At 41.4% G+C, this 64813-nt stretch overlaps 1 protein-coding gene across 4 annotated transcripts; it reads right to left on the bottom strand.

The window, feature by feature from the left end:
* Positions 1–9568: 9568 nt before the first annotated feature.
* On the bottom strand, positions 9569–40553 carry Postn (periostin). 4 transcript variants are annotated; one of them, XM_050138391.1, is made up of 23 exons: positions 40393–40553; positions 38918–39016; positions 35336–35400; positions 33591–33748; positions 31901–32065; positions 30923–31069; positions 30331–30472; positions 28857–29069; positions 28150–28284; positions 27135–27283; positions 25754–25890; positions 24440–24570; positions 23843–23973; positions 23649–23751; positions 23471–23538; positions 23097–23142; positions 20482–20562; positions 17500–17589; positions 16617–16706; positions 15887–15964; positions 15461–15544; positions 11774–11818; positions 9569–10373 (listed from the first exon to the last, which is right to left on the bottom strand). In XM_050138391.1, the coding sequence occupies exons 1-23, from the start codon at positions 40512–40514 to the stop codon at positions 10336–10338; spliced, it is 2517 nt and encodes an 838-aa protein (XP_049994348.1). In that variant the 5' UTR covers positions 40515–40553; the 3' UTR covers positions 9569–10335. The 4 variants fall into 4 exon arrangements, with proteins under 4 accessions (XP_049994348.1, XP_049994351.1, XP_049994350.1 ...); XM_050138394.1 differs by lacking the exon at positions 15461–15544; XM_050138393.1 differs by lacking the exon at positions 20482–20562.
* Between the last annotated feature and the right edge of the window lie 24260 nt (positions 40554–64813).

Here is a 64813-nt window from a genome sequence, read left to right as displayed (position 1 = left end):
CCCTCCCCCTCCCCCCTCCTCCTCTTTTGGATGCATCTGCAGCAGGCAGGTTGGTCTGTGACCTGATATTTGTTTGAAAAGGAACACAGAAGGTCTACAGATGAAAACAGGGAAGCACTGTGTTAAACAGAGGTGGGCAGATTGCAAGTTCTATCAATGACCAATCAATCTAAAACTATGCATGCAAGACCATGCCAAAGAAGCCCCAGTTTTTATTTTCATGCGCTATTCAATTGGTAAAATTTCTCATCCCCCTGTTTCCTTTAGTTTTAGTAAGGAAATCAAATCATGTGGATTAGCAAGCCATATGGAGATAACAGTTTTCTTCAAAAAACTGTGTGGCTCATTTTGAAGAAAATATGTTTGCCATTAATGTTAATTGTTTCCCCCTCTAATGTTCTATCTGGTTCAAGTAGTGAATATATATTTTTTTTGTTTGGTAAGTTTATTTCAGTTGTGCCAAAATCTGACATCTGCTGTTCTGAGTATATGCTAAGCTGAGAAAAATCAAGTGTTCTTCTAATTAAGGGTGACTTCAGACCTATAAACACAACAGTGAAGTCAGTTTTCTCCTTACTTCCCAGGAATGGATGCTCACTCAAGCCAGTAGTAGTTCATGAGTTCGAATGTGGCAACTGGGATTTACTGGGTGCCTTCCAACACTTAGAAATCTCTGTTCCCTCCCCAGTATCCTCTCTCACTCCGCTCCAGATATTTTTATCTGTCTTAGGCCAAACCTTGTAAGAAGTCACTATCCAGATCTGTAAGAGCCGTGAAACATTATCTGTCACCTGATGAATCTTTTAGTGTCTTCCAGTTGTGATAGGAAAATCAATTAATAGGTGAGATCATGGGTAAAATGTGCTTTTGGAATGAGAAGATCAAAGAAACTTAGGAATGATGGAAAGCATGCTAGGGAAGACGGCTGGCACTTAAAAGAGATGTTAGTCAGATGAAAAGAGGGGAGTTCTCTGGGAGGTGTACAGGTGCGGGTGGTGGTGTGAGGTTGGGGATTGTTAAATAGGGTTTTCTAAGTGACTGTTCATTGTAAACACAATATAGAAGACTTGAGGCGAAGACTATCTTCAGCTCTTCACTGTAGTTTTGGAAGAACTAAATAAATGGAGTGGAAAATGTCCAAGAGGTAGGATTGATGAGGAGGAGCCAAAAGAATGAGTTTGGCTTTTATCTTGAAGTTGTGGGGTGATTTTAAGCGACTTTAAGAGTACATGGGTAATTTTTAAAGATATTGATAGCAGGGATCAAAAGGTAGAGACCTGGAGTACATGCAGTAATTTATGTAAGAAATTATGGTGGGAAAATATCATGAGGTAATGAACAACTGATTGACCAAATATAAACACACGTTTACCCTGACTAGCTACCTGGAAGATTTAGTAAGACATTGTATATGTGGGCTTTAACTGTTGGCTTTGCAGAACACTTTCACTACTAGTTTTTAACACAAAATGCATTGTTTTATGTTACACATAATTTAGATTCCTCTTCACCCAAACATCCCAGGAAACCAACTTAATCCTTGTACTCTTCATTTAACCCATATAGCCGTCCTTGGCTTCTGTTCTTCATATGCCCACAGGAACTTGTCATAACATCTACGCTGCTGTAATCAGTAAGCGTTCTTCCACCGCCATGACTGTTCTTCTTGTCCCATTGCTGGTTGACACTTTCAACCCCTCCTCTCCTCTTGAGCTTGTGTGTACCTCTCTATTGTCATCTCTGCAGCAATGGTCACCCTATCTCCATCCCATTTGTCTAGTTGACCTGCTAAGGTGATTTTTGTTCTCGTCTTATAAAGTGTTCGTGTGGCAATATGCATATAAGAGAAATTTTCTACTCTAGTTGAAATATCTTCTATATGTCTACCTTTCTGTGTTCAAAGGTTTATCTGATGGATCCATCCGCACAATTGTAAATATTCATGGAAGATGAAGGCGTAAGTCACAAACAAGGCCACACCAGTTTGGAGTTATGATTAATAGGGTGTTATTTATTTAAAGGGCAAAACTTACAGATCACCGTCTCAGACAACAGCCATCTGTACAACCAGGAAGGGAGTCTAGTCTCTGGCGGAGCAGGAAGTGAAGAGAGCGAGCAGAGGAAATAGCCGCTTTTTTAAAGGGAGAGAGACCACGCCCCAATGGGCTGGTATCACAGCAGCTATTGGTTGGAGGGGCGGAAGGACCTCCCGCAACACCATGAGTTCATAAGGGCATGAGTCCTGCTCATGAGGATGCTATTCTCACAAGCTAATTGCCTTCCCAGGGTTCTTGTTGTCACTCCACTGGAGATTAGCATTATTTATGAATCTGGGACAAAAACATTCAAAATAAGATAAGAAACAATAGTACCTTAGGTAGGTACATGCTTATGTACATTCCAGCTTTTGACAATATAGATTTAGCCATTTGAAAATGTGATATATATATTGCCTGCAACGATTGGGTCAAAGTGCAAACATGTGACTCATGGACAACCAATCACTTTTTTTTTTTTTTTTTTTTTTTTTTAGCATTCAGCTTCCCTTCTGCCTAGGTAACTTATAGATTGCCAATAGCCACCATACTATGTAGACCCCCAAACAAGGGTAACAACCTCCTGCCAAAATCCCAAAACAACAATACAAAACTAATACAGCAGACTAGAGCTTTTTATGTAGTCCTGAACCACACCCCTAAATTGTGGTTTGTGGTTAATTCTTGAAATGTGCAAGTCACTTGATTCATTTGCTAGTATATAAACAAAGATTTAAATTATTCTTTTCCCAAGCTTAATAAGGTTTAGTTTTGTGTTGCTTGCAGACTAATAGATCCTGGCTAATAAACACATGACTAGGAAAACAGGAAAATATGGCTAAAAATAATGAGTCATAGTGAGTTATTGATGTGAGCATATAATAACATTTGAAATGCTTCCCCGGGCCTCTTCCCATCTATTCATTACGTTGAGAGAAATGCTGTGCTGAGTTCTACACTCTATGTCTATTCATTTGTCAGTACTCTGCAAGGATCTGGCAAGCCTGCTCTGGGATAAATGGTAATTGCCACATTTGGATAATAAAACCCAGCAGGTTTACGAGTTATCCATGGCCTGTCTTTGTCAGTGGGGCTGTTACAGTGAAGTCAGCTACACAACAGGGACAATCCTTTTGCCAAGCACAATTGTTCATTAGCAAAACCAAAGAGCTAAATAACCATCAGCATGACAAAGTGGGGGAACAACCTGCAGTGACTTCTAGCCAACGTTCTTGTTGGAGAGAAGGCCCCAGCGAATATTTAGAACCACGTTCAATCCAATGGATGTCATTAAGACAGGAAGCAAAGTCCATATTTTTTACATTTCTGATGGATCTTTACAAAATAGCTGACAAGCACAACGGACCGGAGGAAGGATTCAGTCCGGCTAGTCATAGCGGCAAGGCAGGGCAGAGTAGCTCCATCCAAAATGGCGGCGCGCACAGCTGTTGCTGGTACATTCTGGTGGAATTATAGGCAGGCATAGCCTCAAAAGTCCTGTCTTTAGTAATCTTATCACCAGCTGGGTCACCTCCTAAAAGTTTTATGGCCTTTAAAATAGCAGCAAATCTGGGGAAGGGATCTTTAAACTTGAGTCTATGGAAGGCTTTTGCTATTTAGATCGTAGGCAAGCTAGTGAAGTCAGCATCTAACAGTGGTTGGCCAACATGGAGAAACTTTGAAGGAGGGAGAGCATAATGGAAACATGTTAACTTTCAGGCGTTCTCTTGTGACTAATAACCACCAACAGATGTGCGCAGATGAACGGCAGCCTGGGAGGTTTCTCAAGCTGTCTTTCCCTCCAAATGGGTTGTTTATAGCCTTATTGTTCTAGAATGACTCTTGAAGATGGCGAGGAGCAACCGGAAACTGCCATCCTGTTTCAGAAAAGCAGTTCAAAGCATTTAATAAACTTGTCGGAGAAGCAAATGAAGGCGTTCCTACCACCCTTTGTCAAATACGATCTAGCTGAACTATGTTTTATTGGGAACCACAGAAGTAGAAATGAAAAAATACGGCATTTAAAAACCTTTAATTTCATAGAAACGGTGGCAGGAATGTGTAGTTTTGTGTTTACTGAGGAGTAAATTCAGGAGCCAGGCCTGGTTGACTATAGTGTGCTGCCGAGTGCTGCCACGAAATACTCTGTCAGGTAAGAAAAGCGTGAAATGGGAACCGAGGCATGTGAGCTGACAGACCAGTATGAGACGAGAAGAAGCCTGGTAACTTGCTTTGAGGCACATTCAAGAGATCAGGAGTGATATAGGCTTGTGCCGAATGCACATCTGGAGACTTGAGATGGGGCTAGTTTAAAATCACAAAGCTACAAAGCCCCGTAATTAGTGAGAGTAAAGGGTAGCTTCACAGAGAACCAGGGAAGGAGATTAAGCGGGCTGGAGGTGTTGAGTCCTGGACAGATCCAAGGCTCTCTCAGAGGCCCTGATGAAAGGCCAGAAAGGCACAGGGTTGTGTCCCCTGCTCAGGAGCAGACTTGGCAAGGCCAGGCAGGGCCTGGAGCCAGAGCTTCAAAGGAATGAAGCTTTCAGTTCCTGGGAACTTGGCCTTTCTCTGTGAAGAGGCTGGGGTTATCATTCCCAAGGCTGCTGTGTGCTTGGTCTGCAAGGCTCTTGAGATCCCATGGGTTTCCTTAGTGCAACACAGCTTCACAAGCCTACTGCAGATGGTCTCATCGTATGGTAGCGGCTGCTGATTCTGTCCCACTTCAAATCTGGAAAGAGAACATAAGATGCTGCACTTCTTAATAAATGTGCTTGGTGTAAGACAGCTTGTGCAAGGCCTTCTGATCTCAAGAATTTCTATCTTCTTACCTTCTAGGCTGGTCCTCTATCTCAGGACTTGTCACTGAAGAAAGACCTGCTGGTCTAGGTCATGGAGTTAAAAACCTTTGATGTTCATTAAAAACCCAAGTGTTCATTACCATGCCAGACTTTTCTATCAGGATGACGTAACATTAGACAAAACACATTAATAGTAAAAACCAACATTTATCTACCAGGATAAAGCAAATGAAAAATGTGTCTTTTTTTTTTGTCAGGCCAGTCGTTTCATTGAGACGACTTTGTTTCCATGTGTCTACATTGTCCACATGTGTCACATGGACCCTAGAGATTCATGAAAATAGATGCATAAGGTGTCATAAAAATCACCAATCAGGACTCTGGAGATAGCTCAGTGGTTCAGAGAACTGGCTGTTCCTTCAGAGTACCTGGTTTTGATTCCCAGCACCAACATGGGAACTCACAACTGTCTGAACCTCCAGTTCCAGGGGATCCAGCACCCACATACAGACATACATGCAGGCAAAAACACCAGTGCCTATGAAATAAAAACAACTTTTCAAAAATCACCAATCAAGACATTCACTTTAAAATGCTATCTTTGTAGCATCAAACCCAACAGCTGTGCTCGGTGTGATGAAATTCTTGGAGAGCGTAGCTGGCTGAAGCCCTTGGCTTTGCTTAGCTCGTCCACAGGAGTTGATTAACCTCTATGTCTTCTGCAACTGATCTTTATTGACTCAAAAAAGAGATGAGTTTGCATTTCCCAAAACTGTGTCCTCCTTTCCAGACGCCTCAAGACTGCTTCTCATTGGCAATTCTGCGCTAGTTCACACTGTGACATTTGCATTTCCTATAGGTCTGTGGATGCTGGCGGGGCACATCAATGCTGGAGCAAAGTCCTCTGGGCTTCTGAAACAAGGTCACATCAGTATGGAGATCTCCGTGGTGTGTTGTGATGTTCAAAACAGCACAGGAGGAAGTGAATGACCCAGCAGAGTGTCTTTCCTGTTCAGAGTTTGCAATTTTGTCACAGCGGTGGCCTGCCTGACTCATGAGGATACCTCTTCCAATTTCTGTTGTCACAGTCTGGTCCACTTTGGCAAAGCACGACTTCCCGGTGCCAGCATGTGCAGAAGGAACTCCAACTCCAAAGCCATCAGCTATATATTCAAATTTGGTTTCTTTTCTCTGCTAATATGGATAAAAAATGTCTTTAGACAATGTCCTCTTCTCCCAAATGTAGATTAAAAATTGCAGCTATCTTGAAGAATTATCAGGGAGATTCATGCAAGGTGCTTGGCAAGTCCCGTATCATCAATGTCCAAAAGATGGCACCTTGTCAGTGCTGTGATGTCTGTCTGTCTTCCAGCACATATGTGAACGGAGCTGAGTGAAGACTGACGGGTGGTGTAGGGAGAAGAGACACACAATCTAGGACTTAGTGCTCACTGACGGAGCAAAAGCAACAACCAAACCCAGACCTTCACGTGATGTGCCAGGAGGCTGCAAATGCTGGGTGACAAAAATGAAGGCCACAGTGACTGACTAACCAGGGAAATTGGAAAAAAACTGAAATGGGAATTTTCTAGAGCAAATGATGTAGGAGGTTGGTGAAAAGAAATTCAAGAATGAGGCCCAGAATTGAAGCTGTCTCCTTTCTGAACTTGCAGTGAGCAAAGGCATGTTAATGTGAAGAAAAAAAAAAAAGATTGATAATAGATTCTTGTCTCATCTGACCCAATCTAATGGCAGCCTTCCTTTGCTCCACTGAGTAACCATATTGATTGCCACAGTGGCTGTGCAAGTTTGCACCTCCACCAGCAATGGAGGAGTGTTCTCCTTGCTTCACATCCTCCCCTCAAATGTCCCATGTGTTACTGGTTTTAACCATTCTGTCATGTGTATGATGGAATCTCAGAGTAGTTTTGATTTGCTTTCCCTGACGACTAAGGACATTGAACATTTCTTTATTTCTCAGCCATTTGAGATTCCTCTGTTGAGGATCCTTTGTTTAGATCTGTACTCCATTTTTAAATTGGATTATTTGGGGGCTTTTTGATGTACAGATTATTGAGTTACTTATATATTTTGAATTAATTAGATGTAGAGTTGATGAAGATCATTTCCCGTTCTGTAAGCTGGCGTTTTGTCTTATTGACAGTGTGTTTTGCTTTACAGAAGCTTTCCAGTTTCATGAGGCCCTGTTTATTTATTGTTGGTCTTAGTGCCTGCACTATCAGTGTTCTGTTCAGAAAGTTGTCTCCTGTGCCAATGGGTTCAAGACTGTTCCCAACTTTCTCTTCTATCAGGTTTGGTGTATCTGATGTTGAGGTCTTTGATCCACTTGGACTTTTGTGCAAGGTGATAAGTATATATCTATTTAGATTCTTCTACATGCTGACATCTAACTTGACCAACACTGTTTGATAAAGATGCTGTCCTTTTTCCAGTGTGTATTTCTGGATTTTTTTAAGATAAAAAAAATCAGGTCCATAGTTGTGTGAATTTACGTCTAGTTCTTCAATTCTGTTCCATTGATCAATGTGTCTGATACCTTGTGGTTTTTATTGTTATAGCTCTGTAGTAAAAACTTGCAGTTGGGGATGGTGAGACATCCAATAGTTCCTTCGTTGGTGAGGATTGCTTTAGGCTTTTTCCCATACGAATCTGAGAACTGTCCTGTTAAGATCTGTAAAGAATTGTTGGAATTCTGACAGGGTTTTTGTTGAAGCTGTAGATTGCTTTTGGTAGGATGCCCATTTTTACTATGCTAATCCTACTGCTCCATGAGAGGGGGAGATCTTTCCATTTGATATCCCTTTCAATCTCTTTTTTCAAAGACCTGAAGTTTTTTTTTATTATTATAAAAGTCTTTCAGTTACTTATTTAGTTACCCAAAGACATTTTATGTTGTTTCCTTGATTTCTTTCTCAGTCAGTTTATCATTTATTCATAGGAGAGTTACTGATATTTTTGAGCTAATCTTGTATTCAGTCACTTTGCTGCAATGTTCATCAGCTACAGAAGTTCCTTGGTGTAACTTTTAGGGTCACTTGTGTATACTACTGTATCATCTGAAAATAATGATACATTGACTTCTTTTCTAATTTGTATCTCTTGATCTCTTTCAGTTGTCTGTATTGAATTTACTAGTAGTGTGTGTGTGTGTGTGTGTGTGTGTGTGCGCGCGTGCGTGCCCACACAAGCACACAATGGTGCATATGAAAGTCAGAGGACAATCTTCAAGAGCTGGCTCTCTCTTTCCACCATATGGGTCCTGAAGATCGAACTCAGGCCCTCAGACTTGCTGACAGGTGGCTTTAACTACTGAGCTCTCTTGCTGCTCCATACACTTGTTAAGGAGGATGACACAGGTTCTTACAATCAGGTTCACTTTCACTGCAGAGTTTGCCCTGACCTGGGCTCTCTATTCAGTGGCTGTGTTGTTTGATCCAGGTAGTCCAGAGTCTGGGTAAAGCATAGATTTCAGTCCAGCTTTTACTGTTGGGAAAATTTTAACACAATGTTAATTTTGTTGACTATTATGGGTATGTGTAAGCTGTTTATATGTTCTTGATTTAATTTTGATATGTCATATATGTCTAGGAATTTATCGGTTTCACTTATATTTTTTTAAAAAAAATTTAGAGTATATGTTTCCAAAGTGCTACCAAATGATTCTCTGTGTTTCATTAGGATTTATATTAACTACCCATTCTATCTCTAATTTTACTAATTTGGGTCTCTTTGCTTTGATGACTAGAGATTTTTCAGTCTTGTTTATTAAAAGTGAGATCTTTATTTTTTCAATTCTGTGCATTGTCTTGTTAACCCTTGATGCCCTTGAATTTCTTTGCTGAACTTTGATGTCCTGGGTCTTAGCTTGTTTTTATTTACTTAGGACTTGGAGGTCCATTGCTTTTTATTTGAGGTATTTCTGATTAATATAAACACTTGTAGCCTCTGAATTTCCCTCTCAGAACTACCTTGGCTATGTCCCAATAGTTCTGGGGAGATGTGTTCTTTTCATTATTATTTAGGAGCTTTTAAATTCCCTCTCTAATTTTCTCAATGACCCATTTTCCGACAATGTTCATTCTCCATATCTTGGTGCAGTTTCTGTAGTATTTTTTTTAATCCTGGTTTTGTTGTACTAGCCACGACTTATTAAAATAAAAGAGAGCATTTTGATGTATTGTTCTGATAAATTAAGGAAAATTATGGATTAATTTTTAATTTAGAATTTCTTAATGCCTCCTATATTTTATGTGTATAAATGTAGACAGAAACTACTTGTTCATTTCCAGCCGCACAGATCTGAAATAATCACACCTGTGTATTTGCATACAGTGAGCACAGGCATATTGCACGGATGCACACACATGACTAAAAACTGTTTTTTAGATACTGGTGTCAGGTTCTGCATAAACTAGTTGGTTCCTCTTCTATGGCACGCAGCTGATGCTCTGGTTAATGTCAGTTTCTTGAAGGGCATCTGGGACTCACGTTGCACCACACTCAAAAATTGTTAATTGATGTCGTGTGTACCATGGCCTGTTTCCTTCATCTCAGCCTATTTTATATTATGAGTAACTGGTTGACTTTTTGCCTTTTGAGGAGGATAACTTTCTAAATTTTGACAACTTAACACAGGTCCAGAGTTATAGTAGACACATTATTGATAATTCATGATTATTCACTTGTGTAATGATCTTTCATATCACATAATACTTTGAGCAACACTAATTTTATTTGATTTCCTTTATTGAGTACTTGTTAACAATAAAAAGGTAAAGAGTCCTATTCCAAAGTCGGAACTCATTTTTTAACTTAAACCTTGAGTTTTCTGAATTACCCAGTTTGAAGTAACTCTCTTTATACCTGAAAAATGGTTTTATTGAAATGTTTGAGACAAAACACGGGTATTGCAAGAAGCATATGACAAACATCTCGAGAGTATAAATCAAGTGTAAAACTAACGAAATTTAGCAGGAAACCCACATTGCATGAGAAATATGTAACGCCACAGGTTGTATCGTGGTTGGTTGGTTTGCTTGTTGTGTACTGAACACCCCTTTTGACAGCCTAGCCTTCCATGGAGAGTCAACTGTATGCTTTGGGTTTTTCAGTGAAGTACATTCAGCCTCTCTCTTCTCAAGGAGGTAAGAGCTCACAGAGCAGAGACACAGCTGTAATGGATCTGGCCACTAGGTTGATCTTTGGTTGATTCCCAAGTCAATCAGAACTCTTCTCATTGAGATAATAAAAGCCCTGCATGGTCCTATGTGTCTTTCAGTTCCTACCCCACTGGAGACTAACTACTGTTTTCCTTATGTTTCTCATTCAGAAACAAAGGAATTAAATCTGTGTTCAGACTTGCTCGACGAATCTTTTCTCCTTGTTGGCATTTCGGATTCTGAAATCAGTGTGGCTCTTACAATTCCCCTTTAAAATCAGGTTGTTGGTTACATAAACTCTGCTGTCTGAACTCCGGATTGTCACTGAGAACGGCCTTCCCTTGATCGTCTTCTAGATCCTGAGTAGAAGGAAATGACAGCGGTTAGATAGGAGTGTGACAAAAACCTCACTGGTAAGAACGGGCTGCCCGGTGCACCAATCTGTCCAAAGCAATCCTTGCTCCTTGTAATAAGATTTATTTAGATCTATACTATCTTTATTGTGAGAAAAACATTATGCCTTAATTAAAGGTGTATGAAAGTATAAAACTGATGATTTTAAGTCTCTAGAAGATGGAAGTGTGCCCGTAAGAAAGTCATGATAAATCTTTTATTTAAAAACATCCAATTCAGAGGTGCAGTTGAGCCAGCCTTGAGGGCATGAGAGAAGGAGAGCTGGTGCCCCCGCATAGCCCCTGCATCAGTTGGAAGAGAGGGCCCTGCACCTCGCCTGGACAAAACAGTAGAACTGGCCCTGGTGGTTTGAGTGAGTGGTCCAGGTCTAAGGACCAGAGAGCAGGAGAACCGGCCCTGCTCCTTTCTGCAGGCTGCATTGGGTGAGTTATCTGAGGCAGTGCGGAGGAGCTCACCTGGGCAATCTTGATGAATGAAAACTGGTGGACTGATCAGCCCATCTCCCATCTAGACCCAGAACCAGAGCTTTGAGTTGGTCCACCCCAACATCCACCTCACCTATGAACTGTTGGAGCAAGTGAAGGGGATGAACCTACGGATCTAAAACAGCAGTATCTCTACTGTGTTAGGACAGCAATGGGATACCCAAGAGGAGCTCCAGAGAGAGCCCATTATACTGGTCAAGAAGCCGCCAGAGGCCTTGAACCAGACCAAAGACTCATAGGAATGAACACTTACAAGTAAAGATGGGTGGACTAAACGGTACACTTTGTGACTCAATGGGCCACACTACAGCTTCCTCACAAGATTCTTCTTTTGTGGTTTGTTTTGTTTTCGGGTTTTCTTTTAAATTTTGGGGTTTTTTTTTTTTATTGCCGGGGGGGGGGGGGGGGGGGGCATGGGCCGAGAAGCAAGGGGACAGGGAGATAAGCAGAACCAGAAGGCATGATGTGAAATCCACAGGAAATCAATAAAAGTTGGAAATAAAATAAATGGATAAATATGGAAATAAAATAGAAATGGAAAACAAAAACATATGCCATTACTTAGTGTCAATATTCTTTTTTTTTTTTTTTTGTTTGTTTGTTTTTTTGAGACAGGGTTTCTCTGTGGCTTTGGAGCCTGTCCTGGAACTAGCTCTTGTAGACCAGGCTGGCCTCAAACTCACAGAGATCTGCCTGCCTCTGCCTCCCGAGTGCTGGGATTAAAGGCGAGTGCTACGACCAACCGGCTATTGTCAATGTTCTATATACTGGGTTGCCTTACGGTCAAAGTTTCATCTACTATGTGACGTACACCACAGCAAAATAAGTCAAACATGTTTCAGTATATTTGATACGCTTACCTTGAACCCTTCTGCTGCTGCTTTGTATCTTCTTTTCAGGTGTGTCTAAAATTAAAGATCTGTAGTTAGAATCATTTTGTGATTTCAGGTAAAAATCAGGAGGCCATCGCCAAGGACATCGTATAAAGCTTAAGTAGCTATTGCTTAAATGTGTGGGTTCTGGAGGATTAAACTTACTGGTTCTAAGAATCTGGCACTGACTGAGAGGTTATCTGCTCCCACACATCATCATGAATGCACACAAAAGCACAGTGCTGTGTTGTGTCTTTGGAGTCTCTTCAATTGTACAAATTTTGCATGGAATAAATGATTTTCATATTGCTGACTTTTTGGTAAGCTAAGCTAAGAAAGCTACCCATATTTCAGTTGTTGTATGTCTTATGTATTCCTACATTCTCATTATAGACTGATAAGCAATTTAGAAGTATTTCAATGTTCACTCTCCCTAATTCTATGGCCCATTCTATGGAATCATTAAGATATTAAATAGCTACAAATAATAAAACTTTTCATTTTTTCTTTAATTTTTTTTTATGTATAGGAGTGCTTTACCTGCATGGATGTCTATGCACTACATGTATGCCTAGTGTCTGTAGAACAGAGCGTGCAGAACCCACTGAACTAGAGTTCAGTTGTTCAGGCTACAACAGACCATTCTAGGCTGCTTTATGTGTGCTCAGTCTCAAACTCAGATCCTCTGGAAGAGCAGTCAGGGCCCTTAGACACTGAGCCCTCTCTCTAGCCCTGGGATTTTCATATTTAAGAGTTTCACATGTTCCTATGACTTCTGTTTTATAGCTGAAAAGTAATTCTCTAATCCTTTGAGTATAACTCCTGCTGTGACTATCTAGCAAGCCTAAGGTTACATTTTATCTTCATTTTGCAGGTATTTGGGATTAAAGACTGATTGGTTCCTGTGGGGACTTCATTTTTCTGATTACCTTCATCTTTTCTTTAAAATATTATTTGCTTTCTATACAGTATCAATATTCAGCAAGAAAGCCAATGTTCTTTATTGGGGATTTTTTTTTCAATTTTATAAATTGATGCAAGCATCATGTCAGATGCACAACAGCAAGCAAATGAGAAAACCTACAGTTTAGAGAATTTATGAGCTTTGCACCAGTCTTAGTACATTCCCAGCCTGTGAGTTCTCCGTGTAACTATTTGCTGTATCGTGTTAGCACTCTAGTTAAACACAGAACCACAGAGAACCTTTTGAGATTGGATGACAGAAGGGAAATGTCCTTGAATAGCAAAGTCTATGTCATTACACGTCAAATAGACATTTTCTTTAGCTACAGGTTTATTTGATAATAAAATAATTGTTTATGAAATCTCATCACAATGAGATGGATGCAACCTTAAACACTGAGTAAAGGTTTGGTTTTCAGTGAGCTTATTAAGTCTTCTTAATTGCAAATTGATTTCAGGATGAAGAGGAATCTCTAGGTTCCCCCTTGCAAATGTACAACTGCTTTCAGGTTCCCTTACATACATTTGGTGGTGTTTGACCACGAGATTTGCCAATTATCATTATTCTGCCATGGCAGCATCCAAATCAGCAATATTCAGTTAGGTTCAGAAACATCTCAGGAGGAAATTATAATATAGTGAAAAGCCTGGGTTTACTGTCTAGGCCCTCAGATATCTCAAAATAAAAGAGCTTTAGGAAGCGACTCAGAGAGGTAAACAGATACCTGAAGTCAAGGGGCTGGTTGTGACTCAGTGGCAACTTGATGTTTAGAGAGGTAGAAAAGGAAGTCTAACTGTTCTAGCTAAGGGCCATATACTAGTAACTATATTGCAAGTTGTGAATCTCTACAAAGATTCATTTATTTATTATTTATGTGTATGTGCATGTGTGTGAGTTTATATGCATCACGTGTATGTAATGACAGTGGAAACCAGAAGAGGGTGCCAGAGTTCCTGGATCTGGAGTTACAGCCAGTTGAAGGCTACTTTGTGGGTGCTGAGAACCAAATCCCAGTACTTTAAGAGAGCAGTACATGTTCTTTACATCTGAGTCATCTCCCCAAGTCTATGCCCTCTTTTTTAAGAAAAGAAAAATCCTTAGAAATACTTTGCTAAGTCTTCTAAAGTGGCACTCTTTGAAAAACCATGCCTTATAGATCTGTGGGCAGTTCACATCCAGAGAAGTGAAAGAAATTCTGAGAGAAACAGAAATAGAAATAGCTCTCTTAATTAAAGAGAAAACAGCATTTTCTTGAAATGTCGTACATATATTCTGGGAGGGGGAACCAATTATTTACTGTTTAAGTGCTATTTAAAAAAAAAACTTTTGGAGTATTATTAATTAAAGGAGGGGAAACATACTTACCCACAGTGTAAGCCTATGGGAATGAATCAATATAAGTAGGGGAAGGTTCTAATTAATTCTCTAAAAAGCATTGCCATTCTACAAAGCTGCTGACTATGGCAAGGGTTAAAAAGAAAAACAAAGAATTCAATTTATATTTCACAATCCATGCCCTCTCGTTTCAAGCCCCTTTATGTTTTTATGGCAGAGAGTTACTTAGTGAGCCCTGCACTCTGTCGTGAAGGACTGTTTGGTTTTGTTATGACTTAGGAATATGCCATCAGCTCCCTGCCTTCTGGAGAAAAATCTTGTATTTTTCAGAAATACTGAAAAAAAAAAAGAAATACTGAATATATACTGAAAAGAAAATACATTGTTGGTTGAGTAAAGAATCACTGTCACAAATCCAGAAGTGTTATCTATATTCAAATAAGCAAATAATCACTTCCAGAAACACAGAAGATCTTCAGAGGAGCTATATTTTCGTAGACATAGTGATAAAAATTTAAAAAAAAATTATAAGCAGAAAGCCATCTGAAATGGATTTTAGATTAACATCAAATTTCAGGTGTCTTTCTTGATTCGTAATATATTGCAAAGAGCAAATTTGTTGTACTCTGTACTCTTGTACTCTGAATCATATTTAGTCTTACGTTTTATTTTTAGTAAATTGAACTAAAATTGCTTTTTTTTAGGTGTCAATGAGCCAAACAACTTTAAAATCCTTTCTTATTTTTGTTTGTTTGAATAACCATCACTGAGAGAGCGTTTGTATATTTTGAATCCTTTTTTTTTCTTTTGAAAGTCAATACACAGACCAAGAACATTCCATATTTCAAAGATTAATTTTATATGCTGAAGAATATATAATCCTGAGGACAGATTATCACTGAAACAGTAAGCAGAAATGCATATTCATTCGTAAGAATGCAGTTTTGGAAATGCAAGTCGCTAAAAGCACTGTTTACATTTAACTATGCACCTACAAACTTCCCAGACATGCCTGTCTTTGTCACGGGGACATTGAATACGTTTTTTGGAAATACGAAACGCATTTTCAAATTTAGGCTTCTCAGCCAGCAAAATCATTCGTCTTTTACATAGTCAAAATATCTGCCCAATTTTCTGTGTCAAGGCAAAACAGTATTCATTGCTCCCCAGTGGATACCATGAAACTTTTTAAAGACTGGTTAGCCAGCAATCACTTTGGGGAAGGACCACTTAAGCGCACCAGTCAATACGCTGAAGACAGCTCACTGCGCTGTCTTTTTCTTCTAATCAAAGGAACGGCCTGCATGCCCAGTCTTTAAAAAGCGGAAGCCCTCCTCCACCGCCTGTTACGGGTTAGTTGTTGGTGTTTTACTAACCTCCCTGGAGCAGCCTTTTAATATCCTCGTCTTCAAATAAGTGACCATCGCCACCTTCAATGAACTTTGTGACCTTGGAGACCTCTGAGAGGACACACGTTCACAGCAGAAATTGGTTCACTCAATGAAAAGGAATTTGACACGATACAGCCTGCCATCTGCTCAATAAAGAACTCCAGACCACCTCTCAGCTCCTTGTAAGGTTTTGGTGTTGGCTTTTGGTAGTGTTTTCACCAGCTGTTAATCAGTGTACCAGCAAACGATCTGCACGGTTACCGTTATCGGCATTGTCCCCCGTTTTGGACAAACGCCTTATGCTGGTATGGAATATGAGCATTGGAGCAAGGTGTTCAAAGCCTTCAAGCTGACTTTAGCCAATGGGACAAGTGCGGAACGCCACACTCTTGCGTTCCCAGACCTACTGACCTTTCTGGAGGAATTTCTGCAGCGACTCGCCTGTTTCATCGCCTCCTGTAGAAATCCTGGTGTATTTTACCTCGGGACCTAAAGGAAAGAAACAAGAGTGCGCAAACTCCTTTTGTAAAATCAGAAAAGAATCCGGGCCACGTGGTGTGGGCTGTATCCACGCACAACCTAGGGAGCCGCAGGCAGAGGTGCTATGCCAATGACGGAAGTGGCTATGCCCCAGTAAAGTTTATTTTAAAATATGAGGCACAGACTGCGTCTGCAGAATGTCTAAGTATAAAATATATAAAGTGTTAAATTTAAAATTTTAGGTTAATTCATAGACGTGAGTCTCATATAAAAGTTACTGAATTTGTCAATTCTTTTAGATAGACTCATATATCTTAGTATGTAGATGTATAGATTTTAACATTTATGGAACCTCAAAGAAAATTCCTCTTATTACTCAATAACTTAGTAACAAACTGTAAGCTAGAGGCAGAATATCATAAAGCACATACGTAAACACAGTGTAAAAATGCATGTTTATGGGCATATCTACTAAAAAGTTTTAGAGTTAAAAATAGGTAATGTATTTAGAATATTATATATTTTTTGCAAAAAGAAAATGAGAAACAGTTATTTTAATAGTCACTATGATAAAGATTAAGTTTATATAATGCACATATTTTAGGGTTTGTATAACTTGTGTTTATAACGAGTACAGCGCACCTATGGAATTAAAAATTACCTGTAATGATTCGCTCTTCCCGGGTCTGTTTTTCAGTTATTTCAACAGGAACCCCGTCTATGATTTTGGTGTACTTTTTAATGACTGGTTCTGAAGGCAGAGAAAGAAAACCACACATGACTTACCCTCTTACGGTGTTTATACCTAGGAGAGCTGGAGATTTTAATCAAAGACACGCTTCTTACAACGTTTGTGTTTGAGAGTCAATTGTAGCCATTGTTGGAACAGACTATGAATTTGTTCCAACCAGTATGAGTAACTCTTGGGACTCAGGTGAGTGGCAGGGGTAGTTGCCAAGGGGATTCTGGCATCGGAAAAGAAACCTTACAATAAAACCTAGTGCTGGCTTGTTAGCACAGTCCCTGAAAAGTTGATTACATTTTTGTTTTGTTTTAGAGAGAGAGGGGGGGGGGGGGGGAAGCTATGGTGTGCCTATGGAGGTCAGAAAACAGCTTGGTCCTTTTACCATGTGGAACCCAGGGATCGAACTCAGACATCAGGTTTGGGGGAAGCTGTCTTCTCCTACCAACCCTCAGCACCAGCCCATATTACCAGAGTCTCACAAAGAAACCACCAGCTCTCTTCTGTAGTGAGAACAAAATGTCTTTTTGTATTTACATGATCGTAATCATTATACTTCATGGTTACTGCTTGAATATTCATAAGAAGTGGTCCAGGGGCTTCATTGTTAAACTGTGACTGAATCCACTTAAAAATAAGCTGCACTATGTCCCTGATTAGCTAGCAAGAACTCAGACCTAGTAAAAATGCCTGGGTAAAATGAAAACCAAGAGGAAATCAGCTGTTTGACAATTCTAAACCAACTCTCTTTTTCAAATGCCACAGGATGCCACCTAGATAGAAGAAAAGGCTCAAGACATACCTCCATGGATGACCTCTGTCACCGTCTCTCCCTCCTGAATCAGTCTGAATTCAGGTTCCCCTTCAACCTGGATGTTTGTCATGGCAGGCCCTGAGACATTATTTTAGGGGACAGGTTAGTGCCTTAAAGCAGCCCCTTACATTGCCCCAATAAGAAGTTTGTCTCCACATTTCTTGTCGCTCAGACTTCAGTGTTTCTGGTTTTATGAAACTAGTTTTAAACATTTCCTGTTGTCTTTAGGTTTAGACATATATTTAAGAGAACAAACACCTCGGCTGCGTCTATTAACGCTGCCACCCCACCCACCTGCCTCAGCATTGACAGTGTTGCACGAGCAAGCTATGCACGCTGTTGTCTGTGTTAGTGCATGTAAGGAATAATTACACCAAGTATTTTATGTGGCTTTCTCTGGGAATCAGACGGCATTACAGATTGGAGTCGCTCGGGTGACAACTGGTTTAAATCACACTTTGCCACAGGATATCCTCTGCCAATCTTTTTTGGAATACTTAATTTAAATTTTTTTATCACTTATGACCTTATATTTTTATCTAAGAGCACATGACTGGACATTAAAAAAATCTAATATACTTACCCTGAAGATGCTGTGTTTTAGACTTTCTAGGAAAACTGACTTGAGTACTTACCTTGACTAAGAGAAAGATGTACACAGCTACAGCGACTAAGTTACACAGCCCTTCAAATGCACAGCGGGCTGGTTGCATTTGACTTACAAAATGATTTCCCAGAGAAAAGCAGCTGGAATGTTAGAAAGCTTACTGCTACATTAGTCGATGAGGGGTGTTTTATAGAGGAGGGAGAATTATTCCGTTCAGTACATTTAACTTGCACTTCTCACCAGCTGAATGGAGCTCTAATCGATTATCTTTGAGAAAATGGATTTGTTTGCTGAGAAATCATCAAAGCACACCACTACCCAGAGCTAAGTAATAAGTAATAAATAATGAGAGAGAGAAAACCGTAAGTATTTCAAGCTGTGATATTTTGTATGTGAGCCCCTTAGGGATGGCTAACATGAAGGGTAATCCCCAAAAGGAAGTATATGCAATGACTCAAACAAGGAAATGAGATAGCACTATGCCTAAGGATTTTTTTTTCTTTAGAAAAGTCGAATTGAAATTCTGGAAGCACCTTTGATTATTAACTATTACTACAAGGGAGGGAATTTTACTAAACTCTTCTTTTTTGTGTATTCAGAAGATAGCTTGGGAGAACATCCTGCACAGGGACTATTTGCTCAATTTTAGTGGACTTATTCTTCCTTCTGAATTTTGGTTTGGTGTCTTTTTGCCAAAGATATTCTAAAATTATGTCTTGGACTCTAATGCATTTAGGAAAAACTCATAAAGCATCAATGAATTCACGAAGTTCAAACCCTGAGAAGGGAGTGAGAGTAGTGAACTGGGTGTTGCCAAGAGGGCTGTTGGTTTCTTCACTTGTGCTACACAGCGGTAGGTATCGCTTTCCGGTTTTATATCAGAGAGTATTTACAGATGAGATGACCCCATCTGCATCCAGATAATAATGAGGAAGAACCTAAGTAGCCTGACTCAAGGATGCTCCCAACTGAGGAAACCATGACATGAAACCAGCTGACAAAGACTGAGAGGATTTGTGAGTTGAATGAGGAAGCTGGGAAGAAGAAGAGTTCTTGAAAATGGGAACACAGCACACATGAATGGCTTTAGTTTTGGAAGCCATTTATCAGAGTGACATTTTAGTGACTTTTTTTTTTAAATCTATGTCTTTGGCTAAAATCATCTGATCATTTTTTCATTGACACGATCAATATATACTGCAGCAAAACATTTAACATTTAATTTCTACTTAAAATCTCAGTTTCTCCTCATCAACAGGTAGAAAATTAAATGATTGGAACTGGGCTTTTGTTGTTGTTGTTGCTGTTGTATTTTTTTTAAGTGAAGCACAGATTTTTAAAGGCTAACTAAACTGTAGTGCTAATAATGAATAGATCCATAGCTAGCCAGGCAGAGAATTAGCCTCTTGTTTTCAATGAGTTTAACTCAGGGTTACTTTAAAGGGAAGAGACATGTGTAAATTAGTCACAGATTGAAAATCAAACTCAAATCCAAGAATAATTAAAACAATGGTGTTCCCAAGATTCAATTAAACTCATAATCTGTATCTCTTAGAAAGACTGTTTTCATATTTCTAATGGAAGAAAGATGGCGACAGGTATGTTCTTTTTGCAAATTACTGCTGCAACATGCAAAAACAAGGACACTGGTACTTAGTTTTGATCTTAGAGATAATAATAAGGCTTGAAATCAAGCTAATATCCAAGAGATCGACATCAGCTAGCGTGGCAAATATAGAGAGAAAAGTGACATTTGAAATAGGAGAGGTATATATTTAATACATACGTATATAAAATATGTCCAGAGTTAAAGTCTAGGTTCCTGGTTTTGACTCACTAAACTACGCTATTTCTTTTTCTGTCTTGGCAATCTAAGTTTTAATGTATATCATGCCTGTTTGGAATTTTTAAGGCTTTTGTTAATGTACATTTTCTATACTCTCATAGGTTGCTCATTGGGAAAAAATGCCTGCATATATTTGAAAATTTTTCTTTCAATGACATAAAAGAGATTGTGTGTGTGTTGGTTGGAAAAAGAGCTACAAAAAGTATATTTCCTGAAGGAATCTACAGCAAAAATGTTTAAGGTTAATTTGTGAAGTGATTATCTGGGTACTAGTGTCGACACAACCTCAATTTAATGAAAATAAATACAAGCAAATGTACTGAAAATATTAGGGATGCACCATCTACTTTGCTTTAAAAACATATTGCACTCCACAACCTGCAATTACACAAGCATGCTGTTTGTAAAGGAATATTTAGCATGTTAGTTTCAAAAAGACTGTAGGTATATTCAGAGAAATTAATTGATCACATGACTCTTTCGAGTGGAAGGAACCACGGAGGATGTTGGTTTTTACCTTCAATTTTGGTAAAAGGCTGAAGACTGCCTTGAATGACTTTAATTTTTGGTTCCACGACTTTGGTTATAATTCTAGTTGCTGAAAATAAAAGTGGAGCATGAACGAAGCTTACACAGAAAGAACTCAAAGGAAGTTGTCCTTTTTGGCCTTTCTATGGTGCTAAGTTATCAGCTACGGGATTAGGTTCAGGCAATCACCGGAAATATTCACAGCGCATTAATGTCTTCTCGTGTCCAGATGCCGAATCCTGCAGGCCAGTGGCTTGACTATGTTCCAGAGGGGTAAGCGCTAACTTAATGACGCATCCTACCTAGAAATCTACCACTACGACCCGCAGCACTAACGCACTGACTTTCCATTGTGCTTCTCGAAAACTGGCTGCGTAGCAACGGAAGACAAATAAACATGATTAATTTCATGCAACTCACGACAACTCAAATTGCATTGTCAGATTCTCTCTCAGTTAAAAGAAGGCTATGGGAAGAAAAAGACCCTCGGAGTACTCCCATGCGTTTGGCACAGAGAAGATCATTCACGATTCTAGAGGAGGATAAATTTCAGCCAGGAAGTCATGAGCTTTCTGCAACAAATAGGACGTGGTCACTATTTAATTTTCAGCCTCGTTAGGATAGTTTGAAGGCGGTTTCCACGCAAAGATTTTGTGGTGAAAGTTTAGCACCTCCTGAGTAAGGTTTCAATGGTGCAGTTTGCCGCATGCGCCAGTTCATCAGAGCTACAGGCCTCTGGACATTTTGTCACAACTGCGAGTCAAAGTCAGTAGCCCAGCGTACCTTTCCACCAGTCTCTACCCTGGCTCTCACAGGCTAAGCTGTGTGGACCTTCTGAACTGGGGTGTGTGCTAGGCCTTTAGGGGAGCGACTTTCCAATCATAGGCTCTCTCTTGAAAACTCAAATTATAAAACTCTACAATGTATTAAATCCGTGTTTTTCTTGATCTCTCAGGTGGTTATGCCACACAGGACTCTTCCCCTGGAGCACACAGATGGCTCTGTTGCTATTGTTCAAGCGGAATAATTGATCACTTTTAAAGGTGATGCATGGTGTCGAGGACTCTGAATGTCAGAATCTGGACTTGGTTGGTAGTTTTGCTTTTATGAAGGCGTAACTCATTTGAACAGGTCTAAAACTTTCCTGATTTTTTTTGTCCTTCTCTACATAAAATATCTTGTGTTGACAACTTATAACGAAGTGTACTCTCCAATAAAAAATATAAAATGTGTGGTATTTTGGGGGGAGGAGAAAAATGAGCACCAACAAAATTGAAGAAATCGCAGAGACAAGGTAACAAACGAACCAGAAAGTGGAGTCTTTGCTTCAGTCAGCCTGCCCCTCTATGTGGAACAGCCCATAAAGGGCTGTAAACCCAGAGCTACCTAACAGCGCCTGAGTGGGCTAGCAAGTTACTAGGTTTGCATAATCTTGAAAATGTAATTCATGTAATACTATAAACACATTTTGGTTCATTATAAGCAAAATATTGTGTTGCCATGTGCAGCCCATAGTGGAACTGATACGGATAAATTGGGAAAGATAAACAAGATTTTTTGTAAAGATTTATGGCATGGTAGAGTCTCATATCTGATGAATGAAGGCCATGAGGACCCTTCTATTTTTATATGGAGTGATTTTCCATGGCTGGAATTTACAGCATGCTAAATCATCATGATACCAATGGAAAGGAATCCCTAAGACGTCTCTGAGAGCCCGGCCCCGGGATTGCAGAGGTATTATCAGGTAGAGAAGCAGACATTTTGTTTTGCTCCAGAGATTTTTTTCATGTCTATCATTAATATTAAGGGGAATGTCCATAAATAGATAACTGAATGTTCATGATAGAAAGTAGGATAAATTTCTAGTCGGAATAAAGGTGAGTAAAGTAATGCCTTAGCATACTTGGCTGTTTTGTGGTAGAGTCAAAACAAAATGGAAAGAACCTCAGCTTTAAAAGCTGCAGTGGAAGAAATGGAGAGGGGGGGACCATAATGAAGAAGTTATCAGGCGATTGACAGCAGAATTTACGATGAGAGAGAAATGTCTTTTGCCACTGTTTAGTAGTTGAGCTTTGATAATCTGGTAGTGTAGTGGGTAAAAACAATTATTGGGGTTCCTTTGCCTGGTTTTGGATGTGGTTGATTTTGAACCAGCATCTCTTAAGAATCAGGACTTGTCTGCACATCTTCCCACACACGGCTTAGGCCCAGGGCAGGATGAGTGACAACCTTTGCCATGCTATCCTGTGCCCACTTGTTAACATTTCCGGATAGCTCTGGAGTGTCTTCTAGCAGTCTGTCCTTGTGTGTGCCCTTTTCGTTTATTTTCCCTCGTTCTAGAGCATGTCTTTACTCTCTGGTAATGCATCTTTCTTGTTTCCAATTAGGAGAGAAGCAGTTACACAGAATTGGAGGGTGAGACCAAGCCTGTGAGGCCTCTTCCAGATCTCAAGCCCAATTTGAAGGACAATGAGTTTTGCAGGATTTGGAATTCTAAATACCAGATTATCAGCCGTCTTTGTACAAACAAAGAGATAATATTCTTTTTTCTTTTGCTTGCACATTATCCCCATTTGTAGCCCACACTTTTCATATACTTACTGTAGACAGTCATGGGGATTTCTTTGAAGGTGCTGCCACGAACAAACTAAAAGCAAATGTTTATGTTTAGTAACATATAATGTATTGTACACCAGGGACACTATAATTCTAGCTAAAATAAAAACAGCTAGGTAGTAACTCAGTAGAAATGAAGTCAGGTCAGGTTCTATAATAACCATCAGGTTTGTTGCTAAACATTTTAAGATTATAAAATAGTTCGCAGCTAAGTATATGGGCTATGCTATATTTTCCATCTGTTCTACATTATACTAAAGGTATACTAATACTATGCTATACTAATTTCTAGTTTTTGTATATTAGCCATCCAACACCTGCTCAGCAAACTAGAAGTAAAATCCAACAGCGTTCTGTACCTTGATTTGGATGTATTTTATCAGTTTGTTCAGTATTTCCAAGAGCTGATCATTGCCAACTGGGATGTCTACGGAGAGAAATATTCAATAGATATGGTAAGGAAGTGAATGGGTGATCAAAACTCAGTTCATGTCGAACGGTATCTCCCATCCATCAGTACATTCAGTCAGTACAGACCTGCTGGGTAGAGGAGTTTGTCTACGACGTGAATGACACCGTTGGTTGTCATGATGTCAGATTCTTTGGACTTCAACTCATTCACCAGGAGCGTCTCATTCACCTTTCAAAAGAAGGGGTGATGTTAAGGAGAAACTATATGGAAACCACTTAATAATGAGAAAGTACTTTGTAAATCCCTTGTAGTAACTTACTCCTTTCACGTAGATTTTGCTTCCCTGTGTGGTCTTGAGGATGTTAGTGACTCCAGGCTCAAAGCCCTTTCCGATATAAACTCCTGGGGTCAGGTGATAAAGAATGATGTTTTGAAGAGCATTTTTATCTCCTGCAGGAAAAGACAGGTGTTGATTTAATAAGACGCTGCTTTTCTGACATTTTGATACAAGACTGGGGGATAAAACACCCCATTGTTTCTGTTTTCCCGGTTCTCTGTTTTCTCACAATGTCAAAATTTTTCGAGTCGATGCCAATGTTTTATCAAGATATTAGTCATTTCAATCAACTCAAGCTATGCCAATTAGTCTTGAAACTATGACAGTTCCCTTTGATACCATACACTTGTGAGTCTTTCGATAAATTATGGTAGGGCAACGAGCAGTTTATGACTAAACATTAACAAATGGCTCTCCACACGTCCCAACCGTGGTAAAGGAAACCAAAGTTTGCTAAAGAAACCAGAGGGTGGGTTGGGGGGAATTTCTTTTATTTTCTTAAATATGGGCAGAAAACCTGAAGGAAGAGCCAAGATTCTTAATATGAGGGGTGAATATCTGGGACCCGCCACTACTCACTAATCAGAATCTCCTTCTCCTCGTTTGTCATCCCCTTGAAGGCATCGTTGGTTGGTGCAAACAAGGTCCAGTCTCCGGGCTGGGTCAGGAGATCTTTCAAATCCGCAGCTTCCAGGAGGCTGAGGAAGATGCTGAGAGCAGAGAAAGTGCGTTTGATTTGCTATGCGTCAGATGTAGGTAGGTTCACTCAACTGCACGGTGCAGAGTAGGGTGGAAACTGAGAAACCACCTCACACATTTTTGTGGGGTTAAATGCAATGTCCCCGCAAAGTAAAATGTCTAACGGGAAAATGACTAAAATAATTTATAAATTCCTCCACCTCTATTTTTCTTGTAAAAACACTTTATTGAAGTCACATTTTATGTGGCATAAAATTTTGTTTCGTTTGATACTTTACTGATATTACTTTATTTATATTACCATTTTTTAAACAAACAATTAGAAGAAAAATTTCAAGGAGTAAGTCAGACTTTAAGGTTTTTTTTCTGCCCATGAAATCGTACTATGAATCCCCAGGAACAGACCAAATAGCTCAGAAAGCAGGTATTCATTTGAAAACATTTGTATGTATTTTTTCACTTTAATTTTTTAGATTTCTTTTAGAATTTCATCCCTGAATGTATTTACATCATTGTCCTCTCTATCTCCCCCTTCTGTGTTGCTACCTCCCCTGGGTCTTCAAACCCAGGATCTCGTGTTCCTTAATCTCTCTCTCTCTCTCTCTCTCTCTCTCTCTCTCTCTCTCTCTCTCTCTCCCCCCCCCCCCCCCCCCCCNCTCTCTCTCTCTCTCTCTCTCTCTCTCTCTCTCTCTCTCTCTCTCTCTCTCTCACACACACACACACACACACACACACAGTCTGATGAGCCCCTTTAGTGTTGCTGATATATACACAGGTTTAGGGCTGGTCGAGAGTTAGAAAGCCTACTAGGTGACTCCTGACTGCAGAAAGTTGATTCTCCCTCTTTTCAGCCATAGATGCCTGTGATTCCCAACTGAGGGGTGTGGCCTCATGAAATAAATGTCCTTCATTCATACTGATGTGTCACCTGGCATTGTCACTGTAAAGGTCTTATTTAGGTGGCCACGCTGTTGTTGAGTGAACTTCCCTGTCATATATAGATACTATTGTCTCACAGCAAAGATGTGGCTCCTACAACCTTTCCTTCCTTCTTCCATGATGTTTGTGGAACCTTGGGTGTTGGGGTTGTGTTGCCAATGTAGCACTGGAGTTAGCAATACTATGAGCCAGATGCTTCTTTGGATAGCTCCAATAGCACTCATTCTTTTGTGCAGGTACAGCTGGGAGACTTACCTAAAGCGCTTATCCTGCCTCAGTTTCTCATGCAGGGATTTCTCTGCTGGTTGGATGATCTCTCGGAATATGTGAATGGCACCATTCCTTCCCTGCTTGCTTCCTCTCACCATGCAGGAGTTCTCAATGCAGATAGCCTGGCCGAGGGAATGACGAAACATGATACCCTTCCCTGTGCTCCACCTGAGCTAGCCCTTCCAAGAGGCCAGTAGGCTGATGAGGGCCAGAAAAAAGAGCTACTTCCGTTTATTTTCCGTCGTCCTGTCCCATGTTTAGCTTCTCTGTAACTTTTGATGTTAATATCGGCTATAAATATTCCAAAGTTCAGTACTTCCTGTAATCCTCACATCTAGTACGTGAATGGCAGTAAGACATATGCCTTATATGTCTAGACCTTAATTTATTTCCAGCTTAAAAATCTAATAAATGCATAAGCTTAATTTAATATGTGCATATACAATTTACTGTAGGCAGAAGTCTTATTTAATGTGTGTGCGCGTATAATTTGCTGTATGCATATGTATGATTCAGTGTGTGTATATGTGTAATTTAATATATGTACATGTATAATTGAGAATGCAGCAATTTTCTTAACTATTTAAAAGGCGTGCCTTAGCCGGGTGGTGGTGGCGCACGCCTTTAATCCCAGCACTCGGGAGGCAGAGGCAGGCGGATCTCTGTGAGTTCGAGACCAGCCTGGTCTACAAGAGCTAGTTCCAGGACAGGCTCCAAAGCCACAGAGAAACCCTGTCTCGAAAAACCAAAAAAAAAAAAAAAAAGGCGTGCCTTGCCATTGTGAAGCCTTAGTGAAGAGCCACCATGAGCCACATCATTCTGTAGGTAATGCTTTCCTCCCCAGAAAGCCTTTTGGCTGCATTGCAATACTGACAGTCAATGTTTCTAGGAAATTTCCCACAGGACATAGTACTTCCAATTCATTTCATAGGGCCCAGAACTCTGTATGGGCCTTTATAAATTCATCTTAAAAATCACTCAAATGATACTCCATGGTTGAACGGAGATACCGTAACAGGGATACCCTACATGTTTGACTCAGCATAAAATCTGCTAAACTACAAAGTACTCCACACAGCAAGCATTTACTCTATAAGGAATTTTCTGGAATTGAAATGAGTATTTCACAACATAGCCCCTTGTTCATGGAAACAAAGGCTAATTATCTGTCTCACACAGCGCATCTGCAAGCTCTCCTCATTGTCTTTCTCTGAGCTGTCCTCATTTCTGATCAGATGGGCACTAAATTTTATAATCAGCTTTATAAAAGTCTGAGGAACATTCCCTGTGGCTCTTGGACCAGCCCATGCCAGGTGACACTCAAGCCAGTGTGGAGACGCAGTCAGCCCTGGTCCAACCCACTTACCGTGCGATACACAAAGACTCGGAGCTGTTTGCCTCCGATGGTCTCCAGGATCTGCCCGTTGTAGAGATCGTTAAGGCCAACTTTTACTTTCAGTATGTGATTCTGCAGAATTAACTTAAGGAGGCGCTGATCCATGCTCAGAGTGTCATCTGTGAAAAAAAAAATCCACGGGGAAGGAACATTGTTGTGCATGAGCAACACAGCTGGAGGATAAACCTGAGAGTGGGCATCTCTCATGTTCTTCATGTGTGTCCCTCGCTCACATCATAAAAATGAGCTAAATACCCTAGGCCAGCAAGGCCATCTGCTAGTACAAGCTGGCCTGTCACCCTAAACTATTACCACGAAGCTCTTATTGAACAAACAATGGCTCCATCTACATAGGAGACTTTATTTTCATGATGGTCATTGGCAAAATCCAAATCTTTATAGTGGCCATGGTTTTCCTTTGTTTGTTTTGTTCCTGCTTTCTTTTTTCCCCCGACAATTAGGTGTCCATTAGTCACGTGGGTGGCTATTTGAGCCATTTGTAAGGTCATGCTGATTGCTGGTCAAGGGGTCAGAGCACACAGACTTCAAAAAGTGGCTTTGAGCCAAAACATGTGTACAGTATTAGTCTAAGGGAGATTCACTATTTCTAGAAATTTTTATTTCTTTAATTAATAATGTCATATACTGCAACTTGATACTTAAAAACCATTAACACGTTTGACTTTTGGTCACTAAACTTTTCCTCAAAATTTATATATGTTCCGGTGAAGTAAGTTTCTAGAACAGACCTCAGCATGTGTTCTAAATATTGTCAGAGAGTAGCAATACCTAGGTGAAAAATGTACTTCCCTTCATGATTCAGAAGCAACTGTCTCTTGTTTTTTTTTTAATGTGTTTATAATTTGACACTTGCATCTTCCAGACTGCAAAAGCCTCATTAATATTTTCTAAACTATCTAAGACTTGGTATTTAGAATAATCACGGTCCCCCAGGGAGGAAGAAGCAGCAGAGCTCAGCACTTACCAGAGAAGGCATTGTTCACAGGTGCTAACAAAGTATACTCCCCATCTGGCTTCAGAGAGGACGCCAAGCCTAGCTGGGCCACCAGGTCTGTGAAAGTGGTTTGCTGCTTCCCAGCCAGCTCCATGACTTGTTTGGCTGTAAAATAAACCATTGCCATCTCAACAATGTCGTCATTGTTATGATCCGCATCCCAGGGTTCGTAAATCAATGCCTGGCTCTTTTCTACCCTTGTAAGCTGTTTACTCGAGCGCCAATCTAGTAAAACATCCTTCGCCGCCTTAGTATGAAGAGTCTAGCTTCCAAGTGAGGGATTTGATCAGCACAAATAACTTTAGAGGGAATTTTTTCTCTCTGTCTTTATTGCTTTATAGTCTAGTTTTCTTTAACCCCCAATCACTCACCTTTCAGCTCTTTCTATACTGTGAGTCACACACCCGTTCCTCTACCAGAAGTCTACCACCACTATCTCTCTTTTTATTGCCAAGAAACACACTAGCAGTGTGAAAACCTTTTATAAAGACTAGATTCCTGGCCAACGTCCTGCTTGGGCTGCCCATGACTCTGCAGGCCTTAGAGTTGGCACCCGTGAGCACACGGCCACTTTGCTGAGTGTACTTTTATAGACCTCTCACTAGCTCTTCATGGACTTACTCTCCAAACACCTTAACTGGTGAGTAACGGGGTGGTGGATGGGAGGCCTTGCTCACCGGAATCAGGAATGAGGACTTCGTCAATCAGGTGGATGACACCATTCTTTGTCACAATGTCTTTCTTGTTCACCATCTTGATTCCATTGACGGAGATGCTATCCCCTTCACAGCCTATCTCAACCGTGTTTCCTTCCATGGTTTCAAACACAGCTCCTCCCGTGATAGCCTCAGAACACTGCACAGTGTTTAGGATGTGATACTTCAAGAGAGCTGGGGAGAGAAGGGGGAAGGGCAGTCAACTTCTGGTCAAGGGAAACAACATTTGATCCTCACATTATGCGTCCACCAAGGGTATATGACACAGAGTAAGACTTGAAATTCTAAAGTCTTAACTATACAGTTTCTAGGAAAGTGGGTGTTTTAAGTCATTGCTTCAGTGGGAACAGATTAGCTTATTAAGAAGGAGGAGAAGATAATACGAGCTTCCAAAATTATTTTTGCAGCACCAGGAAAACAAAGAGAGAGAGAGAGAGAGAGAGAGAGAGAGAGAGAGAGAGAGAGAGAGAGAGAGAGAAGTCTTTTAGACAGTTTCTGAAGTTATCTGTTAGCCATGACTGTTGGAAAACACTCAAACAGAATGTTGCATTCGCCTTCCAAAAGATCATTCATGATTGGCAAACTAGTTTGGGAACCTGAGGGCAAGGCAAACCACTCCCTCCAAACACCTCGAAAACCCAGAAGAGCACCTGGAAGGAGTGGCCTCTTAAGGCCATGATGTCGAGACTTACATCCTCAAAGTGTGTCAGCTGTATTTGAACAAACATATTTGGAGACTGAGGATATAGAAGTATTTAGCACAACACAAAACCTATCTGGCTGTCGAAAGGAAGGCAAGAAAGGGCTCAAATACATTTACAAAGCAATGTGTGCTGGCCAAGGAGAATCATATACCTTTCTCTGCTCAGTTAGAACTTGCGGCATACATTTGGAGTCGAAAGTATTGTATCCTATCATTCCATATTAAAATCAAGCCCAATATTACTCTGCCACACTTGATTAATCTTTCTTTTTCATTTTTTAAAAAGATCTATTTATTTTGTCTTATTAGTATGAGTGTTTGCCTTCATGTACGCTCATGCACCACACGCATGCCTGGGGCATACAGAGGTCAGAAGAGGAAATCATGTCCTCTGGAATTGTGGGGGTCCCGGGAATTGATGGCAGGTCCTCCTCCAGGGCAGCCAGAGCTCTTAACTGCTGAGCCATCTCTCCCACCCTTGTTAACCTTTTACAACATCTGTAACTTGTTTGCTTGGAAACAGCATGAAAGGCTGCAACCTTGCAGCTGTTTTTTTTTTTTTAATAAAGAATGATACTTGGGTATTTTTTTCCATCTTTTAAATGATGTTTTCTAGAGCACCCCATGTTAAACACTTTTGTCTTTCCTATCACAACTGCCATTATCGGCCATAACTGCTCTTTTCCCATGGCCTCCATCCTAGGTCTCCATGAGAGGAAGACATTTTCCTACCTTCGGAAGCCACTTTGTCTCCCATGATCCTTTCTAGGACTCCCCGTGGGAGTTTCTCAAATGCTTCATTGGTGGGCGCAAAGAGCGTGAAGTGACCATCTCTTCCAAGGGTCTCCAGTAGGTCGGAGGTGATGGCAGCAGCCTGAAACACAAATGGCCTAGGATATCAGGAGGGAAGTAACAGCCTCACCAGAAGCATTTCCGCATGTTAGATTGTTAAACTATTACTTTTTGGTCCATCTGATGAAGTCTTCTCTAGTTTTCCTCAAACCGTTGGCTAGAAAGGAAAGTCTGCCAGTATTTATCGGACTGTAGCAAAATCCAGCAACATGTTCGGTCACTGAATCAATGTGTTCTATAGACCCCAAACACTGTATTCACACACCAAGAATATTAACCATCATATGCAAACATGTATTATTACTATATATAGAGTGGTATCTCTGTTATGAAGTGGTAATGGTTATTTCATGGAATATATTGTTGTACTTTGCCAGATTTGTTGACTAGCACTTTTGCAGTCTACAGATCTTGCCAGAAAAGGAACCTTCCTTCTCTTTCAGCAAATCAGGGGAACCTGCCCGGTTCTTACTCTGAACGATGAAAGGTCGTCTTCCGCATCAAGGAAGTCTTGGATGGAGGTACCAATTTGCGTCAGGACACGATCAATGACGTGGACCACTCCATTCGTGGCAATCTGGTTCCCGTGGATGACTCGGGCACAGTTCACAGTGACAACCTGCAGTCATTCGAAAAACAAAACATCAGATCCAGCGCTGATCGCTAAGGCACCAGGGCGATTTCTGCACCCAAGTGTCTATGTGCTAAGCGTATAATCTGGGGACCTAGTAGGTATAGCATCCAGACCCTACATGCGGAGGGCCGTAGCTGTGGATTAAGACCTGAGTATTATCAAACAGAAAGCAGAATTGTTCAGAATCCCAATCAACTAAAAGCATTTCTGGAGATCCAAGGCCAATAATTTCCTTCATTTGAGTTATTGATTTTATTTTTATTTTTTCCTATAGTTCTATACTATTTCTAATGATGGCCAAAAACTGTAAATAATTCTAATTAGCTCTGAAATAAGCTCTGAGAGAGGAATAAAAATTCCCGTTGCAAGACTGTCATGCGGCCTACTGAACAATAAGTAACATTGCCTCGTCAATGGGATTTTTTTTCTCCTCTGGAAATTTGAATGTTGATAAACAACCTTGAGACGACAGTTTGCCATAGTCTAACTAATTAAAAAACTCAAGACTTTCAATCAGCATAGCGTCCAGAGAGTGGGACAGGGCAGTCACCACACTCTTAAGTGTGCATTTCCCTATTCGTCCCTATTCGTAAGAAACTGTTTAATACACGGTGACTCCCAGCTGCCAACCATTCAGCCCTTGGGAGGAGCCAATTGGATCGAAATTTCACAAGGCCAAGTTGTTTTCTTTTAATTAATGCAAGTGTTTACATTATAGTGACAAACACTATCACGTCTGTGAAGGTCCTAACAAGGGAACAGATAGATTTAGGGAAAACACGCCTTGAAAACGTGAAGTTGATGAACGAGACTTACCCCGTTGGGATAGTGGTTAATGAAAAGGCCCAGATTGTTGTACATTGACGGAATCACCATGCCGTGCTTCAGGTCCTTGGTTAACATTCTCTTGTTAACCATGTGGCTGTGTAAAGCATTCAGCAACTCGACATTGACATTGTTCTCCAGTCCCCTGCGAATGTCCTAGGAGGAATTCAATAAAAGCTCATTTGTTTTAGTTTACTACTGAAGTTATCCCCTTTAAAAAACTATGATCTGTGTGTGTGCGCTCGCGTGCGTGCACGTGTGTGTGTCTATACGCATGTGTGTGTGCGTGTGTGTCTGTATGCATGTGCGTGTGTGCATGCATGTATTCCTGCCTGCCTGTGCATGTGTGTGTGTGTACGTGTGTGTGTATTGGGCTTGGCTTCTGGAAAGCCAATCAAGGAGTAAGATTATTCAGGAGCAAAAGCACAAGGAGGATTACCACAGACAAACATGATAATCTTCTGATTCGCTCATGTTTAAAGAATTGAGACGGGAGAGCCAGGGTCACTTATAGTTTTTTAAGTCTGAATGTTGACATTGATTCTGCCTATTAGGGGAGAAAGAGTTAGAGCAATGCAGGCATTTATGGAGATAAGAAATGACTGACATTTTTGGTATCCTTTATTTACGTAGCCACATCATCTTTGGAGAGGAAATATTAATATGGAGATTAGAATTGCTGGGGGTCGCAAGGGAAATCAGTACAAACCCTACAGATTTGATGCCTGTGCACCCTAGAGTGAGAGGCAAAATCATCAAGGTGTAGGCCAAGGACTGAATGCATTTCCAGGAGAAAATATCTAACCTTTGCTGCTAAGGCGAGGAAGCCCAGGTGTGATGAAAAGGAATCAGGAGGGAACTGAGGTGTAGGGAAGCCAAGAACGTGACTCAGCACTAACCCATAGGGTGTGCTCAGAGGAACAGGGAGTGCGCTAAGGTGTAGAAAAAGACAAGAGCCCATGACTCAGCAGCAACAGCTCTGCCTGAGATGCTGCATTGAGTCCCTGTAGGGTTTTCAGTTCTCCACAGGAGCTGAAAGTAGAAATGTGTTTTTCTGCTAGTTGTATAAAATTGGAAATTGAGGAATATTTTATGAATTAATCTGTCCTAAGTTAGTCTGTTCACAAAATCAAATATTGTTTATAACACTTGGTTTAACTATCCATACATATTTACTATTCTGGTAGCTTAGGAATAGCAATCTATATGGCATGTAGTTATACATCTATAAACAAGTATAAACTATTTACGTAGCTTTTCTTTCAGCTATAACTATGTCATTTATAGACATAATAAAATATTGCTATGTAATGTAATATAGCTTAGAGTAGATTTTTAAAATAATGCTAGGCTTTTTGACTTACCTTTCTAATGGGTATGTTATCTGAAATTACATGTATTTTCTCATACCCAAGAAGGTGAGAGGGAGAGAAATAAAATATAATAATAATAAATACTCTTTTAGCTCATTCTCTTTCCCTTTAAAAACATTATCTCCTGGGGAGCCCCACTATGGCAGTGTGAGCATACGCCATGGCCCAATAACTTGTCTTTATATATTCTCACACGTGTATGATAGAAAGATATAACATGTTCTCGCGTTTATATGTAAGTTGGCCAACTAAAATGAAAATGGCTGTATTCCACATAAATGTTTCAGATAATGAAAAAGGTTAATTACAGAATCCAGGTTTTCCCAAGCCTCGTTACTCGGTGCGAAGTAGGTGTACGATCCCTTTCCTTCAATCTCTTCTCTCAGTTTTGAGACATCGGAATAGTGCTGAGTAGTAGTGGCTCCCACAATGCCCAGCGTGCCATAAACATGGTCAATAGGCATCACTGAAACAACCAAGACATGAACAGATGCTTAGTACTTGATCTCCATAATGTTTTTGCAATCATTCAAGCTTTGCCCTATCCCCCAATATACTGAACTAATCATTTTAAGCAATAACACTCCATGTATCACCCACTTTAGACAAAAGTTGCATTTCGAGTGCATTGTATAATAGCAGATCACTCAAACTATCATTCCTTATGTTCCTGGTGTTAAAGAAGTGAGTTTTCAAAGATCAGTCTGAAGTAACATTCAGTAAATCCTATCACATCACTAATAGTTCAATCGGAATTTCCAGAAAACATATCGGATTATTTTACCTAAAGATAAGCTGCTTGCTCCTTGCCACTCACTGAGACTAGCAAGGATAACACGTGCTGCGGTGCTGAATCTCCAAACAGTGAGCTATGTTTACATCTATAATTTTTAGGATTCTTGGTCACTACGGCAATAGCTCGACACAGTTCTCTCCATTTTAATTTAAGAAAAATCTGTCTAATACTTTTAGAAGATTCTCTGGTCTGAATATCAACCTGAAAAGGTATTTGTTTCTAGCTGTCTGTGGATCACTTGCTTTCCCAACCCCGTTGATTTGAAAATTGGTGTCACTTGGACATAGTCATAAAGGAAATGACTACTTTAGTGAATTCCCCAAGACAATTATTAAATTAAATCATAAAGTCTGCAAAAGAACTCTCAATATGACAGAAGTGGGTAAAAGTGAAAAAGGTTAATGTTTCATGGCAAGCTCATGCCTAGATTGAACAAAACACATCCCACACCAAACTCGACTCCCCAGTTTCATTTGGGAAAACCTGTAACATAACTGGTTGCAGATGTGATACGAGTTAGTCACAGGACATGGTCACCAACAGCATTAATCAAACACCAGGTCTCAGAAAGTAAGGCTCTTGATGGTCTCTCAGCTCCTCAGACCTGAGTGCTTTGGAGACATCAGCCTGGCATCTCATTCTAAACCCAGTGTTATACCAGGAACTGTCTATGGATTGGCATCCATCAGAGTCAGCACTCTGGAGTCTACACTCACTTCGAGGCCTGGAGGACCTGTGCCCTAGGAGGAGACCATTCTATTGCGAGACAGGAGCCTGGGGAAGGGTGGTGATGGGCATTGCATATCCAGAGGAAATGTAAACGACTTCTTTTTTGTTTGCAAAATTATGGGCAACCACATTTCAAAGTGAGCACATTTCAGAGCAAGGGCCATTACAAGCCCAGAGCTGGTCAACGGTAGATGTTGCCTTCTTAAAGTAGGCACCATGCTTCTTAACAAAGTTCAAAGAAGGGGACTTAAGTGGAGGGGGAGCAGAGCTACTTCTCATTTAGTGTCTAGAGCAATCAGCTTCCGGTGCGAATGAGAAGAGAGGTCTAATATTTCAGCATTAGGGTAGGTAAGCATGAGATTAACACAAAAACATGGAGAATCTGCTTGGATTTATGATTTGCTAAGTATACGTATGCACACACCTGTACACCCACGCACGCACACAATATTGGCTTCCCCACAAGCTGTCTACCTCATTCTTCACGAAGGAAATGTTCCCCAATTAGTCTTGAAATGTAGATCTTACCTGCCGGGCAGCCTTTCATCCCTTCCATTCTCATATAGCCAGGACAGCATTCATATACCACAGTGCTGCATAGACGGAGGAAAAAGGTCTCAATATGAAACCAGGAAAGTGCAAAAAGTGCACCTTTACATAAACTCAATAGCCCGTGGTTTGCTAAGACTGTTGAAGCCAGCTTTTGTTTCTGCCCTTCAGATAGCAGACATTTTTTTTTTTTTGATTTTTCGAGACAGGGTTTTTCCGTAGCTTTTGGTTCCTGTCCTGGAACTAGCTCTTGTAGACCAGGCTGGCCTGGAACTCACAGAGATCCGCCTGCCTCTGCCTCCTGAGTGCTGGGATTAAAGGCATGCGCCACCAACACCCGGCTGATAGCAGACATTTTTGTAAGCTGAATTTTCCTCTGCACCCTCGTGGTATTGGGGGAAGGTTCCTGCATCTTTATCCTGAAGGACAGTTTATTAAGCAGGCTCACTGTGCAGTAGACAGATATCCTTAAACAAGCCATTTGATATATTAGAATTCAGTCTTCCCAACATTTTAGCATTGGAAGAGCCGTGGTAACACAAATGTCTGTGAATTTCGAAAGAGTGGTTTTAGAATAACTTCGTTAGGTATGTGTAGAAAAAAAATACTCATTGGGATATGCTACCTTGAAACAATAGAAATACATTAACCCATTCTAATTCATATAATCCTATCTCATGTGAAATTATTGGCATGGATTAATTATACAAAATAGAAGATTTCTTTGATGTTTTTATAATATATATTATATATTGTATATATTATATATATACACATGATATACTTGGATCACATTTTTACTCATTTTGAGCCTCTCTTGCCTTATTGTTTCATTTTATCCCCCATAAGATGGTATCTCCCACACCCTAGTTGGTTTTGAATTCCCTCTGAAGTTGAGGATGTCTCCAAACTGATCCTCTTGAGTTCATCCCATAAATGCTAGGATGAAAGCCAATGGTTTTATGTGGTGTTGGGGATTGAACCCAGGGCTTTGTGCATTTAAGGCAAGCAGTCAACCAGTGAACTGCATTTCTGACTAAGACACAGTTACTTAGGTTTTAAATTGCCTGTAGTTTTTACTAGTCAATTATTTAATAATAATATTATTAATTTAACTATGATTTACAAGTTAAAATTTTCCTATTCTAGTTTAACTTTCTCTGTAGTTTCAAGAGTTGGTGGCACCTGGAACAGGGAAACTTCATTTGACCTTAATACAAATCTTAATTTTCCCGTGGGTGACAATTTTACTTACACAGGTCTCCACGGCAATAAATAGACTAGGGAGGAATTAATTAAATGTCCTCATGAATTTTATGTATTCACATTATAAGTAATAAGATGAGGTATGTCTAGCTATAGTTAATCTAGAGACTAGAGGATAAATGAGAACAGGACACGTCATTTGAGACAAAGGTAATGACACACTAGTATGATAATAAGGACACGCTGATATAATCTGAGGCTCTAAAGTAGGGAAGGCATGCAGCAGAGGGGTGAGCTTGCAGCACAGTGGTCCGTGATTTCAACGGATAAGTGGACAATGTGTTTAACTGAGTTAACACGTCCAATACAACTAAAGCGTTTTGTCCCCAGAGACCATGTATGCTACACAAAAATCCATTTTCCTGTGTGAGCAAGAAGTAGAAGAAAGCAAGAAGAAGGATCAGTCCTTGCTCTGCACAGCTTAGATAGTTCCTCACTATCTGAGCAGTCACAGAAACATCACTGAAAACCAGCTGTGAACACCACTGGCATCACACAGGGAGCCTGCAGAACACTGTATGAAATGGATGCTCCATCACTCTAGACAACACCTTAAGCTAAGGCCCAGGGGTGCTTGTGCTTTTCCTGAGACCGGGTCTGTTCCTTCCGGTAAACTCCCAAAGCAGCTCTTTGACCAGAAGCCAAGCCGAAAGCTGCCAGAACCCAGAAGGCACTGGCAACTTGAGCAGAAGGAAAGGGAGGGCAAGCCAGGCTTCCTCCCTATCCACAGCACTGGTTTCTTCGGTTATTCGAGATTAGCATTTGCATCTATTCCAGCGAAGAGATGTAAATCTGATTTGAAATGGAAGATCCTGGAGGAAATTTTGCTAAGGGGACATTGTTACAGCTTTGGTAAAATGTCTGGCTCCCAGTAGAACTTTTGTTTAATGGAAAACAAGAGTCTTTTGTTGCGTGACAACTTTGGCATCGCTAATATAATTACATAGTGGAAAGAAAACTGCCTTAATTGCCAGGAAGATCATAGAAACATTTTCCCTTCATACTCAGCGTGGGAAGATCACTGACTTCCCCAGATTCAATAGTTTTGTGTTGAGTGTTTGGACCAGTAGCCCAAGGCTAGAAAAAAATATATATATATTTGTTTGTTTACATTAATTTCGAGTATGTCTCATTTTGGAGCTCAAGTTGTCCTAGAATTTGGGGTCGTTTTCCTGCCTTGGCCTTCTGGGTGCTGAGGTGATAGACATGAGCTACCACGCCTGGCTGAAATAAGTTGTGGACCAATGTTTCCACTCTTTGGTGGGTTCCTGAAGTTCATCATGGTTTGAGAGCAGATCATCAGACCCTGCTGCCCGCCCTCAAGACTACCGCTTAGAGGATGCAGCTCAGGCTGATGGGGTGAGAAGCCCTTGCCATGGTTTTCATCACTGGAAAGACATGGCCACCCTGTCTGGTTTACTAAACTGCCCCCACCTTGGAGACAGCGCCCTCCTTGTAAAATAATGAGCTGGCATTAAGTGATTCCTAACCTTTATAGATCCAGGGATTTTAGTTTTCCTACCAATGATGATGGTCAAATAAATCGATAAGGTTATCTAATACATAGGCAATAATGCTTTCTAGCTTGAAGTTGATCAGCCAAAGATACAACTAAGCCATAGTTGGATCACTAAGCTAAAAGAAATTATCCTTTTAGCCACTGGGATGTTCAATAGAGTAATAGACTTCTGCTGCCACCTTCACGGTCCCCCGGGGACCAGGCAGTTTGTGAAAGGCATCAATGGTTATGAAGAAGTGGAAAATGCAATTCATTTCTCACTTTATGCTTCAGAGAAAATTCGGGGCTGATGTGGAACCTCTCCATAACTTCTAGATGACTGGAGAAACATTGATTTGGGATTTTAAATTCTTATGTTTCTGATCAATTTGTTCTCCCTGATCTTGTGTGTGTGTGTGTGTGTGTGTGTGTGTGTGTGTAGATGTGAGAAGGGCAAATGAAACACAGACTTTAACTGACTCTCTTAAGACAAAGGAAGACCAAACAACAAGGAGGGCAAACGGAGTAGAAACCATGTTTGTTCTACTGATTCAGGCCATACCTTGCTGGCCTAGGACTGGCTTTGGCCCCCTCCCCCGCCAGCTGATGGGCTTGGAGAGAAATCCACTCCTGGAACAAGAGAGATGAGAGCAGTTTCTCTGCCCGTGCAGATGAGCCTCTCTTTAAACATTCAGGAGATTGGACAGGATTTTCAGACTGGGTCCTGTGCCCAAGAAGAGGCTAGAGAAATCCCTGCTCATCGTGAAACTGTCAATGAAGAAAAGAGTGAGACTCACGTTTTCTTCCCGCAGATAGCACCTTGATACCAGTTCTTACATGAGCTGAAGTACTTCTTTTTGGTGCCCAGAACCTGCTGGAGGGCACAGACATTGGGGCTGGGAAGGAAAGGGGAGGCAAAGAGTTAATCCACATGGCTACCATCTCTTCACAGTTTCAGGTCAGGAGTCTGAAGAGAGAGGTTAGGACTTGACATTCCAAGATGGGATTTTTAACTTTGTGCCAATCTAACTCCTGAGCCAGTCCCACTGAGTCTCAGGAAATGCAAAAGTCTAAGGGAGATAGGGAGGGAGGGAGGAGAAGAGGAATGGGGGAGGAGGGGGAGGAGGGAGGAAAGAAGAAAGGGAGGAGGAAGGGGAAGAGAGGGGCTAAAGGAGGGAAGATGCATTGTATATTTGAGAACAATATCAGCATTTTAAAAAGTTAACCAGATAGGAATATTCACACAGAATTTTATTTAGCCAAGTTTGGATTTATGTACACACTAATGTTAATAGTGACCTTTCCACACACACACATACACACACACACACACACACACTTGTTTTTAAACTGAGCATGCGTTCATTGGAGGTTGGGAGGCTTTAGGGTTCACCTGAACAGTGGGAGACTGACAGCCAAGGACACCCACCTTCTTACTCACTCTGCTCTGTGGTCCCCTTGGTACTTTAGGGAAACAGATTAGTGTCCAAAGTAAGTTTGGAGCAATGCCTTTACAGAAAGGAAGCTTGTTTCTTTGACGAGGACAAATAAACATGTTTCTCTATTGCAATTTCAAGTCTGCTTTCTCTTAAAGGGTTGGCAATCCTGCCCCACTGTGGGGGGAGTGCTCTGAGCATTAAGAAAACCCTCTAAGACTTGGGAGCGACGCCAAGAGACACATGTAAAAAGTGCAGATGTTTGCTCTAGTTGCTAAGTTGTTTCTCATAACTTTTAAAATCCTACATTTCTCCTAAAAGACAAAAATACTTCAAAGAATTCAGAGGACCAATTATTCAGATCAGAGTTTAATTTTCATATATAAATCAAGGAAAATTTGTGCTGAGACCCCGTGAGGCATTTCAAAGCCTTTAACATGATACCATCTAACAGCAGACTCTTTGATTTTGAAAGCCATGTTCTGCAGTTTCAGAAGGAAATAAAAACTCAAGTGAACTGAATGATAAAGGATTAACCCATTGTATTTTGTTGATTACATTAAAATTAGTAATTCACATAAAGTAATAATAATTATGCTGACAGCAATTCTTATGCATTTAAGACGTAAATGTTGTAATAGCCATAAATATACATACATATGTACATACACACACATTTGCAGGAATACTCATTTCTCCTTCTCCTGTCACCTTGCAATAAGTAAAACAGCAACAAAAACCCAACAACTACCCCAAGGCACATTTATAAAGAACGTCATACATATTTCTAGAAAAGGCTAAGTGGAAAAATAAACTAAAAGAAGCCAGGGACTCACCCCTGATCTCGACCCCTGATGCGGCTGTGAGCCAGGACCTTGTCATAGTAATTGTTGGCGTTTGCAGGGCTGAGATCACACAGCAGCAGCAGCAGAGCCAATGAGGACAGGAGAGGAACCATCTTCAGCCCTGAGCTCCGTCCAGGAAGAGAACTGGCCTGGGCTCTGGAGAGCTGAGTTTATATACCTCTGGGCGGTGGGAGGGAGCATGGGGCTGTGGGAGGGGGCGCTGGAGCAACCTGAGACTTCCAGATGCTATCCAGAAGCTCCAACCGCTCGGGGCTGCCAGTGAAAGTCTACTGGGTTCTGAGCATACGGAACTTCTATTGGCTTTCACAGAATGCCTGGCTTTCGTCTATATAGGTTTTGTTTATGAACACAGCCGGATCGGCATCGGGAGTGGGGAACTCTGCCGTCTGCCGCTTTCATTCGGCGGCGTCTCCGAGCTCGGTTGCTTTGCTGGTGTGATCTTATCACAACCATTCCACGACAGAACACTGAGGCTATTTTTCACTAGAAAAGACATCACAAAGGGAATTTAACACAAATGCTGGTTAGATTTACAACACATATAAAGTACGGTTTCTACAGTTAATAAGCACGTTCCTTGCACACCTATAAAACTTGGGCTATGTCATTTCACTTCTCAATAAACATAGAGAGTTAATTAACAAAGATCTACTTTGGGAGAGTTTCCCTAACTTTTGAAACACACACACATCTATGTATGTATATAATAAAATTTTGCTTTTTATTGCTTTTTTATTACACACAGGCTGCATATCCTGATAAGCCCTGGAAGCAAGTCTTACTAACCCAGAAGTAATGTGGTAATTAAATGCATATTAAGAAACAGGGCTGCTGCCAAGTCTATCCTTGCGATTTTTGAAAGAACAACTGAACTCTCTTGGTGTTGGGCTTCGGCATCCCCAGCTGAGGGAAGGTGCTTTTTTTTTTTTTTTAACCTCTTCACACACGATGGCTGTGTCAGATGTGGAGGATGCTTTTGATGAAGAAGCCAGAGGACCAGAAGGGCCATTAGGCTGGGAATGATAACGGCCAGTAGTCTCTGGACGCATGCACAGCGTCTTCTGTGCTGTGTTGTTGCGAATATCAGTATTGTTTTCCCACGAGCAAGATATACACGCTTTATGTTTTCCAGCTGGAAAAGTTTAAGGGGAATGACTGCGCATTAGGCCTGAGAGAATTCCTTATCTAGAGAGAGATGCGTAGGCCCCCTGCGGGAATCTCCTTGGAGTGTTCTGCGACAAGCGGCTGATTTATTAGGGACATGATCGAGCAGCACTGTTTGAGCATGACTCAGAGGCCTCTGTCACTTCTGAAATCTTGGTATTAAAGGGTTGAAAGTGCACAAAACAATCCGGGGAGAGCTGGGAGAGAAGGCATCGTGAAAACTCAACTGTGTTCCTTCCAGAATACTTGTGTGATGCATAATGCTAATCTCTTATTTATACTAATCGAAACGAAATGATTCTAACTTTATATGCTTTTTGTCTTGTTCGCTTTTACGATAGCTTTCCTGTTCCCCTTAGATTGTGCGAATGGTGGGCTGTTGAAAACTGCTTCATGAATAGACAGACCTATCTTGTACATATAAGGTCTATATAATATTAATCAACTGGCGATTAGGAAGCTTTTGGTAACATTTAAGAGGTTACTGTGCCATATACAAACAATACAGGTCTAACTTCTTTTGCACAAGGCAAAGCATATTCTCATATAATAAAAGGCGTTCTGAAGCCCTTTTTAAAGTTTCCAATAATAAAAATCTGAAATCTTTCCACCCCGAGCACGCACCGTGTTTGAGACTGACAAAACTTCCACGGAGGTCAACAAATGCCAGCCCTCCTCAGATAGTCACGATTCGGATCAGTGATGACATCAGGGAGGGTCTTGCAAATGAGATCCAGAAGACACACAATCCACCAGCAAATCCAAAGAACAAGGAGAGCGAAACTGAGGCCAGGCCAGAAAAGTGATGCTGTATTTAATTAGCCGGAGAAAGTCCAAGGCTAAAGACGGAATTCTGAGCTGCATCTGACAGTTCAAGGAAGGGTGAGGGGAGAGGGGGTGATTCTGAAACTGAGGACGTAAGTTGATTCATGTTGTGGAAAAGACTGGGGAAAAAAATCTGTGGAGGGGCACATTCTGTTCCGGGGTCCTCATTAGAAGTCACACTCTCTCCACACAGGGCCCTTTCTCTTCTGCTCCACGACAGGACCCTGACCCTAGTGGACCTTGCAATGTTCCTAACAGTCAGGAAGATGACGGAAGTCAGGAAAATGAAGTCTGACTTTCCAGGGATGCAAAGTCTGACCCAGGGATCTAAGTCATTAGTGAGAAAGAATGGTTTATTATGTAATTGAAGAGCGATAGTGTATCTGAGAAACAGGGCCACTTGTCTCTAGGCCTGGGAAGCAGATTTATAGGCAGTTCTCTGTGATCTAGCCTCCGGAGACCATGAGGTCACCACACTGCCGTGCTTATTCACCAGTGAGTAACCAGCCTCAAACTCCTGCAGTTCCGGGGGGCTCTTCATGGACTCTGCTCTCCGTGAACCTGCGTGCTCAAACCCAGAGCACTCTGTCCACGCTTGTATCGTGTGCATTTTTTAAAGGTTTCCACTTCAACGTATGATATGGTTCATGGGTTGTCATGACACTTGAGCTTCAAGTGGCTTGCGTGTAGATCACACAGCACAACCCACACTTAAAGTTTACCAAAAACTTGAAGTTAATCTTGCACCTTGTTAGGGAAAGCTCTACCCTCAGCACTTAGGCACCTAGGCTACGGGACTGCTAGCCTTATCTAATGCCTGGATTATAGTCCTACAAAGGGAAATGCTGGGCGAGACTCTGGGGTCTTTGGGTTCTTTGAGAAGACCAACATCTTTCTTTAAAATTATTAAGTTGAAAGAATTTAAATTAAGTAAGACTCTTGTATTGATTTCCCATCTTTAAAATATGTATATAAGTGAAATAAAATTGAACATCAGCGGTCAGTCTGGAGAAGTTAAGAAGACAAGCTATAGGCTTGGTTATTCATATTAACACATTGCAAAGGCTGGCTGTGCGAAGTGGGGCTCCTAAAGCCTTCTTTTTAGTAGTATTTTCATGGATTTCCACAAGAGCCTCCAAACACAGTCTGTCATGACATAGGGAAGACACTGGAACCATATTCAGCTTCAGGGCTCACTGCACACCAAAGAAAGAATCGTGGTCTCTTGATTGCTGACTATGTTGGGCAGAAGCCTGTGGGGATGATGGGGAATGGGGTGCTGTCTCCTTGCCTGCCTACTTAGACTCTGCCTTTGAAAGCCCTTTACGTGGTGGATCCACTCTCCTATTAAGTAGCCAGTCATGTAAACTTCACCCTCACTGAATCAGATGAGTTTGTACATTTACTATCGAATGTATTTTGTATCAGCACCATCTACTTTGTATTTCTCTGGAGACATCTAGTGGAGAAAATACAACGTGCAAGTGTGTTTAGAAACTCATCTATTACGTTCTGATTAAATTGATAAATTGAAATTCATAGGAAATAACCTAAGTTCGAAATGCCAGCCAAGTAGGAATTAACAACCCCTTCCAAGAAATCTTGTTTAGTTCTTATTTTATGTGATTTATTTTTAAATTCATTATTTTTTTTTCAGTCAACAGTTACGGCAGTTCAGATAACAACTATAGTAGCTTTTAGGTATGCTTTTTTTTTATTTGTCTATTTACTTTACATACCCTCCCTTCACTCCTCCCGCTCCCTCCCACAACTATCCTTCAACCTCCCCCCCCCACTCCTCTTCTGTCTCCATTCAGAAGGTGAAGTCTTCCCATGGGAGTCAATGGAGCGTGGTGTATCAAGCTGAGATAGAGCCAAGCTCCTTCCCCTGCATTAAGGCTGGGCAAAGCATCCCACCATAGGCAAACAGGTAGTTCATATGTGAAGGACGTGTCCTGGTCCCACTGCTAGGAGTCCCACAAATGACCAAGCTACACAACTGTCACCCACAGGCAGAGGGCCTAGGATGGCTCCAGGCTGACTCCCTAACTGTTGCTCCAGAGTCTGTGAGCTCCCAAAAGCTCAGGCCAACTGTCTCTGTGGGTTTTTCCCTCATGATCTTGAGCCTCCTTGCTCATATAACCCCCTCCTCCCTCTCTTGAACCAAACTGCCAGAGCTCGGCCCAGGGCTTGGTTGTAGATCTCTGCATCTGCTTCCATCGGTTACTGGATGAAGGCTCCATGATGACAATTAGGGTAGTCACCAATCTGGTTACAGGAGAAGGCCAGTTCCGGCACCTCTCCACTATTGCTAGGAGTCTTAGATGGGGGTCATCCTTGTGGGTTCCTGGGGGTTTGGAAAAAAGCAATGTGGCAGCACCTGAACCCAGTGATCCGACAACCAAGAAATTTTTAAGGCCAATGCAAGAAGTGACTGTTAAGTGATGTCAAATCTGGAAGAAGAGCAGACATGCAGTAAATGGTTGAAAATCCATTGCTTCACTTTCTGTTTTTTTTTTTTTTTTTCTACACGGACTGACGTGTGCCTGTACATGCAAGCCAGAGGTTGGTATTGTGTGTCTTCCTCTAGCACGGTCCACCTTATTGTATTCTTTGAGAATTTCACACATACATACAATGCACTTTGATCATATCCCAGCTATCATCCAACTCTTCTCAGATCCTCCCTCCCCCTTCTCAATGTCATGTCCTTCTGTCTGTCTGCTTGTTTGTTTACTTATTTAAGCTACTGAGTCAAAAATTGGTACCACCTAACTGTGCATGTGTGTGAATGCTTCCGCCAGAATGCCAGCTGGCACATCTTGCCAGGACAATCATTACTGTAGCTCAGAAGCTTCACAGTTGGATAAGCCTCTTGGTGGCTTTTCTCTCCCTGTAGCCTGCATAGCAGCTTCCTGTGCTATGAAGGCTCCAAGCAGTGAAGACAATTCTAGACAGATACCAGCCTGTTTCTTCATGTCCTACGACTGAAGTATGTGTTGTCTTTATCAATAGGCTCTTGCTGTCAAGTTCTGGTTGGCAAACAAGAGGAATGGGAAAATCCTATATTGCTTGGGGTGGGATGACCCCTGACCCACAACTTGAAGGGCTGCATTCCACCCTTGTCATTGGGTTTTTGTTTGGTAAACTGTGACCTCTGAGAGGAGCATTAATCTCCGTGTTCAGTAACGGCACTTAACTCTCTCCTTCCCCTCTCTAGAGAGAGAAAGAGGTAAAGAGAGAGAAGTGTAGATACACGATACACACACATATAGAATTTTTAGGCAACTTTCTCGTGTTCACAGTCCCAGTCATCTTTGGAACTCTTTTTTTTTTTTTTTTTTTGGTTTTTTGAGACAGGGTTTCTTTGTGGTTTTGGAGCCTGTCCTGGAACTAGCTCTTGTNAGACAGGGTTTCTTTGTGGTTTTGGAGCCTGTCCTGGAACTAGCTCTTGTAGACCAGGCTGGTCTCGAACTCACAGAGATCCGCCTGCCTCTGCCTCCCAAGTGCTGCTGATATTGCCCACATCAAGCCTTCCTGTCTTCAAAGGCAGAGACCTAAGCATCCTAATCATCTGCTCCGGTCCACAAATAGCTACCAGAATTCCTTCAGTCAGACTCTAAGATAAAGGAAGAATGGTTGCTACAATAGAAAGAATTTACTAAAACACCAATTTCTGCTTTGTCACATTTGGTCTATTCAAATCTTGTTCAGAATTAAGACAAATGCACAATGTGGGTTATCGTTCCCCTTTCCTTGGGAGCCTTCTCTCTCTCTTCTCACATGTTCTAGAGTCCATCTCACACTTCTACCTCTGTACACATACTTCCTCTGCATTTAACTGTTCAAAATTAACGCCAGTCATGTATTGTGACACCTGTCAATCATGTGTGTGTGTGTGTGTGTGTGTGTGTGTGAGAGAGAGAGAGAGAGAGAGAGAGAGAGAGAGAGAGAGAGAGAGAGACATATACCTCCCAGATGAGAAAGAAAACGCGGTTTTAAGCTGCCTGAATCTGGATTATTATGTGGAGCAATATATAAATTGTGTAGATTTTTGTGTACAACAATATGTATGTTATGTAGATAATTGAAAACAATGTGGATGTTTCCAGTAATAATAACGTGTAGATTATCGTGGGGAACAGTATGCATGGTGTGTAGATTATTACGTGGGACAATAAGTGTTATATGGAACAACCTCCAGTTATATCAATTTTCCTATGAATTATGTAATTTTACCTTTTATAACTAAATAAAACCTCACTGTGTATACACCCAAGTCTTGTGATTTATTTATCCACCTTTTTAGAGGTATTTAAATATAAGACACTGTCACCTGGAATTAGGGGCAATTTTACTGCCTCTTTCTTTTCTACCAGTATCTTGTTACATTGACTAATACTGTCATGCTTGTAGATCTTGGCAGAGATCTGTCTGAGGTCTCAGATCCTAATGAGTTGGTTTTGATAGCTCGTATTTATTGTTCTAAACATCTCTCTTTTTGAGATTAGCTTGCCCAAGGGCTTGCCAATCCTGCTTTATTTGTCTTGGACTTAGCTTCTTGTGTTCATCACTAGTTAATCTCCAGTTCATCAGTTTCTATCTTGATCCTTAGAGTTTCATTTTGGAAGTTGTGTCTGAGGCTGGCTTGCTCTATTCTTTCTAAGAACTGTAAAAGGTTTATTATTTAACAACTCTTGTTTTTTTTTTTTTTTTTTTTTTTTTTTACACAAGCACTAACAGGTATCGCTCAAGCATCTTAGCACTGCCTTTGCTGGATCCCAAGGGTTCTGGAAAGTTCCCTTTATGTTTTCACTCGACTCCAAGAACCACTTTGTTTTCTCCTAACTCCTTCAGTGACCCGCATGAGCATGTTGTGCAATATCCTTGCATTTAAACAGCGCTCTAGCCATTACTTGGGCTATTATTTTACACCCCACTATGATATAAGAATTTTTTTTTCACTTTTTTCTTTTTTTGCTCTTTTCGAGACAGGGTTTCTATGTGTAACTTTGGAGCCTGTCCTGGAACTTGCTCGGGTGGGTGTTTGATGAGTTGGTTACACTTTGGATGTCTATGGTTGGTCCACTTGATGAAATCTCTTTGTTGGTTTCTGTTGGGGGATTTACACCCTGACGAGAGTGGGATTCTGAAGTCACGTACAATGATTGCCGTTGACCTTTTTGCCTTTTTACGTCCAGTAGCATTTCCTTTGGGAAGCTGGGCGTCCAAACGGTCAGTATTTTTAAGATTGGGGAGGGACATTCATTCAGTTGAAGGTGGAGTCTCTTGCCTTTCTTATCTTTTAGGCTGCTGTTGAAAACAGAACAGGGAAAACATCAGCGGTCTTCCAGAACCATCGGGTCAGCAGTTTTCTTTCCTTTCGTGCCAGCACCCTCTGCTGGCCACACTCGGCTCTGCAGCCTATGGGCTAAGGCTGGGTCCTCCAGCTCCTTGCTTATTAGACTTTTTATTTCACAGCACTTGATAAGGCAAATGTTCTCGCCACCGAAGGCCGTCTCCCAGGTGTCTAAGAGGCTGAGGTAAGCCAGCAGAGAACTCTGAAGTTAAAATTATTTGGGATACAATTGCAAATAGTAAGTTAAAGGAACACTAGAGAGACAAGAGGAGTCCTTTTCTGTCCTGCCAGCCAGCTCCCAAATAAGGACATGGCTACGAAGACTTATTATTAATTATGAAAACTCGGCCTTAGCTTAGGTTTGTCCCACTAGTTCTTATAACTCAAACTAGCCCATTTATTTTAATCTACGTCCTGTCACGTGGCCCGTTACCTCATCTCTCTCTCTACCTGCTCATGCTGCTTCCTCCACGGCTGCTGGTGACTCCACCTTCTGTGTTTCCTGAAATCTCTGCTGTGCCTAGATTCATCTCCTCTTCCTTCCTTTCCCCAGAAATCTCGCCTATACCTCCTGCCTGGCTATTGGCCCTTCAATTTTCTATTACACAAATCACAACAAATATGTCTTCACCGATATCCCACATCAGGGAGCGGTGGGAATGGAGCCTATTGGGAGGTATTTGACCTCTGGGGGCCACTCCCTTTTCTTTGGTTCCTGGCAGTCAGATGAGCTGTCTGTGAACTCACACGTTTTGCACTGATGCCATCTGGCATACCTGCCGGCGGTGTATAAGCAATGAGCTTGTCTCACCATGGGCTGAAGTCTCTTAAGACTTAACCAAAAGCAAACCGTCATTTGTCTCAGGTGTTTGTTATTGTGATGGCAAACTGGCTTAGCCCGTGTGCTCACGCACACACCTTTCTGCAATATCATGGGTAACAGTTGAATATTTTCGGCTAGATTTTTCTTTTTACTTCCATGCTGAAGATTAAATCCAGGGCTGTGCAGAATTTCAAGGTCATCTTTGCTATTTGGGCTTAGAGTCTGCCAGCATAGCTCAGGGTAAATCCTAAGTAAACCTTACCACAAAAAGATTAGCACCTTGTCTCTCCCCAAACAAAGATCATTTTCTCTACCTCTTTTCTTTCTCAAAAACAGACGCATTACTTTAAGGATGAAGGAGGTATCTGAATACTAATAGAAGCTAAAAGCTTTAGAACAAATAAATTAAAACTAAGAACCCAAGGCCAAGGAAAAGACAGCACTATATACTTGAAAGAGGCTGTAATTTTGAAGTCAGTGACCTGAGCTGACACCTAAACTTTCCAGCCATTAGCTACGTGTTCATCAGGGCAATAACTTAGCCCTCTGTCTCAATTTCTTAAGCTAAATGATCAGCTAATAATAGCCATCCGTTCAGCTCCTTAGAGAGGCTTTGAATTATTTCTGAAGCAGGAGACATGTTTTAAGGAAATTTACAAATAATTCTTGGGTGCTGTTGACTTTTTACAGAGGAGGCTGTCATTCTCCAAACTGTCAACCGTGAACTCCCATCAGGTGACACGGCAGTAGTGACTGGACAGTGTCTGTTTTTCAGCGTTGTCAGGCGTGGTGATCGGCCTGAAGCAGCCGCCACTTGAAAGCACCAAAAATAACAGTTAGAATGTCTCGAGTTATGTCTTGTTAAAGATGGAGTGAGTTGTGTATAAAAGCTGGTCTTAAATTGGGAAGCAGATAGATAACAATTTAGCTATTGGGTTAGAGCAGCTGCGTGGACAGGAGAGCAGAGAGGTGCCGTGTTCTAGGATGGTTCTGAAAGTTCTAAAGCTGTAGAGGAGAAAAGGCAAGCTGAATGAAGGAAGAGACAAAAGGCTTGCTAAATAATTTGATTCAAAGGGTTGACTATTAGGCTATTTTATTGTATCTTATTTAAGAGAAAAATACCTCTATGTTGATGTGTATATTGTGCAAATGTATTAAGATATGAGGTGCTAATGTTCCCAGTATATTTATAAATATATGAAGATTAAAGTTGTAGGAGCTGGAGAGATAGCTTGGGTTAAGAGCACTGGCTGCTCTTGCAGAAGATCTGGATTTGGTTCCTAGCTCCCTTATTAGATGGTTGACAACTGCCTCCAGGGCATCAAACACCCTTTCTCTGTGGACAGGCACACACGCACACACACGTGCATACCTGTATGCACATACCAAGAAGTAAATCCTACAATTTTTAAAGCCTTTCTCCTTTTTTTTCTATTAGGTATTAGATATTAATATTTTACCGCTTATTTATTTTTGTTTAGTTTTGGTGTTTTATGTTCAGCTACCGCAAGACTTAGATATGTGCTCCTCACTTAAAAGAACAAGGGTCTGACAACCTGTTCTTTTGGGTATCCCGAAAAGCAGGTGTACCTTATCAAGGCGGAATACACAGTCAGATGGCAAAGTCTGATCTCTTTGTCTGCTGGCTTTCCGGGTCAGGGTTCACAGGGCCTCACAATGAGTTCATGCTGAATCCTAGTGATATTTGCCCTTTGCAGGTCTTGTCTGTTTGCCAGGTTGGCTTATCAGGAAGGAATCCTGGGTCAACATCATTGTTATTTTTTGTTGATCGCGTTGCCATGGTAACACATTCCCGGTGGTTTAGAAAAGCTTTCTTTTTGCTCAAGCGCTATTTTTATTTTATTCAAAATGAAACAGGATAAAAATGCGATATTTACAGATCTAATGATAATGTCAGGCAGAAGGACTGAGATAACCAATGCACGTTGCCTTTTAGCCTCTCTTCCGTGCTCTGGATCCTCAGGATTGCGGTGCTGTTAGAATGGCCAAGGGAGGAAATGAGTATCTGTCTGTTTTATTTCCAATTTGCGGTGACCTATGGGCCGGATAAAATCCACTCACCAATATCTGCTCTGAGGTCATAACTTAGCCACTCACGCCTCAAGAGGAATAGAAATTTGTGGCTGACACACCGCAGCTTCTCTGGAGAGCAGGGGGCTTCCAGGGAGCTTCAACCTTGGCTGAGGAGAGCGGGAAGGTAGGGGTTGACTTGGTTATTGGAGTTAATTGACAATTAGAGTTCTGGACCACAGTACAGAGACGTGCAGGGGGTGTGGCTGTGCACGGCTTAAGCCTTGGGAGCTTTCTAAGGGGCGGGTCCAGAGGCCAGGCAGCAGGGGAACAGAAGAGTGGTCTATTAGGGATCATGCATCAGTGATGGAGTCAAACTGTGGATAGTTGTGTTTTTAAATTATATTTTCTCATCTAAGCAGAGACTATAAATATGTGAAGTAAAATTCTATTTAATGAATTATATATTTATTTTTGATGTGTGTGTGTGTGTGTGTGTGTGTGTGTGTGTGTGTGAATGCTTACATCAATCAAAGTAAATGGCATTTTGTGGGTGCCGATGGTGAATTATTGGGATAATTATTGTGCAGCTACAAAACAATACATGGTCCCCCTGAAGACTAGGAAGCCTATTCCAGAAGCATTTTCTCCTCTTTCTCTGTTTCCCTGTTCTTCCTTCCTTTTTTATTGTTCTTCCCGCATGGGACGAGTGGATTAGAGGTGATGTCACTCGTTAGCCCACAGGACAACCAACTAAAGGAAGACTCAAGCTCCTTCCATGTCCTTGGCTGTTGATCTCTGTATTTAACACTCACCCAAAGGAGCCATGCTCTTCTCGTGCAGACTCATTCAACTGGAAACACAGTCGATGTGGCTGACAACACGTCACGCTTTGCTTCTGTGAGAGCCCATTGTGAAATTACACATGCAGTGTTTTGGCTTGGGCACACATCTAATCTCAACACTCGTCTTAAAATCCATCCAAGTAGCTAGACGTAGGTTCAGCCCATCACTTCCAAGCGCTGCTTAACGGTGCATCTCGTGGGTATAGAACACTGTAGACCCCCTCAGTCTATTTTGAATTTGAAGGACAACTTTGCATAGGCAGCAGTTGAATTTAAAGCATTGGAAAAGATGATTTTGAGATCCCTCCAATCTGAAATTCTCCAGCTATAGGCATGCGGATAGCTTACATGGGATGATAACTTTCCAATAAGTAAGGTTTTAGAGTCTGTATCTTGATTTGCATTGGAACAAGTCAGAAATAGCAATGATTATCTAATGCTTTGGTAAATAAGGTTTATAAATAGTGATGCCTTTGGATTAATTTATATCGATTAAAGTATCATTGCACAATATGTATTAGCAGTAGGTAAGCTGCTCATTTTAGAGATGACAGATTTCCTTTATTAGTTAGACATTTTCTAGTGGCCACTGGATAGCGTACTTAACCGGTCAAGGTGAGGAGGAGAGTAAGTGGTATGGTATGTTCAATCTTAAATAGTGTGTGTGTGTGTGTGTGTGTGTGTGTGTGTGTGTGCATTTATATCATTTCTCTCTCCTGAAGCTCAGGGATCATTATGGAAGTGGGTCAGAGAGACTGTTGAGAACCAGAAGAGAAAGATGGCTACAAGGAAACAGTGTTTTCCAGACGCAGCACAGCAATTGCACGTATCCAGTTGTGACATCATGCAAAGCCATGACAAATGCTCAAGCCAGACCAAGTCCCAGCATAGAGATGGGAAGTGGGCACAAAGTCCCACCCCTGGCTGAGGTGCTAAGAGAGGGAGAATCAATTTTCTCTAAGAGTGCAACCCCCGCTAAGTCAGCCACGCTCCCGTGGAAGACCACCCATATAAGAATATATGGGGGGCTGGAGAGATGGCTCAGAGGTTAAGAGCACTGACTGCTCTTCCAGAGGTCCTGAGTTCAATTCCCAGCAACCACATGGTGGCCCACAGTCATCTATAATGAGATCTGGTGCCCTCTTCTGGCGTGCAAGCATGTATGGAAGGAATGTTGTATACATAATAAATAAATAAATCTTAAAAAAAGAATATATGGGCAGCCCAAATTGAACTTTATGGGTTTTATTTTTAAAGATACAAAGCTGGGTGAGTGGAAAAGGGGGTTGGATAGGGGAGAAGTTGGGGGGAAAGGTGAGTATGACCAAAATGCCTTGTACAAAATTCTAATAAAAATTTGCATGGACAATGCCGGGCGATGGTGGCGCACGCCTTTAATCCCAGCATTCGGGAGGCAGAGGCAGGAGGATCTCGGTGAGTTCGAGACCAGCCTGGTCTACAGAGCTAGTGCCAGGACAGGCTCCAAAGCCACAGAGAAACCCTGTCTCGAAAAACCCCAAAAAATAAAATTGCATGGACAGTGAGCATTTTGTAATATAAAAACTCCAAACTCTCAGTAGCTGTGCTTTCTTTTAGAAGTCTCCATAGTGGGGAGGGGCAGTGATGATTGGTACGGACTCAGCTGATAAGTGTTGAGTGATACTCTTGAGTAACTCTGAGGACCCAGAAAGGGGTCTCTACTGAACCCGCAGAGGAAGAGGGAACATGTGCCAAATCCTTTATGGGATTTGCAATTCATTGTGCTGGGGTTATTGCCTCATTTAAACTCTACCTTTCCGTGGGCAAACATGGACAGAAGAGGGCCAGACTGAAGATGAGGGAGTCTGCAGTCTATTAAAAGGAATGACAGAGTTTATTATTCATACTCCAGAGGATGTGATATTACAGGTGTTCAAGAATCTATTGACTTTATATGTTGTTCATTTTCTCATTATAACAAGCATAAGTTCCCCCTAAGAAACGTCCTGGCCAGGATAAACTGGAAGCAGAGGAAGCTTTTAATTCCACTATAATATGTTTATATCAACAACTATGTTTATTGCCATTGATGAGTTTTCTCCAGCCAGAAGAACTTCCTGAGAAGAATCCGTGTCAATGTGACAGGTGTCTGTTTGAAGTAGGCTGTCTTTTCTCACAGCTGTGGCAGGCACAAGCATGAACCTGGGTACTGTCTATGCAGAGAAGTGTTTTCAAAGGTTGGAGTCAGCGTGAAGATGTCCCCAGGGTTCTCTGTCCCCCACTGAAGATCATAATGCATCTTCCCTTTCTCGTACACAAAGGGCTTGGGAGTTAGGCTTGTCACAGTTTCCATGACTCCTGAGCTCATCTACAGAGCAATTCCCACACAGATGCCAGTTGCCACTTCACAGACAGCGAAAGGTTGAAAGATCTGACCAGGGATACAGCTTTTTTTTTTTCTGGGATAGTGAGTGTTGTGGAAGTTGTTATATTTCTGTTGGAGTCAAGTGAAAGAGCATTCTGGTAAGAAGAAAATGCTACCATTATTCCACAGAACCAGTGGCCTAAATTGGGAGGTAGAAAGAAGACACTAACTGAGGGAAAATGAAGAAGAACATGTGTGTTCTTTTTCGTTCTTGCTTTTATTAGCCAGTTCCGTTCAATAACTGATATGATAAGAATACAACCATCGTCATATCTCAGACAGATGAAAACAGTATGTCAAAAATTTCAGGACAGTGGGGGGAGGGGGCAGAAAAAGGGAGGCGGGGAGGAGGCGGAAATTTTTAAGAAAAAAAAATTTCACGACAGAAATTCCCTAAAATATGATACTCTAAAGATTATCACTCGGTTGTTGCTAGTTAAATATATTCAATTAACCTTGTTGTTAAATATATTCAATTAACTCATGTTGTGACAACAGGTGATGCCTTGACTTGACATTGCTACAATCTCTTCTCCCATGTACTGTTTCTCCCTTCTTCCCCCTCTCTCTAACCCTCTCCCTCTCCCTTCTCTCCACCTCTGTTATTCTGCACACAAAACTAATTTCGGTTGCTGTAGCTTTTGGCTTTCCATTTGCTTCAGTTGTATGCATCACTAACCCAATAACAAAGTGATAAGGAATCTTTATCCTTGTCTGCAGTGATTACTGTGGGTAGTGACATAAACCAAGGGGTCACGGATGAGAACAGTTTCAGTAAGCACAGCCGGTTAAAATCATTTTCCTATAATTAACTGAAGATACAAGAATTCAAATGAATCATTAATGAAAAATGCACTCGTTGTCAGAGTATACTCATTTTCCACCCTATGAGTCTCAAGATAGTGTTCATCCATTTATCCAGCCAGGATAGAGACCTAGGAATCTTTGAACTCTTTGTTATCCCCAGCTACATTCTTGGATTAGTCCTTAACATTATCTGTAAGTTTTCTTAGCATATGTACTTTGTTTTAACTCTGCAGATTTCAGAACCTAGCCTGAGCCCAAGTATTTGGTAATTGTGATCTTTTTTACTTGCTGTGTTTAGGCAGGTGTGAGATGTGTTAGGGCTGGAGATTTGGCTTGGAGCTTAACATCCTTACTGCTTTTGCAGAGGACCCAGATGTGGTATCCAGTACCCACACTGTGGCTCAAAGCTACCTCCAGTACCACGGTATTTCACGCCCTCTTCTGAGCATGAGGGGTATTACATGCTTGTGGTGTATATAAGCTTCATGCAGGCAAATACTCATACACATACTAGAGGAAGAAATTGACTTTAAAAACGTGATTTGACAATGACAATTAGTATTTGAAGAGTAAAGGTCCCTGTGTCCCTCAGGAAAACCACCTGGTTGTTTCCTAAGAGACCGTGCAGGCTCCTTCTGCTGCCCCGAGGTGAATTATAGTTTCATTTTATTGAAGTTGTATTGTGAGAAGGAAATTCTACACTACTTAGTCTCAGTTAATGGGCTTTCTCATTCTTACCCTCAGGCTGGCTCACTTGGATAAATGGACCTTAACAAATTTTTTTTTTTGCATACAGACTCTGAATTCTAACTTTGTCGACACATGAAACATGTTTCCATCCTGGCACTTAGCTCAGTTCGGAAGTTTTCATCTTCCATCAAGATGCTTTCCTCCTGTTTCCATGGTTACAACCGTCACACAAACACCCCTAGCACTTGCGTTTGATGAGTACAGCTATACTGGAAGTCACTAGATTTAGACAGTGTTTAACAGAGGATCTCGTGTATCTGCCTCCACTCGTTCATCCACACAGGTAGGTCTAGTGGAGCCAGCGAAAATCCTTCTTCCTCCAGGAAGGGCGGGAAGGGGCCGCCCTTCTAAAACCCTTCCCTTTGTCTACTGACGTTTCTCTACACTCTGGCTGTCACTCATTTTGACAGACACTTCCTTTTCTATCTAGATTAATACAGTAGATTAGTTTGAGCCTGTGGCTCATTTTGCTTTCTTATGATGAATTACGGTTTCATTTGATTCTAGTTGTATGGGAGAATTTATTGAACACTTGATTCTTATTTCTCTGGGCCGTCTCATTTTTGTTCTCAAATAATGGGGACAAAATGTCATGGTACACAGGCCCTTGGAAAGTCTTCTAATCGACTTTTCCCTCTTCAGTCATGCTGACACCCGGGTGACTCAGTCCAGAGGAGTGTAATCAGGAATGTATTAGTGTAAAACTGTAAATTGAATTGCTTATATCCAAGTCTGAGAGCCAAAGAAGGAAGTTCTGACATAAATTTTAGATGGGTCTCCTTAATTACTATCATCAACTACACAAGGTTATATCTAACTTCATCTCGGCTTAGGAATATCAGATTGGTAACGTGAAATCACGAAGGCTTGTTTAAAGCATCATTGTCTCCATGGAAACAGGAAAGAAGCATGTAGACCTACGTACTGAGCTTCTGGACTTAATTTCCTTGAGTCTGTGTTTGCATAGGAACGTGCTACAGATGCCGACAGAGTCAGACTGCAGAGTGCATCTGCCTTTATGATCAATCGGTCTGGTTTCCCCAACGACAACTGAAAATTGCTTTGTCTTTAAGTGGCTGTGAATAAGGCCCAGAAGAGCAAATTGGTGAGATGCTGGCTTCATCATCTTCCTCCGAGGGCCAGGTACCACTTACTTGACACCATTGCCCTTCTTAGTTTTTCTCGAGCTCCCAGTGGCTTCTTCGTTGTCAGCTGTCGCGGACCTCACGTTCTCACACAGCCCAGCTACCTTTTCCTTTCAATACCACGTTTGCAGTGAAAAGAGCCAATTAGTCTGAGAATGACCTTTTCCAAAGAAGTAATTTGAACACTAATCCTCCAAAATGACAAGATTTAGCCTCTTCCTGTCTAATATAATAAGCTGGAATAATTTAATTTTAAAAGCTGGTAAATTCACGAATTCCCCGCAGGCATACTTTCCATATCAGTTAAAAGCCTGTTACTAAAGAGGGTAAAACTTAAAGTGTGGAAATTGCAATCAGTATTTCAATCCACTTGTCGGTCTCTTGCTCCTCGCTGAACGGGAAAGGCGCTAATGGCCCAGCCTGATGACGTCCCTAAAATTACTCCGTGAAAAGAGAACCGAACCTGGCCATCGTCTTCTGAGGACCACACGTGCGCGTGACACCTCTGTGCCTACACCTGTGCACGCACACATGCCATATAAATGCAAGGTAATAAAAGAAAAAGTACATTTTATCTAACTGATATAATAATAGTGTTAGTGAATTGACTTATATGTATATACGTATACAATTTAGAATTTTGGGGACTCTTAAAATATAATTGTTATTCTGTTTCACAATATCATGAAAATAATAAAATTTACGAAAATCTAAATAAACAGGAAATGCCATGTTTGTCGACCAGAAGTCAGTAGACTCTTTCTTTAACAGATTATTTTGATTTCCTAGGTGAATGTTTGTGCAGATATGAACGTGCACCGCATGCGTGTACTGCCCTTAGAGGCAAGGAGAGTCTATTGCAATCCCTGGAGCTGGAGTTACAGATTGCTGTCAGCTGCCGTGTGGTGCTGGGAACCAAATTCCAGTTCTCTACAGGAACTTTCACCTGTAATATAGTTCCTATGGGTCTGATGCCTCCTTATGATCTCCGTGGCTACCTGCCTGTACATGTGTTTGCCCCAGACAGTATAAAGACAGATCAAAGAACAGATCCGCACAAGTCCAGGTGAGTCAAGGAGTTTCCAGGACTGACTTAGAGGAGCGGGTGACTCAGAACAGCCGTATCACTGGAGAGCCCGTCCTCAGGATGTATCATGATACAGCAGATGCTGCCCACGGAGTCCCATCCTCAGCCAAATTTGTCTGTTGTCTACCATCTCCCAAGAACGTGTGTAACTCAGGGGAGGGTGGGCAGGAGAGGAGTTAAGCTGGTATCTCAGGTGAGAGTCTTGTGACCCTCAATCCTTTTCTTAACAAGGGATTTTATTAATCTCCTAGCTCAAGCCATCGCTCTTGTGTTTTACTTTTTTGTTGCCATGACTACAGACCGTGGTTGTCTATACTTCAGGATGGCAAAGGATTATATGGCTATGCTGTACCCAGAGGGAAAGGCTATGTTGCTACGGAGAGAGTGGGGGATAACATGAAGTTAAAGAAAATTAAAGATCAGGAAAATCCTTACAAATTGACTTAATATTTACAGCCTTGTACTTTGCAAAACTTAACAAATTTATTTTTAGAGAACTCCATCCATACTCCTATCAGAGTGATAAAATACTGTGATACTATGTCTCTTAATGTACTGCTCCAAATCCTAGTCCATATTTTACAGATGTGAGATATGGTTCTCTTTGCTAATGACAACTCAGAAGTGTTCCAGATGAGCATAAGAACTTTATATACTTTCAAGGTGCAGGTATAATTTTTATTCTGGACTAAATTACTTTGTTCAATGATTCGTTCATATTGTGTCACGAGCCATTTCCCCCCTAAAAATCATTACAGGAACCATCACTCTGGGGAGTCTGCAGAGAACCCCACACCCATAATTATGTTCTATTGAGAGAACCTGCCCCTCACCCAATTAACTAATCTGTTAGAGGAACCCGCCTCACATTCCAGCTACCCAGGGAACCAGGTGTGGCAACTTGTGACTTCTTGGCCTACCTGTCCAAATGTAACCTCTTGGCCTACGTGAAGAACCTGAGCCACGTGACCTGGAACACGCAGCAAGAATCCAGTTTCCCTACCCTTCAGGGGCTATATAAGCAGCAACCATGATCCTAATAAACGGAGGCCTTGACAAATCTGCTTGGCCTCCTTATTCTGTCCTAGCTCATTCCCTTCCAGCTAGCGCCCCTCCGAGACCCTGGAATAACTGACTGCAGGGTGGGTTACAAACCCCTAGACTGAGTAACCCACCCAACGCAATCGACAATATTGTGATTGTCTAGGTGGAATCTCCAACTCAGCTCCTGCTCCTCCCATTCCAGACCCTGCCCCTCAGAAAGCCTACCAAGGCTCAGCTCCTCCCCAGGCCTACATGATATTTAAGACCTGGTCACCAGACCAACCTGTGATTTCTCTCCTGCCTTCCCGAGAGTCACCCAGGAGTGCTCTGGTTTGCTTTGCTCTGATTATTAAATCTGGTTTTATTAATGCAGTCTGATTTGGCTTATTGCATCAGTAAAGGAACCCAATAACTGGGGATCCAATACTTACTAATGATTATAAATCTATTATTCTAGCTTGGCCAAGTTTATATCAGAAAACTACACGGTATTCTTTCTTAGATACTTTTTTTTTGGTTATGTTTGTATAACTGTCAAAGGCAAAGACAGGTAGGTATTTTTAAGCAAATGACTGGTCATTTTCAGGACACCCATGCAATACCTTCAAAGTCAGAGGTGTGATTAAAAATGCAGGCACCATGTATTATCAAAAGGATTGCTGTGGTAACTAGCTTTTCCTGGCTGGAATAAAATACCCGAGACCACCTTAAAGGAAAACGGCTTTTGGCTCATGATTTTGTTCCATGCTCGGGAGGATTTGCTCTTTGGGGTCTGTAGTGAGACAGAGGACATGGCAGGGGGCACACGGTAGAGGAGGCTGCTCACCTCAAGCGATGTAGAAGACAGAGAGGAAGGGGCTTGGTCCCACTTCAGGCGCACACGCTCAAATAACCTGACTCCTCTCCAGCCCCTACTTCCCATCGCTACAGGCTAGCGGGCAATGCTATTAGATCCCAGGCCTTTGGGGACATGCAAGATTGAAATGATAATGCTGCATTTGGGATGTATATCTATTTTTATTCTTAATATTCTTTTATTTCACTCTCATGGGATTGGTTTTACTCATCTTTATTGATTCTATGCTTTAAGAAGAACCAGGAGGGAACTGAGAACCACTTGAGGTTTCTCATTTTGTAATTTCACCAAACTCTGGCTGGACTTGGTAACAGGGTCAGTTTTAGCTCATTAGAATAATTTCCTTTATTTTGTCACCTTTATAAGAAGAACCAGGAGGGAACTGAGAACCACTTGAGGTTTCTCATTTTGTAATTTCACCAAACTCTGGCTGGACTTGGTAACAGGGTCAGTTTTAGCTCATTAGAATAATTTCCTTTATTTTGTCACCTTTATTTCTCCCCTGTCTATGTTCTCCTTGCCAAAGCCAAGTTTTCTTCTGTTAATCTGTGTATGTGCTACTTAAAGCATTTGGGAAAAAAGGGAAGCCAGACAGAATATGATGAAATACAAAGCCTAAAAGCGAGCCCTTACTGAGAACAACGGTCGCAGTGGACATGCAGAGCTCTCTGGGTTCCCACACAAAGCGTAATTGGAGCCAGAGGGGTGGCTCAGCTGGTGGAAGTGCTGGCTGCACAAGCCCTGTGACCTGAGACGGGTCTCTCTCCAGAAGTTACACACAGGAGGAAGCAAAGAACTGACTCCGTAGAGTGCCCTTTCCTGTTCACACGCACACTGCGGAACAGGACACATGCATGTCATACAAGCACGCACGCAAAGATAATAATACGTTTGAGAAACTTTATTTAAGGATTTCTTTTTATAGGTGTGCATGTGAGTGCAGGGGCCCTCATAGCCAGAAGAGGGCGACAGATCCTCTGGAACTGGAGTTCCAGGTGTGAGCTGCCCGATGTGGGTGCTGGGAAGTTAACACCAGTCCTCAGACAGAGGAGGAAATGCTCTTAACTCAGTCATCTCTCCACAGCCAGTAATCAATATGTTTTGCGAGTGAGAAATTAGACCAGTAAAAAATCAACGATCTTGCCTTGTGAAAGAGGATGAAGAGAGAAGTTATGAACTGGATTATGTTTGGAATCCAGGTCCATAGCAGTCACCCTCTGGGAGCTAACTCTCAAAAGCTGGTATTTAAAGTAAACACATGGAAAGTCTAATAAAAATTCCCAAACACGTGGTGAGACATTTCCTCACGAAGCATTTAAATCATTATCCACCAGGAGCACATAAATTAAACCTCGAATGGGTTGTCATGCCACTATCATAGTAGCTAAAGTAACACCAGAGACGAACAAAAAGCAGGGAAACCAAGTCACTTATATGTTGTATGTAAAATGTTAGAGAGTGTACTAGAATAAATATTGATCTTTCTCCCACTCAAAAAATAAAAGCATGCAAATATTCAACTAACACACTACTGAGCTATTCTCGGGCCGGGAGTTTCCCTCAGAGAAGGAGATCTCATGCTCACAGAGTGACCTGTTCATGCATGTTAACGGCAGAGTCATTGGTCACTGCCACTGCCTGGGAATGTTCTGGATATCTTGTGATAGTTAAGGAGTCCAAACCATGGAATGAGACTGTAGCAAACAGCCAATGATTGAGATGGCCGTGGGATAACTTGGCTGACCTCTGGGAGTTTTCTGCAGTGAAAACCACTACTCTATAAGAGCTTTCTCCTGTAACTCCACGAACGCAATGTTGGGAAATATCCCGCCTAGAAAGGACTACATAAAACAAACAGAGGTTAGTGGTCAAGTCGGGCGAGGGGTTGGGGATTTTAAAAATGTAGATATGACCAGGAAATCTGGATGAGGGGATTTTTCTGCCTCTTGCCTGCAGTTCCGGCTTCACACGGATACATTTTATCCAATGTGCAGAACCCAGCGCCTTCTACTCCACACCCCAGCACTAGTAAAACACTAAGGAAGAAAGGAGCACGGTGATTTTATATAACCTAGATAGCCGCATAAGGGGAAAGAGGTAAAGGCTACATAAAATGCTTCTGACTTATCTTTGTGGAAGGCAGATGCATAATGACCTCCAGTTTTTAAAATGTTTAATTAGCGGCTAAGCGGAGGAAATACCTTAGGGTGTTTTTACTTGACTTATCTAATGAGTCGGTGCTGATGTTGATTTGCTCTAGTTCTGTGTTGTGGAGGTAGAGGGGACGTATTCTCAGGCGGAAAATTTAAATGCCAGCAGTTGAGGTCTACAGACATGGAGCACCCTGCAGAGCTTCCCACCTTCCCCCGCTGCTTCAGGCAGTCTGCATTCCTGATACAGAATCAGTCCAGCAAGTTGTTTCCTGGGAGTGAATTAAATCTCTCAGAGCACACTGGTGCCCTCAAAGGACCTCAGTGCAGACTGCCTCTTAGTCCTAGGAGGTAGGGAAACTTCCATTATTGACAGGCCCAGATTATCTCTAAGGGAAAAAGATTTCTCTAAAGGCAAAAAAAAAAAAAAAAAAATTACAATGACTAAATTACTACATCAGAGAAAATTTAAGCATGGCATTAGTATAACACTTTTACTTAAGGCTAGAGGGAGAAAGAGAATAAAAAGAGCAAGTTAGTTAAAAAGAATTTGAGAACTGCCAAAGTTTAGCTTGAGAGAGAAGCATGCTCATACCACAGTCAGGCCACTGGGGGCGTTGACACTCACCCCTGGGGAGGCGGGGACCCCAGTGGCCTGGAAACACAGGGCAGAAATCAACACATTTGCCTTTCAGAAGTGCCTGGCTTCTGTCCCCCAGGAAACTGTATATGGACTTGCTGCAGTCGGAAAAACAGTCAAGCAAAGGATGTGTGAGTGGCTTCAGATGCTCTGCGGTATCGTAAGGGAGCACAGATGGTTTCAGTAACACCGTTAGATGAAGGAAAGCTACCAAGTGTTGAGGAGAGGAGTGACTCGTCCCTAACAAAGCAACGGGCCGTAACCAATACAGGTGCATCCCTACATGTACTGATGCACTTGCACTTTTGAAAAGCCAGAGCAGAGACTTCTGGAAAACTACAAAACTCTCCAGTCTTTCCAAAAGATTAGGAACCTACGAGAAGCTCCCGATTTCAATGGACCACACTGTGTTTTGTTTCTTGTTTGCTTGTTTGTGTTGAGTCGTTCAAATATATAAACTCACCCTTGTAATGCAGATTCGGGAGTGAAGTGAGCCGAGTGAACAGACACAGATGTTTTGTTACACACGCTTGCCATATATGTGTTTTAACCTCGTTAACAGCCACGCTGAAAGGTAAAAAAGCAACCTAAAATTCAATTAATATTAAGTCACACCAAGCAAAATATGTTGAGATATCGCCAACAGGGTAATTTACACTGTTATCACACTGGATATCTCTGATGGGGGAGTGGTTTCTTTTTATTTAGTTTTCTATTGTTTTTACTGAGCTGTACAGAAAAAGTGCTTTCTCGCTAATGGCCGACCTTGGTTCATGGCAATCTCAGCTCATTCCAAGGATTTAAAGCCCTATCATACTATTTTATCCCCCTGCGCAGTTCTAGGGGATGGAAGGTTTGAATCTGGTTTCCTTCAGACATCTCCAGCGTGGGTCAGGCCAGCGATGCCTGGCTGCACCCCACCCTGGCCCTGGTCTCAAGACCTCTTCTTGGCTCAGCTTTTCATCCTCAGCTCTGTCCCTTTCCAGCAGAGTGGGTACACTTCAGACTGGGTACACGTCATTGACACCAGTGTGCCTTGAGGCTTATCACAAAATTCTACATTTGAAGTGAACCAAACTCGGTATGTTTAGAAAATTCTAAGAAGGGGGCTTTTAAAACCCGCTAAAGCGATTTCCTACCGAAAGCGAAGGATAAGCGTCTTTAGTTTTCCTTCTCACTGTGGAAAGTTTGGGGAATTGCAGGTGTCTTCCTTCTACTTAAGGAACTGGAATAAGTAATTCTCCTGAAGAAAATTCCAGCTGCCCAAAGTCCAAAGAATCTGATGTCTTCCCCCGAACACCTGAGAGGGAGTTGTAAGCTTAGTTGCTGTATAAATTTTGATTTATGCTTCAACTCAACTCAGGCACTGAGCATCAAGGTAAGTTTAGTGTTTTCATAAATCTCACAAGCCTTTGTTTCTTTGGTTATGTATGGGGAATTTATTTAACACAGTTTAAATATTTAAATGTAAAATTAAAATAAACAATGCATGATAAACCGCCCGAGCAAAATGCCACCTAAGACTGTAAAATCGCTGGAATTTGTGGTAGCTAAGGGAACTACCAGTGATGTACATTGCAATTTTGAGTTTACTAGTAGCTCTGTCCTTAAAACTTAACAAAAAAAAATAGAACTGATTTTCAGCACGATAACCTATAGTCAGACAGGTGGTCCTTGTGAAATCTGGATCAGCGCGAATGTATTCACAGAGATTCTCAAGTGGTTTTGGTCAGGCTGGCTTTGAAGGAGTTTGAGGGTGGGAGGCAGCCACCCACCCTGTTGCTAACAGGGCTTTGTGCCTAGGAATGGGCGTGCTTGGAGAGGGGTCACAGGACTGGCCATGGACAACCATTCGCTCAGCTGAATTTTCTGTCTATCACGGACTAGTTAGTTAGTAGAAGCGGAGGAAGGCATTTCGTGCCATGATCGCCTAGATTGTCGTTATAGCTGCTAGAAAACCAACTGTGCTCTTTGAGAACGCTGTCTTGAAATTTCACTGATTTCTTTTATTCTGAGTATTTCTTTCTAGCATTTCCTTTACTCCCCCAGAGTTAGTCACAGAGCGCTATGGTTTGCATTCTTGCAGGGATCCCTGAGGTAAGGCGGCTAGTCATGTCATAGCGAGGGATGACATTTTTTGTTTCTTTTACACTCTTTTAATCACTAGCCAGCAAATAAAATATGATTTAATAAAATTTGATATACACATAGGCAACTAGTGAAACATATTTTTTTTCAGGATTATAAACACTCTGAAAAATACTTCATCCTTTTACAAAAAAAAAAAAAAACTACTGGTTTTTAAATAGCCAGTTTTCTTACTAAAGCGAATACAGATTTATTTATATGGAGACCATCAGGATCCCACCACTGGCCCACAGGTGTGTGTGTGTGTCCACATCACACCACACTTCATATACACGAGAAGGCAGTCTTGTTATTTTATCTCAGATCTGTTAAT

This window comes from Alexandromys fortis, unplaced genomic scaffold (genome assembly GCF_014885135.2).
Source record: "Alexandromys fortis isolate MF-2015 unplaced genomic scaffold, M_Fortis_MF-2015_v1.1 scaffold_15, whole genome shotgun sequence".
Lineage (NCBI taxonomy): Eukaryota > Metazoa > Chordata > Mammalia > Rodentia > Cricetidae > Alexandromys > Alexandromys fortis.
Note: the sequence above shows the minus strand (reverse complement) of the source record. Positions and strands in the feature narration are given on the sequence as shown.

What these genes read in the sequence shown, in the direction of transcription:
- Postn (XM_050138391.1), bottom strand. Translation starts at nt 40,514, where the DNA reads ATGGTTCCTCTCCTGTCCTCATTGGCTCTGCTGCTGCTGCTGTGTGAT. An exon ending in GATGAAAGGCTGCCCGGCAG is followed by an intron (nt 33,749 to 35,335) that starts GTAAGATCTACA and finishes TGGTTGTTTCAG; the next exon opens with TGATGCCTATTGACCATGTT. An exon ending in TAAAAGGCTGCTCCAGGGAG is followed by an intron (nt 11,819 to 15,460) that starts GTTAGTAAAACA and finishes CTTTAATTTTAG; the next exon opens with ACACACCTGAAAAGAAGATA.